Source organism: Rutidosis leptorrhynchoides, chromosome 2 (assembly GCF_046630445.1).
Source record: "Rutidosis leptorrhynchoides isolate AG116_Rl617_1_P2 chromosome 2, CSIRO_AGI_Rlap_v1, whole genome shotgun sequence".
NCBI classification, from domain to species: Eukaryota; Viridiplantae; Streptophyta; class Magnoliopsida; order Asterales; family Asteraceae; genus Rutidosis; species Rutidosis leptorrhynchoides.
Window position 1 is genome coordinate 403,363,420 of NC_092334.1, and position 72,089 is coordinate 403,435,508.

The 72,089-nt window shown below is 33.7% G+C and overlaps 1 protein-coding gene across 1 annotated transcript; it reads left to right on the top strand.

Annotated features, from left to right (window-relative positions):
- Positions 1–22,910: 22,910 nt before the first annotated feature.
- On the top strand, positions 22,911–24,210 carry LOC139889113 (uncharacterized). The gene is made up of 3 exons (XM_071872083.1): positions 22,911–23,320; positions 23,456–23,597; positions 23,704–24,210. Exons 1-3 carry the CDS (start codon positions 22,911–22,913, stop codon positions 24,208–24,210), a joined length of 1,059 nt encoding a protein of 352 aa, XP_071728184.1.
- Positions 24,211–72,089: the final 47,879 nt, after the last annotated feature.

Consider the following 72,089-nt stretch of genomic DNA (forward strand, 5'->3'; position numbering starts at 1 on the left):
TTGTTGGATGTGTGAACTATTGGTTGTTTTATATGCCGATGGTGGGGTCGTAAGGACCACGTTGTGTGATTAGTGATGCGATAGCCGTGCTTCGCTCACATGTTGTTACGGGTGTGACAATAGTCGATTTTGTACACTTTGGGATTAGCGTTGCCATAGTCGTTTGGACGCTATCGGTTCTAGCCGTTGCTTATGATGTTACGATAGTTGCGTATTGGTCGTATTGCACACTACAAGGGATGCTAAGTGGTGGGTGTTATCCGTAAGGATTCATTTGGTTCGGTCTTCATCGTTCGAGTTGTTGACCTTAGGTTGAGACTTGGTTGCTTTTAGAATTGTACTTGGTAAGGGTACGCTAAGGAATTGATATCTCGGTAAGAGATTAATTGATTTTTTCCTGATGTGAGGGATTGAGCAAGTTCTTGTGCTCGGATTTGTGGATTTTAATAAATCGCGGGTGACGATTTAGTTGTTAAGGGTAACTCTCTGAGAAGAATTGCCTAGAGGAGTCGGAAGAATACGTGGCGGTTTCGCGTATTCTAAGTGATCGTTGTAGACTTCGGATATTGTGTGTACTACACGGCTCGGGATGTGTGCAAGTGTGTATTTGGTAAATGGATTAATCTTCGGGTTAAGGAGAAATGTGTTGGAAGTCGGATTGGAACGATTATTTGAGAACCATAGCGTGTAGGTTCGGAGTGGTTAAGTGATTAGGATCACGAGGACGTGATCGAATTTAAGTGGGGGAGAGTTGTAACACCCCGTTTTCCCCGTACATGATATATATGTGTATTGTGTAGGTACGACTAGAGTATGAAGGGTTGAGACGTGTTCGTATGTTGGAGTTCTTGTACGCGAGAAAAGTGACCAAACTACGGCCAAGGTCGCGGCGCGACAGAAGAAGCCGCGGCGCGGCAATGAACAGATTTCAGGATCAGTTGACACGAGAACAAGGCACCAGATCATGTGTATTGTCGCGGCGTGAGGAAAGGAGGCCGCGGCGCAGCGCTTTTGGCGAGCTGATTCCAAATTCGAGATTTTAAGGGTTTTTAGGGGCATTTTGGTCATTTCGCGTATGTGCCAGATTTGGGATCTTAAATCCCAACCATTCATTTCATTTCCTTTATTTCTTTTTCCTTTTCTTTCTATTTTTTCCTCTCAAACTTCAAAACTCCATTTGATTCAAAGTGAGATTTGGAAAGGAAGGAGCGGGATTCGATCTTAAGCGTAAGAGGCAACCTTGTTCTCCTCGTTCTTGGCTTCTAGGTGATACTAACAGTAAGCTCTAACTCCGAATTTCGTTTTTGTGTTTGATGTTATGCGAGTTGTATACGAAATAGTTATATTTTTACTACGAAATACTATTAAATACGATACAATTTTACACAAGTTATTTATTTATTTATAGAGTGGATATACCTAAACCTTGCTACAACATTATAGGCAGTGTATCTAATCGTATAGTAGTGTAGTTTTTAGTAGGTCCGGTTCGTTCCGCAGGGAGCTAGCCAAGTTTAACGCTATATTTTTTTTAAAACTATATATATATATATATATATATATATATATATATATATATATATATATATATATAAGTAGTATTATTATTATTATAAAAGGGGATTTTTACCGTTTAATGACCGGTTTGTCGATTTTTTGTCTTAAGTCGCAATTAAAACCTAATGTAAAATATTAAATATACAAATGACTTAATTTAAAGCGTAAAGTAAATGACGATAATTAAAATGCGATAAATTAAAAGTGCGATAATTAAAGTGACTATAAATTAAAAGTGCGATAATTAAAATGACGGTAAATAAAAGTACGATGAGATATAAATTAAAGGAATTATGCTTATTTAAACTTCCGTAATCATTATGTTCGACGTGTTGATTTTAGTTTATTACCATGGATTAATTGTCCTTTGTCCTGGATTATTCAATATGTCCATATGGTTTTTGTCCATAACAGTCCATCAGTCATAAATATAAAGTGCGAGTGTCCTCGTCAAATTATCCTTATACCCGAAGTCAAATATTCCAACTAATTGGGGATTCGAACTGTAACAAGGTCTTAATACTTTGTTTAATGAATACACCAGGTTATCGACTGCGTGTAGTCCAAGGTTTTAATACTATATTAACAATTACATCAAGTGTCCTTGAATGTAATACACCCCTGTTTTAATGAGTCCATTGACTATTAATCCATCCCCGTGTCCGGTCAAATGAATAATTATTGGTATTTATAAATATCCCTCCCACCGTATCCAATCAAGTGTATGTGGTTATATATAAATACGTCAAATTATAAATCTCTATATTAATTTAACGAGGTAACATTTAGTTAATATAAAGCCCATTAATAGCCCATAGTCTAATTTCCACAAGTATCGTTCTTTTGTCCAAACCCCAATTATGGTACAAAGCCCAATTATCCCGTTTTTAATATTTATCCCAACATCATGATTACTTCGATTTAAATAAGCATAATAATAACTTAGCTACGAGACATTAATTTAAAAAGGTTGAACATAACTTACAATGAGTATTAATAGCGTAGCGTTACACGGACAGAGTTTCGACTTACAAAACTTTTAAAACATTCCTTACAATAACCCAATTATTATTAAACTTAAATTAAAATTAAAATTATAATTATAAATATATATATTCTTTACAGAGGAAGAAAGAAAATTTAGGTGTATATTACTCGTCGAATTCGTTGGCTATTTATAGGACCTGACCAACATTTAGCTGCCATGTGATCGCATGGAAATTGTGCTTCCAGGCCATGCGATCGCATGGCCAGCTGGATCAGACCACATTCATTTGTTTGCTAGTTTGCCGACGGTTTTTAATATATAATATAATATATATATCTATATATATATATATATATATATAATTTTAAGAATTATTTATATATTATATTATATTCATGTGCATAGTTGACTTGTCATTTTAGCTCCGTTGCTTCGCGCGTTGATAGTTGGTTCATGTTCCGGTTCCGGATTTTCGAACGTCCTTTCGTACGATTTAATATCTTGTACTTTGCGTTTCGCGGATCGTACTCTTGTAACTTTTAGACGTTTCTCATCAATAATTTGAACCACTTTGATTGTACTTTGTACTTTTTAGCTTTTTGGTCGTTTGCGTCTTCAAATCGTTGAATCTGTCTTTTGTCTTCACCTTTTATATTTTAAACGAATATCACTTATAAATAGAACAATTGCAACCAAAAGCTTGTCTTTCTTGAAGGATAATGCTATGAAATATGTGTTCGTTTTTAGCATTATCAAATATTCCCACACTTGAGCGTTGCTTGTCCTCAAGCAATATAGAACTTGAATATAACTTTACTAGAATCACTTCTTTATTCTTCACACTTTGTACATCAGTGATTTTAATACGGCGGTATGAACAATGATAGTAACGATGTGGTTTACAGTCCCACATGACTATAAAAATTTTGATCCTTTAGGAAATTGGATCTTTATGAAAACTTTTGATCTTTTGAAAATTCAATCTAGCTTTTACCCTAGATAAGTTTTCAGGAATAACCCTTCACCGGTGTTTGCAAATTGTTTTTGTGGGTTTTGTGGGTTTCAGATTTGAAAATGTTAGCTCAAAACTTATGGTTTTGTGTCACCCACTTGCTAACCTTGTATTGGGAAAGCAACACGTCCAGTTTACTTGCTCCGTATATTACCTTTTGGTAAACTACCATCCGATTGTAAAGGAAAGTGTTGAACAAGCAACTGTTAAGGCAATGTCCCGTGACATGCTTTTGATTATGGTCTATATCGTGTCGGATGCAATTACTATCCTTTGTAGGAGCAATAGTAAAGATCACCCTATAATTTTTCGGTCTGGCACAAGATCCTGTCTTCGATCATGCTATGCAACCACCGTTCTTACGGTTGACACCCGATTTGGTTCAGGTGACCTAATGAATTCCGGTGAATTCTTAGGATTTTACGTTCAATGGTAATGAACGCATTGAAAATGGGTTTTCAGAAAACAAATCGGTTTGTAATTTAATCAAAATATTTTCTCGTTCAAGCTCGAGTTTAGATATCATTGAATTCCATGAGTTTGAATTCTCTATCTTTAAGGTCAATCTCAAGGATTGAGTAATATCAGGCTTAAAAGCTGATTTTTGATCTTTAAGGAGATTATCCTTTCTGGGAATCTGATTCATTAGTCTTATAAGCTAATTTGCACGGTGCCCCCTCATTGTACGAGACAGATCCTCTCATGGTTAGGATAAGTCTGACCACTTGGCGACCCTGTTTGATGCTGAGGTCCGTGGATTTCCAGCTGATTTTCGAGAAACTTTTCAAGGTTTTTCGTAGACTCTACAACTGGTCTGTACGACAACTTCCTGACCTAAATCAAGAAGCGCGTATCTTTTTCTCGGAAGACCGTACTTCCTTATAAATTCTATTTATATTACAATAAACTGGGTAAAACTGATTAATATCGTCCAAAACAAAAGTATCTTTAATTATTTGTACAAAAATATGTGATATATGTTCTAAATAACTTGGTAAATTTTTCCCGCACTTGGCTTTTATTTTCCTTTCTTTGCCTTATTATTCTCCTCTATTCCATTTTAAATGAATTCAAGCATTTTGAGTTGTTTCTCAATTTATGTCCTTTTCGAGGTAACAATAATTTCGGTGTTAACACCTAGTTTTATCGTTCATAAATATGTATAAACATGATTTTGAATTCATTTATTTGAAAAAGAATTTAAAAATTTTACTAGAATTTGGTAGTCAGTATATAAGACTAGGGATGTTCTTTATTATCAGAGAGCACTAGATTCTAATACAACTACTGCGTTACTAGTATTTTTAATGGTAACCAAGTGTTTAAATTAAAAAATTTTAAAAATCCGAAAGAATTTAACCCCTTCCCACACTTAAGAACTTGCAATGCCCTCATTTACAAGAAATCAGTAGCAATTTAAATTATTGATGGTGATTAGCGTAGAAAAATGATTAAATTTTACCAAAGTTTCCAGATATATTGTTGTTTGCTTTGAATGATAAATGGTGCACATCATTTGTTCATTCCGTCTGTTGTTACATCACACTTGTTTTTCGTTTTGTCGTCAAAATTAATAGCTTTTGCTGAACTTAATGCCAGTCTTTGAAAATGCGCTGTTTTACCCTGTTGTGTACATGAAATAAAATACATACAATACAAATATAAACATGCATGGTAATTTGAAATGGGACTTAATATCCCACTTTCAAATTACAAAAATGAAATATTAGTACAAAATAATAAAAATATTAAACATTACATTAAAGTATCAAAATGTTAAATGTTTAGCATAAATAGATAAAAATAATAAAAGAGAAGACATCACCAATGGAACACTATTGATTTGGATAGGGGTTCCAGTTCATATCATCGTTTGGGTTCCAGGGTTGGTGATAGGTGTTTTGGTATGCTTGATTGGGGTCGTACAGGTCATAGGGTGGTCGCATGTCGGGCTGATGTGGTGGATAGAAAGCAGGCCGAGTCGGGATGTAGTTATTTGGTACCTGATATGATAGCTGGCTCATGATTTGGTGCTGATGAACTTGCCAGCTATCGTGTTGGCGTTTCCTGGAAGTCTCATACTCATTTGCGGCTTGCCACTGCTCATACCGACGATGCCTATCCTCATTAGTCATTTCTACCTCATCTATACGCTGGAAAACGTCAGTAAAACTATCCCTAATGACATCCCTGATGTCATCTGCTTCCTCCATCTCCTCATCCGAACCCCTTTCTACCTGTGGATGACGGCCCTGATATGGTATTACCTGATTGCGTCTCCTAGTCAATACCTTTGCACCTTGATAGACTTGCACACCTAAAGTCTCGTCCTGTTCCCTACATACCATCATCGGACCCCCTTGATCCCTATCTACACCTAAATACTCTCCAATGAGAGTAACAAAAATGCCTCCTCCTATTATTCCCCCTTCCTGTATTCCTTCCACCATTTTGGACAGATAAAAAACAACACAGTAGGGGATATTAACAAAGCTTCTAGTGTTTCGAATGTACTTAAGGTAAAATAAATCGTGTAAGGTCATTTTCTCCTTGTTGTTACCTCTTTGTGTAATTGAGTTTGCTAAGAATCTATGTATTATACGAAGCTCGGATTTATTAATATCTAAATAGGCGTGTCTTCCTCCCCGCGTAAACACATTAAAATTTGACATACGCCTCCAGATGGCGTTAGCGTCAAAATTTCTATCTACCCGCTCACCATGATAAATTAAATTTGTACAATCAGGTGATAGTAATTCAGCGGGAGTGTAAATCTATAAAGCCCTGGCCATGTTCAGCATGGACATCCTGTACATCCTACGACCAAGTAAGAATCTAAGAAAACTCTTATCGTCTAACCTATCTACATCTTTATTAAAAGCGATAGTACTCATTAGCTCAACACACCACTCTTTATATACAGGCCTACGAGTGGTAAATAAACGTTCACAATTAGTAAAAGAAGAGCTGCAATACCTTTGGATTAGATGCTACCTAACTCGGTTAGCTAGGTGGACCCTTTCCAAAGTCTCCCAATCTATTACCCTTGGAACTTCTACATTTTTGGTCCAAAGCATAAATTTGTTACTTTGGTACGTCGGGTAATCTCTCCAACTTCTATCAATCCTTAAATTGGGATGCAACTGTTCTTCATGAATTGTTAGGTGTTCTATTATATGGTAAACAGGAATACAACGTAGGCAATAAAAAAGTGTGGGTCTGGTTCATAGTATGGTACGTGTTGATCATAATGTTGTTATTGTTGTTCATGTTGTTGCTCCGGTTCGTGATATTGCATCTCTGGCTGTGGTTCCGGAGCAGGTTGCCTAGATGATGATGATGCACCATCAGTATCGGTATTTCTCTGCAAAACACATTAAACACAAAATTTGTGCATCCAAATATGCATTAGTGTTAGCAAAATAACAAATTAAAACAATTACAATAACATGTTTAATCCATATTAAACTTATACTCATTTCTATATTTTTATCAATTCTACACTTTTTTAAATAAGCATATATGAAAATGTTTACAAAGTTCATAAGTATTCAACTCAAATAACATGTCAAAATAATCATTACTAGCAATTAAACAAGTTTCAAATGGCATTTATATCAAATTAATCAAGTTCATAAATTTTATACTTAAAAAGTCCACTTTAATTCTCAAAAATCATGTTTAGGATCAATGTTTGGATCATTTAGCTACCTAAACATGTTACACTACTTAATTTAGCAATAATTCATGACAAAAATCGGCAATAACCTGTTTATATCAAAAAGCCCCAAATTGCTCAAGAACACAAACCCTAGATTTCTAAAAATTTTGAACTTTTTGGCTTCAAATCATGACAAATAGCATCAATATAGGTTATACATGCATAATATACTAACAATTTAACTCTAATTACACTAGAAATTAACAAAGTTAAATTAGGTAAAAATTAGCTCAAGAACGCCAAAATTCGAATTTAAAGAGTTTTAGGGGTGAAAATCTTTACCTTCCTGCTTCCCCATCTGAGAAAAGACATGATTATAGCGGATTATTGTAAGAAATTTGGTGAATTTTGGTGAAAAATGGCGAATTTTTGAGGGGGTTTTGGGATGTTTTCTTATATGTGTGTGTGTAAATGTGGGAGACAGAGACCAGTTTGCTGGGTTTTTGTTTCTGTCCAGTTTTCTGGGGCCATGCGATCGCATGGTTATGTAGTGCAAACCCCATGCGATAGCATGGGGTCCAGCTTTTTTTTTTTTTTTTTTTTTTTTATAAAAGCTTTTACATATAAAACACTTAATTAATTTTAAAAATTTATTTTCTTTTAGAATGAGGGCGTTTCGAATCTTTGTCCTAGTTCGTCTCTCGACAAAATTTTAAAATTTGTCATTTTAAAGCGCTGTTTTAAAAGCAAAGATTTTTGGGTTTTTTTTTTATATTTTTGGCATACTTTAAATCAATAAGATTAAAAATAATGATAATAAAATTTTTCGTCCCGCCCTCGGGTAAAGCAATTTCGGTTCAACGACCTAGTCTTCAACTCACGACGAATTTTAAATATTAAATTTTTAACTTAATGAAATAAAGTACATTTTTGTTTTTAAATTCACACCAAACTTAAATTTAAAATGCATAAAATTAAAAATTCATATTATTAATATTTTATACATTAATTTTACAAACTTATATTGAAAATATTATTTTTTAAAATATTTAAAAACTTAAATGTATTGATTTTAAAAATTTACAATAATAATTTAATATTAATTTAAAAACAAGATAAAAATTAAAATAAAAAATCTTTTTGGTCTTTTATCCCACTTTAATCAATCGAATATTATCAAAAATATACGCCCCTCTTTTGGGTAAAGTAAATTCAACTAAATTACCTAGTTTTACTCCTGACGAATTTCTGAAATATTTTTGGATTGATTGATTAAAGATATTTATACCTTAAGAATAATAGGTAAATTTCGCAGTGATGTAATAAATTTTTGTATGATATCAATAATTTCGGTTTCGCATACCTAATTTTATTGAATATCAATTTAATACTTTATAGCGAACGATTCAGCGTTTATTATCAAAAGGTTAAAAGCAATAAAATAAAAACAAATAAAAACTGTACATACTTACCTATGAGAAAGAATTCTCAGAGACCTGCTTTAGCTGACTCATAGGAGAGTCGTGTGATTTGGTTTTCCATAGCTATATAAGCGTAACCTCGATTCTTCAATAACTTTTCTTCTAAACATATGAACGGTCCTTTTCTGCATAGAGTAACAAATTCGGTATTTGAATATGTTTGATTGTTCGAACATTTACCTTCGTGTGACCATTTTCCGCATTTATGACATCTTTCAAGGTGTCGTGCTCTTCTTTTTGTTGCGGATTTTGATTTTCCTTTACCAAAATGTGTCTTATGATGATTCTTCCTGAGTTCTTTCCTTACTTCATCCATTTTGCCTCTTATGAATGATACCAGTTCACTCGATAAGATGTTATTATTACGTTTAGTAATCATAGTGTGTAGTAGTAGACCATGGTTCAGATCAAAGGAATTCTTCATCTCGTAAAACCTAAAAGAAATAAAAATTCAGAATGGAGGGAGAAGACTAGTTCTTTAGGGTCTGCTAGGGAAAGACCATTCGGATTCCATTCTCGGGAACTACACGAAAACAGAAAATCTAACTCTAACAGAAATATATATTATCCTTAAAAAGACTTGATTCTCCCCACACTTAGTTAGCTGTGGTGTTGAAATTGTGATTAACTTCATTGTCAACTTCCATTGGACCATGTATGTAATGTTTAACTCTGTGACCATTAACTTTAAATTCAATTCCATTTGAATTTATCAACTCTATTGTTCCGTACGGGAAAACTCTTTTGACTATGAATGGTCCAGACCATCTTGATTTCAATTTTCCAAGAAATAGCTTGAATCGTGAATTGAAAAGAAGAACTATGTCTCCTTCCTTAAATTCTTTTGAACTTCTGATTCTTTTATCATGCCATTTCTTCGTTCTTTCCTTATAGATTAACGAATTTTCATATGCTTCATGTCTTAATTCTTCTAATTCGTTTAGTTGACTTAACCGTAGACGTCCGGCTTCATGTAAATCAAGATTACATGTCTTCAAAGCCCAAAATGCTTTGTGTTCAATTTCTACTGGAAGGTGACATGCTTTTCCATAAACGAGTTTAAAAGGTGTGGTTCCAATTGGAGTTTTGTAGGCTGTTCGAAAAGCCCAGAGTGCATCTTCCAATTTCATGGACCATTCCTTCGGATTTGATTCTACGGTTTTCTCTAGAATGCGTTTAATGCTCGGTTGGTATTTTCAACTTGTCCACTTGTTTGTGGATGATAAGCGGTTGAGATTTTATGAGTTACTCCATATCTTTTGAGAACTTTCTCAAGTTGATTATTACAAAAATGAATACCCCGATCACTTATTAAAGCTTTCGGTGTTCCGAACCTTGCAAAAAGACGTTTTAAAAAATTGACTACAACTCGTGCAACGTTAGTTGGGAGAGCTTGTGCTTCCTCCCATTTAGATACATAATCAATGGCAACGAGAATGTAGAGATTATTATGAGATTTTGGAAATGGACCCATAAAGTCAATACCCCAAACGTCAAATACTTCACATACTTGAATGACATTTTGTGGTATTTTATCACGTTGACTTATTTTTCTGGCCCTTTATGTAACGACCCGGATTTTTCCGATCGTTTTATACTTATGAGATTAATATTTACATAAAATAAACCTTACCAACATGATAAGCAATCCAAACTGTTGAGACTTATGTTTTTGAAAAGAGTTTCACACAACGTTTGACCGTCCAATTTGACCGATGATATCACGAACTATATAACACACGATAATTATACGATTATGTATATGTACATATCTATACATATTTAACATGATTTAAGGATGGTTTAACATTTCATTGTGAACTAACAACAATGAGTTATAAGTATACTTTGAGACCACTAACTTAAGTTATCAAAACGATAACTATATGTAACATTCTTTGACATATATACTTACAATATATAATGTGTTGGTGATCTATGTCACCAATATGATTTAAGTGTAATGCGATTAATTTGTAACCAAAATAATCTTGATAAATATCGAACAAGTTTGGGAAAGTGTGGAGTGCACACTTGTTTGAACTTATCTTGATTATGACGGGGGTTCGGGGGCAGCGCCCCCGATAAGCGGGGTCCAAGGGGTGGCGACCCCTGGCTGGGGTCGAGCTGCCAGGTCAGCTTGGAAATTTTTTTTTGGGCTAACATTGCTTTATTAAAAATGTCTTATAATTTTAATTTGGCCCGGTTTGACCCAAAACTAAAAGCCCAGTTTTGAGTTAAATACCTTCAAGACAAAAGTGAGTATATAGTCCCACTTTTAAACTCTAAATATTTCGGGATGAGAATACATGCATTTTATGATTTACGTTATGGACACAAGTGATTAAAAAAATATATTCTACGTTGAGTTGTACCACTGGCATACTTCCCTGTAACTTGGTAACTACTATTTACATGAGGTATTGTAAACGCGAATCCTGTTGATAGATCTATCGGGCCTGAAAACCCCAACCGGACTGGACGACCAGTATTCAACGGTTGCACAGTACTTCGTTTCGGTGACGACACTTGGTACGGTGTAGTAAGATTTCATAATAAAGGGAATATGTGACGTTGATTAAATGTTAAGTATGGTTATCAAGTGCTCAACAACTTAGAATATTTTTATTAAAACGTTTATATATGAAATCTTGTGGTCTATATTCATAACGCTGCCGGCTTTAAACCTATATCTCACCAACTTTATGTTGACGTTTTAAGCATGTTTATTCTCAGGTGATAACTAAAGGCTTCCGCTGCAACATGTTGAATTTAAGCAAGATCTTGAGTATGCATATTTGTGTCAAAATTAAAACTGCATATCGGAGGATTTGTAATGTAAAATATGTTAGAGGTCGTATTGTTATTATCACATGTAAAGTTTGTAAGTCTAAGATTATCGCTAAACGATAATCATTATTAAGTTGTTTAAACCTTGTATTTGTAATAAAAGCTATGGTTTGTATTGTAAAAACGAATGCAGTTTTTGAAAAATGTCGCATATAGAGGTCAATACCTCGCGATGAAATCATATGTTATTGTATTCGTCCTTATGGTTAAGGTCGGGTTATGACACTTTAACAAGCATCACAGGATTTACAAAGAAGATGCGCGTCTTTGAAAATTGTAGGCCAATAGAATCCAGCATCATAAACTTTTCTTGCTGTGAGTTGAGGCCCATAATGCCCTCCTACTGGTCCTGTGTGACAATGGTTTAAGATTTGACTGGCTTCATCCCCGAATACGCATCGGCGTATTATTCCATCAGGACAACTTCTAAACAAATGTGGATCTTTCCAGAAATAGTGTTTTATATCACTAAAGAATTTCTTTCGTTTTTGGTACGACAACCCTTTTTCAAGGAATCCACATACTAAGTAGTTTGCATAGTCTGCAAACCATGGAATTTTATTATAATTGATCTTCAAAAGATATTCATCAGGAAAGTTATCTTGTATAGCCAATTCATTTAGAACTTCTAATTCGGGATTTTCAAGACGAGAAAGATGATCAGCGGCGAGATTTTCTGCTCCCTTTTTGTCTCGAATTTCAATATCGATCTCTTGTAAGAGTAAGATCCAACGGATTAATCATGGTTTGACATCTTGTTTTGAAAATAGGTATCTAAGAGCAGAATGGTCGGTATAGACCACCGTTTTAGCTAGAACGAGATATGAACGGAATTTGTCAAAAGCAAAGACAATATCAAGGAGTTCTTTTTCAGTAGTTGTGTAATTCTTTTGTGCTCCTTGTAACGTCTTACTAGCGTAATAAATAGGCTGAAATCATTTTTCAATCCTTTGTCCTAAAACGGCTCCCATTGCAAAATCACTTGCATCGCACATGAGTTCAAATGGTAGATTCCAATTTGGAGTTATCATGATCGGCGCATTAGTGAGTTTTTCTTTAAGAATATTAAAAGATTTGATGCATTCATCTGAAAAGATGAATGGAGCATCCTTTTCTAGGAGTTTATTCATAGGAGTGGCAATTTTAGAAAAATCTTTTATGAAACGTCGGTAAAAACCGGCATGCCCTAGAAAACTCCTAACTCCTCTAACATTGGTGGGATGTGGAAGTTTAGCAATTACATCTACTTTAGCTCTATCCACTTCAATTCCTTCCTTTGAAATTTTATGACCAAGAACGATACCTTCTTTAACCATGAAATGTCATTTCTCCCAATTAAGTACTAGATTTGATTGTTCGCATCAAATAAGCATTCGTTCAAGATTAACTAGACATGATTCAAAAGTATTACCGAAGACTGAAAAGTCATCCATGAAAACTTCCATGCATTCTTCTATCATGTCGTGAAAAATCGCCATCATGTACCTTTGAAAGGTTGCAGGGGCGTTGCAAAGTCCAAATGGCATGCGTTTGTAAGCAAAAGTACCATAAGGGCACGTGAATGTGGTTTTCTCTTGGTCCTCGGGTGCGATTGTAGTTTGAAAATATCCGTTAAAACTGTCAAGAAAACAATAGTAACTATTCCCAGCTAATCTTTCCAACATTTGATCAATGAAAGGTAAGGGAAAGTGATCTTTTCTGGTGGCGTCATTTAATTTTCTATAATCAATACAAACACGTCATCCTGTTACAGTCCTAGTAGGAATAAGCTCATCTTTTTCATTTGTGATGACAGTTATGCCACCCTTCTTAGGTACGCATTGAACTGGGCTTACCCATGGACTATCAGAGATTGGATAAATTAAACCTGCATATAGCAGTTTAATAATTTCTTTCTTAACAACATCTTGCATATTAGGATTTAGTCTTCGTTGGCGTTGCACATACGTTTTATGACCTTCTTCCATAAGGATTTTATGTGTGCAATACGAAGGACTTATGCCTTTAATGTCATGAATCTTCCATGCAATAGCTGGTTTATGAGCTTTTAGCACAGAAATGAGTTGAGATTTTTTATTTTTCGTAAGAGAAGACGATATTATTACAGGTAATTCAGATTCACCATGTAAATAAGCGTATTCCAAATGGTTTGGAAGTGGCTTTAACTCTAATGTCGGTGGTTCTTCTATCGATGATTTGTATCGATGTCTGTCTTCCTCTTTTAGCATTTGAAGTTCTTCTGTTGTTGGTTCATATTCATTAGCCATAAGTGTAGCTAACATTTCAGCTTCATCAATTGGTTCAGTTCTTTCTCCTAAAGAACATTCTCCCGTTCCTTGTAATTCGGTAAATTCTTCTAATAATTCTGCTTGTGAATCTATAGTTTGAATATAATAACATGTATCATCTGCAGATTACAGTTGTTGCATGGCTCTATCAACAGAAAAAGTAACACTCTCGTCCTCTATACTTAGGGTCAGTTTCTTACCGAACACGTCTATTATTGCTTTAGCCATGATTAAGAATGGTCTTCCTAATATGAGAGGAACTCGAAAATCTTCCTCCATGTCCAGAATAACAAAGTCTACTGGAAATACTAAAGTACCAACTTTAACTAGCATGTTCTCCATTATCCCTCTAGGATATTTTACTGATCGATCGGCTAGTTGTATGCTTATTCGGGTTGGTTTCAATTCTCCAAGGTCTAGTTTAGCGTATAGTGAATACGGTATTAAATTTATACTAGCACCTAAGTCTGCCAATGCTTCTATTGAACTAAGACTACCCAGAAAACATGGAATTGTGAAACTTCCTGGATCTGATAATTTTTCTGGTATCTTATTCAACAACACTGCAGAACAATTAGCATTCATAGTAACAGCCGAGAGTTCTTCCATTTTCTTTCTATTTGTGATTAGATCTTTCAGGAATTTGGCATATCTTGGCATTCCTGCATCAATGAAAGGAAGATTGACATTTATTTGTTTAAACATATCCAGGAATTTAGATTTCTCGGCTTCAAGTCTTTCTTTTCTCATTTTACTCGGGTAAGGAAGTGGTGGTTGGTATGGTTTAACATAAGGTTTATCCTTAACTGTGTTATCTTCATTAACCTTTTCAACTACCGGTTCTGTTTCCTTCTCTTGCTCAGGCTGTGTTTCTTGTGGAATAGAAATAGAGTCATCAGAATTTACAGGAATTTCAGGTGGTTTAAGTGTAATACCACTTCTTGTGGTAATGGCTTTAGCTGTTTCATTCCGGGGGTTAGCATTTGTATCGCTAGGTAGACTCCCTGGTTTTCTTTCACCTATTAACCTTGCTAGGTTGCTCACTTCTTGTTCCAGATTTTGGATTGAAGGTTGTTGATTTCTAAATGCTTGAGCATTTTGTTCATTCGTTTGTTTCTGAGATGTGAAAAATTGCGTTTGAGATTCAACTAGCTTCGACATTATGTCTTCTAAATTTGGCTTTTTATCATCTGTTTGTGGTGGTTTAATTGGAAAAATAGGTCTTTGCTGATTGCAAGTATTGTTGGATACTTGTTGATTACTAGGACCTTGTTGGTTGTTGTATGGAACATTTCAGTTATAATTCTGATTTTGATTGTAGTTTGGTCTTGGCGGTTGATAATTATTCTGATAATTATTTCCAGGCCTTTGGTTTATGTATGAAACATTCTCTCTTTGTTCCATTGTTTGTTCAATACTGAGACAATCTTTTGTCAAATGTGGTCCTCCACACTGCTCACAACTAATTCGTATTGAGTGAATATCTTTAGTCATCTTTTCCATTCGTCTTTCGAAAGCATCTATCTTTGCAGAAATGGAATCAAAGTCATGGCTAGAATCGGCTCTAGCCGCTTTAGATGATCTAACGATGTCTTTTTCTTGATGCCACTCATGTGAGTGGAAAGCAGTGTTATCAATAATTTTGTAAGCTTCAGTTGCGGTTTTCTTCATAATGGAACCACCAGCTGCTATATCGATGTCTTTTCTTGTAGTGATGTCGCATCCTTGATTGAATATTTGTACTATTTGATAAGTGTCTAAATCATGTTGCGGACATCCTCTCAACAACTTTCCAAATCTTATCCACGCCTCATATAGAGTTTCATTTGGCTTTTGTTTGAACGTAACTATTTCTCCTTGAAGTCTCACGGCTTTAGATGCCGGAAAGAATTGTTTAAGAAAATTTTCAACTAAAACATCCCATGTATCAATAGCTCCTTCAGGTAACAATTCTAACCAATCTTTGGCTTCTCCCTTTAAAGTCCAGGGAAATAACATGAGATAGATCTGTTCATCCTCAACTTCTCTGATTTTGAATAGTGTACAGATCCTATTAAAGGTACGAAGATGTTCGTTTGGATCTTCCTTCGGCGCACCACTAAATTGGCATTGATTAGTTACCATGTGTAGGATTTGTCCTTTGATTTCATAATCTGGTGCATTAATGTCTGGTTGAGTAATTGCGTGACCTTGGCCAGTGCGTTTAGCTCTCATTCGGTCTTCCATACTTAGAGGTTCCAGATTTTCCATGATTGAAATTGTTGAATCTGAATCACTAGAGGATTCTGATTTAATGGTTTCTTCCTCGACAATTTCTGGATGAGTGATTTGTGGTTCAGGAGGAATGATTAGTGGTTCAGGATCTTTGAATTGTCCCTGAATATCCTCCGGATTCTCAATTGTGAGGTCGGGTTCAAAAAATAGATTATCGGAAATTTGAATTGGAGTACTTGGTCGACTAGATGACGATTCTAAAGAAAAATCAACGGCGACAATATTGGCTAGATGTCTTGATCGAGTTACAGGTAGTGAACGTATGAAAGGTGGTGAACGTTTTGCTCGGTGCATTCACTGAATGTTCTATTAGTTATAAAAGATAAAAATTATATAAGCTATCAAATTAATAGACTTTTCAGATTTTGTCCACGTTTCGAATAGCCAATAGATGCAGCAGGTAGCCAGGACCCTTTAAATCGGAAGCCCACAACTCACCACTAACAAATCCAACTATTACTACGAATCAGAAAATTTGGATGTCTATTAATTTAACCGCTTAAAATAATTTTTCGTCGAAATTTTGAAATAAAAATCTATGTCCTAAAAACTAGATCGTTGAGAAATAAGAAAGAAAAAGAATGCGTCGTAAAACGTCGAAAAATAAAAGGTCGAAAAATAAGCGTCGAAAAATAAAAGTCGGAAAACTAAGAATTAAAACTTACGTCTAAAGGTATTAAAGCTTAAAAGGAATTCTATATTCAAAACGGCAATAACTTAAAAAGTACTAAAATCTTAAAACGGCGTCGCAAAAGTCTAAAGCACCTAAATCTTAGTCTAAAGAAAAAGCACTTAAGGGATTTTACGGCAAAGCTTAAAAATCTAGAAATAAAGTAACTACGGCAAAATACTACGAACTAATTACGAATGATAAATATACAATTTACGAATAAACCCTTAAAAAGATACGAAATATAAAAATAAAACTTAAAGTTATAAAAATACAATTTTTATAAAAATATTATTTTTTATATTATTTTTTATAAAAGTATTAATTTATACAATTAGTATTTATATTAAAACTTAATATTACAAAATATAAATTAAATCTTAAAATTAAAAACTAATTAAATAACTAAAACCTAATTAGGGTTAATAATAAAAATAATTAAATTAAATTAAACCCTAATTCAGTCGGCTAAGGTACCTGGGCTGTCAAATCAATCCATGCGATCGCATGGATTGTATGTAGGAATTTCATGTGGTCGCATGGCTTCGGGTACCGGGCCAATTGTTGGGCTGCTACAGTATTATGGCCCTATTACTTAATTATATATATATATATATATATATATATATATATATATATATATATATATATTTTAATTTATAATAAAAAAAATAAATATGTAATAAAAATTTATAAAAAAAAATTACTTATTAATCTTAATTTTTAACAAAAGAAAAATAAAAATATAAACTTTTTAATTTAAATACTTAAAAATATAGAATATATATATATATATATATATATATATATATATATATATATATATATATATATATTTTTATATTTTAAAAACTTATATATTTTTACAAGACTAACTTAAAAACTAAATTTTTTTTTTAATAGCGTTTCGCTTTCGGCGTTGATGAGATCCCCGGCAGCGGCGCCAAAAATACTTGATGTTATGCGAGGTGTATATGAAATAGTTATATTTTTACTACGAAATACTATTAAATACGATACAATTTTACACAAGTTATTTATTTATTTATAGAGTGGATATACCTAAACCTTGCTACAACATTATAGGCAGTGTACCTAGTCGTACAGTAGTGTAGTTTTTAGTAAGTTCGGTTCGTTCCGCAGGGAGCTAACCAAGTTTAACGCTATATTTTTTTTCAAACTATATATATATATATATATATATATATATATATATATATATATATATATATATATATATATATATATATATATATATATATATATATATATATATATATATATAAGTAGTATTATTATTATAAAAGGGGGTTTTTACCGTTTAATGACCGGTTTGTCGATTTTATGTCTTAAGTCGCAATTAAAACCTAATGTAAAATATTAAATATACAAATAACTTAATTTAAAGCGTAAAGTAAATGACGATAATTAAAATGCGATAAATTAAAAGTGCGATAATTAAAATGACGATAAATTAAAGTGCGATAATTAAAATGACGATAAATAAAAGTACGATGAGATATAAATTAAAGGAATTATGCTTATTTAAACTTCCGTAATCATGATGTTCGACGTGTTGATTTTAGTTTATTACCATGGGTTAATTGTCCTTTGTCCTGGATTATATTCAATATGTCCATACGGTTTTTGTCCATAACAGTCCATCAGTCATAAATATAAAGTGCGAGTGTCCTCGTCAAATTATCCTTATACCCAAAGTCAAATATTCTAACTAATTGAGGATTCGAACTGTAACAAGGTCTTAATACTTTGTTTAATGAATACACCAGGTTATCGACTGCGTGTAGTCCAAGGTTTTAATACTTTATTAACAATTACACCAAGTGTCCTTGAATGTAATCCACCCCTGTTTTAATGAGTCCGTTGACTATTAATCCATCCCCGTGTCCGGTCAAATGAATAATTATTGGTATTTATAAATATCCCGCCCACCGTACCCAGTCAAGCGTATGTGGTTATATATAAATACGTCAAATTATAAATCTCTATATTAATTTAACGAGGTATCATTTAGTTAATATAAAGCCCATTAATAGCCCATAGTCTAATTTCCACAAGTGTCGTTCTTTTGTCCAAACCCCAATTATGGTACAAAGCCCAATTACCCCGTCTTTAATATTTAGCCCAACATCATGATTACTTCGATTTAAATAAGCATAATAATAACTTAGCTACGAGACATTAATTTAAAAAGGTTGAACATAACTTACAATGAGTATTAATAGCGTAGCTTTACACGGACAGAGTTTCGACTTACAAAACCTTTAAAACATTCCTTACAATAACCCAATTATTATTAAACTTAAATTAAAATTAAAATTATAATTATAAATATATATATTCTTTACAGAGGAAGAAAGAAAATTTAGGTGTATATTACTCGTCGAATTCGTTGGCTATTTATAGGACCTGACCAACATTTAGCTGCCATGCGATCGCATGGAAATTGTGCTTCCAGGACATGCGATCGCATGGTCAGCTGGATCAGACCACATTCATTTGTTTGCTAGTTTGCCGACGGTTTTTAATATATAATATATATATATATATATATATATATATATATATATATATATATATATATATATATATATATATATATATATATATATATATAATTTTAAGAATTATTTATATATTATATTATATTCATGTGCATAGTTGACTTGTCATTTTAGCTCCGTTGCGTCGCGCATTGATAGTTGGTTCATGTCCCGGTTCCGAATTTTCGAACGTCCTTTCGTACGATTTAATATCTTGTACTTTGCGTTTCGCGGCTCGTACTCTTGTAACTTTTAGACGTTTCTCATCAATAATTTGAACCACTTTGATTGTACTTTGTACTTTTTAGCTTTTTGGTAGTTTGCGTCTTCAAATCGTTGAATCTGTCTTTTGTCTTCACCTTTTATATTTTAAACGAATATCACTTGTAAATAGAACAAATGCAACTAAAAGCTTGTCTTTCTTGAAGGATAATACTATGAAATATGTGTTCGTTTTTAGCATTATCAGTGTTCATGTTCATATTTCTAGGGTTTTGATTGTGAGTTCATAGAGGAAACCCCATTAGTTGTTAATTGAAGATTAACACCAAGATTCTGGTTTATTGTTGATGTTGGCGGGTTTTGGATTTGGTGTGCAAGTTTATGCTTGTAAGAGTTTTAAATTGAGTGTAATCACTATGATTAGTGATTATGGAAGTGTTGGAACTCATTTGGGTGTGTTTGGTTGACTAATTTTGAAATGGGTCAAAATTATGGTTTTGGTGTCAAATTGGTCAAGACAAGTGTTTAACACTTGTGTTCGGGTTTAATTGACTTATTAGGACCATTGTCACTAGTGTTAGTGATTATTGGTTAGTTTGGGCATGGTTTGTGCTTGGAGGTGCATTTGGGTCGAGATTTGCACTAGTTGTCAATTTGGGTTGGTTTGTAAATCCTCCCTAATTGTGTTGTTGTATTTGTGATAATGGAATAGGTACATTCCATCGGCGAGTTGCGAATTATTCGGTGGCATTCATCAAGGCGACAAGGTGAGTGTTAATATCCTATGTGCATATGTATGTGTAGGATGAGTGCGGGTCGGGTGAAGTGATTCTCGGCTATAGAGCTCACTTCACATATAGGTGGATTTGATGGACTTGTGTATGGGTCCAATTGGCACGGTTGTGCGTTTTGGTTGACCACCTTTGGCGAGGTGCACATTTTGTGTGTACGTTATCACTTGTGCTTGTGATGTGGATTACATAACCTCAATGGCGAAGGGTTGATATGGAGTTGTGAATTGGATGACCCCGATGATGTGGATTTGTATAATCCCGGGATCGTGGGTTTTGATATTGGGAAGTGAGTCACGTGTGGATGCGGATTCACAATGACGCGTGTAGTTCGGTCATCTTGTTGAGGTAGTGATCTCGTGTGGTTGCGGATTACTGAGGCTTGTATAGTTCGGTCAACATCGATGTTGTTGTGTTATTGGAGATAGTAGTCTCGTGTGGATGTGAATTTACTAAGGCTCGTGTAGTTCGGCCAATCTTCATTTTGGTATTTGGTAGTTGGTTTTGGTATTGGGTTAAGGGGTTAACCTTGGACGTTTATATGTTGTTTTATATATTGTCGTATTGTTGTGATGTAGCTAACCCTCCGGGTGTAGCTTGCTGGCGTTGTTCACATCGTCGTTGGTGAACTTATATTTGTTGTTATTTTTAGCTTGTTGCTTAGTGATCGTACGGTATGTTTAGCTTAGCTTGCCTTTATGCTTGGATGCTCCGGTATGCGTTATTTGATTACTTGTGTGGCGTGTCCATTTTATGCATATATATGTATGTAGTATATTCTCACCCACTAAGCGTTAGCTTACTCTCTCGTTGTTTACATTTTTATAGATTTGCATGGAGGCGGTGGCTCGGGTAAGCGAGGGAACTAGCGAACTTGAGTAGTTTGCTTTAGAAGACGTACTTTTGAATGGATTAGGATTGGGTAGCGTATCCCCAATCACCATGTTCAGTTTTGTTGAAAATTAAAATACTCGGGTCGTGTTTGCCCGTTCGGATATTTAAACTATGTATTAAATGTTTTAAAGCTTATTGAACTTATTATTGTGTTAAAGATGTTTTTGGAAAGATAAATGGGACCTAAATATTAATGTATTTAAGAAAAAAAATTACGGGCCGGTTTAAATACGGGTTGGGTTGTTTCACATGGCCGCATTATGCCATCTGTGGGGTAACTTCCTGACTAATCGATGAGCAAAAAGTTTGAACTCTGGCCAAATATTTGAATACATTAAGAAGAGTTGTGCGTTCATGCATTGTGTTTGACCTCAACAGAAATCATTAAAAATATATGCAGACTTATTCCTCGGTTTCATGTTTTGATTAAGCCTTGTGCGTTGGGCTCTATTGTCTTCGTTTGCATGTTTTGATTGTTGTGTTAGACAACGAGATCAATAAGATGGTTTATATCTGATTTTCTCGGTAACTTTTAGTTAAGTGTGGCGATCGTGATCCATTTACTAGTGTTTGTATTAGGCTGCCTATATTGCCCATTACTGTAAAGAAATTTAAATTTGAATTTGTTAGTTTTTCCTTAAGTAAATAATACACATATACTATAATCATATATACTTACTATAATCATACATCAGTAAAATGAAGAATTCATTATTTGCACCCATATTTTTATTAAATATAACAAGTTTTATCGTACTAAGGCTCGAAAGCAGAAAACTAGACCCACCAACAAAACCGACATAAAGCTAACTAAACTCGAGCCTCGCAATGAACTAACGAACTACATTACACAATCACAAGATATGAAAATAAAACAGTTAACCAACCAAATAAACAACGCCAAAGTCAATACCTAACCATCACCGATGTTGTTGTCGACGTTGACGCCAACGCCCACACTAGCCTTGAACGAAAAGGTTGACTCGATTCCGATTCCGATCCCGTTACCAGTGGAAGTTCCCGCCGGAATGGAATTCAAATCACCTTTCCTAAATTCGTCAAAAAAACTTCCTTTTTCTAACACCCAACCCGAACCCGAACCCACGTAAGACCACTTACAAACCCCGGGAACTTATTGTATCTTTGTTTTCTTTTCTCTTTTCGAAACAAAGAATCGTAATAAAGTTTTCGTTTTCTTTGCCAAAAATAAAAATAAAATAAAAAAAGCTATAAAGTTGACTTTCCATTATAAAAATAAAAGTGTGTAGCCAATGTTCTAAATGATACATTGTAGCAAGATTAGGAGTGACAATTAGATGTGTTTATTTAGACCATTTTTAACGCGGTGTCAGAGGGGTCCTGTCAGGCCCGCTGACGCCCCTTGACGCCCATATCGCAGCGTCAGACGTCACACCCAAGGGGAGTCAATTGGTTTTTTAACGGAAAAAAACACGTCAGGGGTTGGTGGCAGTTTTTGATTGGTCCAAAAATATATCCGTTATTTAACGGGTATATTTCAAATATTTATTTTTTTTTCTAATTTTAATTACTAAACTTTTTTCCTATATAAACCCATCAAACCTCATCTTTTTTAACACATCAAACTCTCCATTTTCTCCAATTTTAACACTTTTATTCAAAATTTTTTATATAACTAGATGACATCGTATTTACTTAATTCGGAATCTGATTCGGAAGACGAGCGTATTGTTGCACTAATTCAAGATATAGAAGGTGAAGATGCAGAAGTCGAATCATCCGAGCGTGTTCCAAGATCCCGAATTTATATTCCTAAAGATCGAGAGAAAGCCGCAGAAAACTTATGGAAGGATTATTTTAGTGAGGCGCCCATGTTTCCGCAACATAAATTTAAAAGGCGTTTTCGTATGCGTATTCAGTTATTTCTACAAATATCTCGAGGTATTTCTGATTTCGATAGTCATAATATTCCCGAATATTTTACCTATTTTAGGGAACGTTTTGATGCTATCGGTAGGCCGACTTTTACAATATTGCAAAAAATGACTTCGGCTCTACGCCAGTTAGCGTATGGAACCGCCGCCGATATGTTTGATGAATACTTAAAAATGAGTGAGCAAACCTCAATAATTTGTTTAGACAACTTTTGTAAATGTATTATTCATTTATATAAAGAACGTTACATATGATCTCGCAATGCATACGATATTGATCGATTATCTAGTAAACATGAGGAGAAATATGGTTTTAAGGGTGTGCTTGGGAGTAATGATTGTATGCATTGGGAGTGGAAGAATTGTCCAGTTGCTTTAAAGGGACAATACACTCGGGGTGATCACAAGAAATCCACCATTATGCTAGAAGCAGTTGCTTCGTATGACTTGTGGATTTGGCATGCATTTTTTGGGATGACGGGTTCCAACAATGATATAAATTGTTTTGAATCAATCACCGGTTTTTGATAAACTAAAGAACGGAACAACTCCACCCGCACCGTTTGAGGTAAAAGGTAATTATTACACAAAAGGCTATTACCTCGCTGATGGTATATATCCTGACTGGGCTACCCTAGTCAAAGGTTATTCGGCGCCGACATATGACCCAAGGATTAAGTTTACGCGGTTTCAAGCTAGTGCCCGAAAGGATGTTGAGAGGGCATTTGGGGTTCTTCAAGGCCGATTTCATATTTTACGGTTAGCGGCACGCACTATGTCGGTGAACAAAATGCGAAGAGTTATGGATTGTTGTATCATATTACATAATATGATTTTAGAAGATCAAGGATTTGCGTTAAGTGATTGGGAGGAAGATTTCATTACCGAACCGGTGGAGAATCGTCCAGAGCGTATACCAAATAAAGGATGGGATCAAGACGTTATCATCCGAAAGATTAGAGATAGGACGGTGCACGCCCAACTAACCGATGATCTTGTTGAGCATATTTGGAACCTTCCGCCCACATTTCGCACTACGAACTAGTTTATTTTATAATTTAATTTATGTAATGGTTAGATTTTAAGTATTGTTGAATTATATTAATTTATGTAATGGTTGAATTTTATGAAATATTATTTTGTGATGTTTTTTATATTTTATATGCATTTTATTTTATAAAATAACTTTGTATTCATATTTAATATAAAATAAAAAAGAAAAAAGAAAACTGGTAGGACCCACAGTTGGATGACACAGAAAAGGGGCGTCAAGGTTATTTTGTGTCAGAAACTGACATGTGCCACGTCAAAGGCAGATTGCACTTTTTGGCCAAAAATAGAACAATCTGTCTGTGACATCGCAGGCATGGTTATTCATGGTCTAACAAACTTTCAAGTCTCTCATGTGTAATTTTTATTTTTTTATTTTTTTATTTTCACAAAATAATATATATATATATATATATATATATATATATATATATATATATATATATATATATATATATATATATATATATATATATAGTTTCTATTAAAGTCCTATAGTGATGATGTCATTATTAGGTTTATTTCTTTGTTAAGAAAAAATAAAAAAATAAAAAGAAAAAGATTTTTAAGTCACTCGATGATGTTACTAACATTAAGTAAATATTTTGTTTATTTATGCAAGTTAATTGAAACTGACTTAGCTATATGTAAAGATTCTGTATATGTAGCAATTAATAATAAAGATTTATTGTTATCCATAATTTAATTTGATATTATATTGTTAGTTAACGATTCATGCCTATAAATTTGGCAACACTCTAAATATTAGCATAAAACGATATAGACTAGCTTTAAAAAATATAAAGTGATTATCACTATAATCAGTTTATGAAATTCACGAGGGCATTAATATTAATAATACTAATGATTTTAGGGTCATGTTTAGTGAATGTTTCATTTACTTAAAAATTGATTTTAATAATTATTTAAAGAATCATTACATTTAACTTTTATTCAATTGTACGTATATATGTATTTTATAGTATAATATAGATCTCTAAAATGATAATCTCATAAATAAGGATTATTCAAGTTTAAAAAAAATTCAAAAAGAAAGAAAAAATTTCAAAGCCCCTCATAATGATGTCATTAAAATAATTAATTATTTTTAATAAAAATATTAACATGTTAATTATATAATATATGAAGCAGTATGTAACCTTATGATAAAATAACCTATGACCATATGTACAATATTTGAAGCATTATGTACAATATTATGGTAAAACACTCTCATGAACATATGTACAATCTTTAAAATAAATTGTACAATCTTTTACAAAACACACCATGAACATATGTACAAACTTTAAAGCATATTGTACAACCTTCATATAATAATTGTATTTTAGTTTTAAAAAAAATTAAAGTGGCATTCTAATAATAATTATTAAAAATATAGAAACTCAATTATAGAGCAAACTTTATTACTACATCCGTCCCATCTTAAGTGTCCACCTTTCTATTTTGGGCTGTCCCATTTCAAGTATCCACTTGATGTTTCAACCAATCAGAAGATGTTATTCTGCAGAGAGAAGATTTCTGATTGGTGGAGAATGAAGTTAGGAGAATTTTCTAAAACTTTGTGCAAAAAGTAAGTGGACACTTGTAGTGAGACTGATGGAGTATTATTATATTATTATTATTCAAATATAGATTTTCTTTACGGAATTAATTACGTTACATATATATGCGAAATACATGTTTCAATAAAATGTTGTAATGTAGCTTTTATGACAAGAAAAATAATAATTGTGATGAAAATTGGAAGAAAGTGGTGGAAGGATAAATGTAGTTCATTTATTCTAACTAAGTTAAGTATATTAATATGTTTGTAAAAATAACGACAAGTTTCTTAGTCAGAATATGTACTTCCACGAGTCATTAAACTAAATGACTTTAGCATTTACGTTCATTTGATACCTAAAACATATCATTAAACTGTTTCGTATAAACAAACCCGCAATTTCACGGGTCACTTCATTATATATATATATATATATATATATATATATATATATATATATATATATATATATATATATATATATATATATATATATATAAAGGAAAAAGATCTGACGATCTAGCAGTGTTACATGATAAACCAATTGAACTAACAATGCGTCCAACATGAAACACATTAGACAATAGACAACTAACACCATTACATTGAATTGCTTTGAATTGAAACAACACCATCATTAAACAATAATGATTGAAGCTCGAAACAAACTACGAAGCTCTCATCCACCAGTTTGACGTGTTTTCCCTTATGGCGTTTAACGTCTTTAATGATAACGTAAATTATTTCAAACTTGTAACTGTTTTAATATTTTGACAAACTCGTAAAATCATGGGTTTTTAAACTAGTTTTAACAATAAAAATAGTGGTGAATGTTAAATTTAAGAGTCAAACTAAGTAGGTTTCACATTTTTATATTCTTTTGTTTTTATTAAAATTAATAGATAAATATAATTATAAGTTAATTATAACAATAATTAAATAGAAAATGCCATAAACTAAAATTACATAAAAATTCAAAATTACATAAAAATGAAATTGACATGAACTAAATTAAAAAAAAAAAAAAGTACTCCGTATCATTTAAGTGCTTTGCTATTTCACGCTCCCTCTCAATATAAAGGCCATGTGATTTGTGATGACGATCAACCCCTTCGACGTATAAAGTTTTCTTCAACAAACACTATAATCGCTTAAATCGAACTTGAAAATTATGTCGTACGATTCCATTAACAAATTATGATGAAAAAAATTGAAAAATAGTTAGACAAAAAAGCAATTGTGGAGTGTTTGTGAGGTATAAAATAAGTAATTTGATATTATATTTATAAAAATACAATTATATATTTTCAAAAAATATTAAGTTAAAAATATAATCATCTGATAACGGATCTATTTTTCTGGAATAACCACATCAAGTTATGTCATCAACTTTCTCATTTTCCGTTGAGCCATGTCATCATCAATTTTCACATTTTTTCGTCGGCTGACTAATTGACACTTCATCGGGATTAGCTCTTACTACCTTATCAATGGTGTTGGATGGCGTCAGATTTAACAAATCACCGTCGAAGTTCTTTTCTAAAGCTTTAATAGTGATAATGATAATGATAATATAACGTGAACGTTGACATGTAGCATATACTCACTATTTTGTTCTCTTCACCCTTTGAAGGGTATATCTTTACATTCCTAAAATATAAACAAAATTGCATTGTTGGTTCCTCAACTTTGTCTCAAACAACATAGATAATCTTTTACTTTATTTTGACCTCGTTGACTTTGAACTATCATTTTATAAAACGAATGGCCCTGAGACTAATCGATGTTAATATTTTCTATTAAATCCCATCATATTTGAAGGTATTTTCGTCAATTTGACTCATTTTCCCCTTTCTTCTTTCCTTCATCTTCAACAAATCAACCCTAGACGTAGCTCTAAAACACACGTCAGTGGGAACGGATCACTTGTAAAAAACAAATGCATCTGACATCAATTTCTCTGGAACCTATCGAAGTGTATAAATTCCAAATGTGTAACCTTCATCGTCATTCATTACCATCTCATTTTTCCAGTCATCATCTCCATTCTAATTTCGAAAAAAACTTTTTCGGCCAAAATTAATTTTACTTGGTTGACAACAATTTTTTACATAATTGTTTAGAATCCTACAACTAAAATCACATTACGATTTGGATAGGTTATAAGATATCAGTGACAAATGAATGGCTTAATACAACATCAAAATTTTATAGGTTAAAGATTGAAACAAATTACTATATTAACGATATTCACAATTTGTCTACAAACCATCAGTATCCATGTAAGCATGTTTCATTCACAATTTGTCTGCAAACCATCACTCTCATTCACAATTTCATTTACAAATTTACAGTTACATTGTAAACGTAAAGATTTGTTGCCTGCAAACCATCAATTTGAATCTTTAACCAGATTCTTGAGCTGAGTGAAGGATCTGAGATTCACGAAATCGACGACCTCCGATCAGCTCCAAATCGACCACCTCCGTTCACCTCCGAATCGACCACCTCTGGTCAAGCTTCTTCTTTAATCAACTCTGATTCAACGACATCCGATCCACCGATTTAAAAAATAACTCGTTCTTGACTCTATTTCGCCGCCGATCACCACTCTCGTTCTTGACTCCGTAGCCATTTTCGATAAGGTTTGTTATTCATTTTTTACAGTTAGGGTTTTGTTTTATAATTTTGGAACTGGTGTTGCTAAAATGAGCGTACAGTAATTTTTGGACTTTCGTATTTTTGTTACTCCTTTGCCATTCTTTCAAATGGGTTTAGGTAAAGTTTCAATTTGGTTATGGTGAGCTCCGACATTAAAATAAATCAATAATGAATAAGAGGGTTGGTAATTTGGTTTAAATGTTTGTGTGTTCTTTTGTGATATAGGTTAAATGTGAGAACTAGCATAAAGTGAAAAATTGTAACAATGGTGTGAAAGGGTGTGGATGGGAGAACATATAACTCATATATTTGTATACTAGTTTGGAATTGGGTGCTAGTTCCAGAGTAATTGATGTTAGATGCATTTGTTTTTTACAAAAATTTCGTATGTTTTAGAGGTATGTTAGGGCTAGGTTTGCTAAAGATGAAGATGAAGATGAAGATGAAGAGTGAGATGAAGATGAAGATGAAGATGAAAAGAGAAAAATGAGTCAAACTGACGAAAATACCCCAAATATGACCGAATTTAACAAAAAATATTAATACCGGTTAGTCTCAAAGTTATCTATGTCACGAAATGATAAACAAAGGTCAACAAGGTCAAAAATAAAGAAAACGCTACGCAATTTTGTCTAAAATATAACCAATCTATAAGATTCTTGAAGTCTAATCAAACCTTTTATTCGAATCCAATAACTTCATCGACATCCCTTTTATTTATAAATTTTACTACATGCAAAAAAGTTTTGTATATGGTGATTATTACTGACTTTTTGATAGCGGTTATCGAAGTGTACAAACTTTTTATGTAAATTAATGACAACGTTAAGAGTCGTTAGCAAATTTTAATTTTTGTATTCGTTATGCACATAAAATATTAAATTAATTAGATTAATATTATAATTTTTTTTTGAATAACTGATAGTGCTCCAAACGAACATATATTTAGTCGCAATATCATCCAAATATGTAAAGTTTTTAGTTGAAATTATTCTATTTTTAAGTTGTAATCGTTTAAATAAATAAATGTGAAGACAAAGCGTACCAAAAGTGCCACTAAGATTAAAGAATTGAAGAAAAAGTGCCACTAAAGCCTGAAAAAGTGCCACTAAAGCCATAGTGCACTCAAAAGTGCCACTAAAAGTGAGTTAAAGACTTGCGCGGATTTTGGGAGTTAAGGAAAATAATTTTGTGCAAATTACAAATTGCAAAACGCAAAGTACAAGATATTAAATAGTACGAAAGGACGTTCGAAAATCCGGAACCGGGACCTGAGCCAACTATCAACGCGCGACGCAACGGACCTAAAATTACATGTCTACTATGCACAAGAATATAATATAATATATATATAATTATATAAATTATATATATATATATATATATATATATATATATATATATATATATATATATTATATATATTTATTAAATTATGTCGACAAGCTAGAAACAAAGCAAAACAGCTGGATCCAGGGTGGCCATGCGATCGCATGGCCAGAAGGCAGAAATTCCATGCGATCGCATGGATGAAAATTCCAGGCCAGGTCCTATAAATGCAACGAATTCTGGCCGAGTTCTTTACACAATAATAATAATACTCCCTCTGTAATATATATATATATATATATATATATATATATATATATATATATATATATATATATATATATATATATATATATATATATATATATATATATATAATATATATATATTAGTTTAGTTTTATGTTAGATTAGTTTGAGTAATGTAAAAGGTTATTTTACGAGTTTTAAAGTCAAAGTTCTGTCTGTGTAAAGCTACGCGATAAATACTCAATGTAAGTTATGTTCTCCTTTTTAAATTAATGTCTCGTAGCTAAGTTATTATTATGCTTATTTAAGCCGAAGTAATCGTGATGTTGGGCTAAATATTAAGATTGGGTAATTGGGCTTTGTACCATAATTGGGGTTTGGACAAAAGAACGACACTTGTGGAAACTAGACTATGGGCTATTAATGGGCTTTATATTTATTTAATTGAATGATAGTTCCTTAATTTAATATAAAGATTTACAATTGAACGTACCTATAAATAACCACATACACTCGATCAGACACGATGGGCGGGATATTTATAAGTACTAATAATCGTTCATTTTACCGGACACGGGAATGGATTAATAGTTAATGGACTTATTAAAATAGGGGTGAATTACATACAAGAAAAATTGGTGTAATTATAGTTTAAGTCCCCAATTAGTTGGAATATTTGACTTCGGATATAAGGATAATTTGACGAGGACACTCGCACTTTATATTTATGACTGATGGACTGTTATGGACAAAAACCAGATGGACATATCGAATAATCCAGGACAAAGGACAATTAACCCATGGTAATAAACTAAAATCAACACGTCAAATGTAACGACCCGACTTTTTCGACTTGCTTTTGTGCCTTGTAATTTAGCGAAACTGCGTATCTGTGCGTACTGTGTTACTTTATACTCTGAAAACTTGATATACGTGGTTTACTTCCAATTATATGTTAAAACGTGCCTTAGAGTACGTAGGATACTTAACTTGTTCACCGGATGCTTTTATAACCTTTAGTGTTATTTAACGTTTCGAATAAACCGCGAACTGCGCGCACGTTTAACTTTTGTCGTAACCGGAATATTATGACTGCGAAATATTAATTATTATTTTATAATAATAATTACCTGGGCTTTTGGATGCTTAATTTTAATTAATTATTTACTAGATCACAATAGTTAGTCTTGTTGGACTTTCTACCTTATTGGACCTTAGCCCACCCTACACTAGCTAGTGGCCCAATTAATTAGCCCAAGTATTATTACTAGTGACCCATAATAAATAAAATAAATAAAATAAATTAATTAATGAGTCATACAACCATTTGGATAAGGATTATCCATATTGTTACATGGGATTCTAGCATAAGTACATGCTTTAGACAACCATTATTCAAAAAGCAAAATGGTGTCTCCCCCTCCCCCCATGAGAATCACGGCCACAAGGCCATTCCATGTCATCAATCCTTGTCAAAAACTTTGCTTATAAATACTAGCCATTTACCTCTCATTCAACACTTGCTCTCATTTGGTTTTCACACACACTTGCTCTTTCTTTCCTTCCTTTCTTGTATTACTTGTAAGTTTTCTTTTTTCTTCTTCTTTTCCTTCATCATTTTCGTGGCATATCATCATCATCATCATGGAAGATCAAGCTCTTTAGCTTTGATCTTGATTATATCTTGTTGATTCAAGCATGAATCCTTCAAGAACATGGAAGATTCAAGCTTTCTAGCTTTGAATCTTCACCAACTTTGTAGATCTACTTCTTTTATGCTTTAATCTTGTTATTTTATGATAAAGATTCAAACTTTTGTTTGTAATCTTCATGTATCTTCAAGATCCAAGCTTTATGCTTCAAGATCTTCAAGAACAACCAAGATGCAAGCTTTCTAGCTTGAATCTTCATATCTTGTTGTTGGATCTAAGTTTTCTAGCTTATGATCTTGTGGTTTTGTTATAAAGATCAAAACTCGTGTTTATGGTCTTCATGAAACTTAAAGATCCAAGCTTTATGCTTCAAGATCTTCAAGAACACTAAAGGTTCAAGCTTTCTAGCTTTGTGACCTTATAAATTGTGTGAAAGGGATCCAAGCTCTCTAGCTTAGGGTTCCATCACTTCATTTAACTTAGATCATGTTCATACTTGTTTGATTGATGTAAAGTTTGTAACTTTGTTGTAAATAGGACTTGTAATTGTGTTAAGACTAAGGATATGATGTAACCTTGGTTCATTATCCATCTAAGACTCTTAAATGAGTTGTGTTACCACTTGGTCTTAACATATTGTGTATTGATGGTAGAATCTTGGTCAAAAGTGATGCTAAACCATCAACGAGTTGTACACTTGAAGCTACAAGCATCAAGGATGAGAACCGTGATGAGCATCAAGCACCAAGAACCCCACCGGAGTACTTGTCAACTGATTTTCGTATCTGATCAGACCACCTAGGCTACAGTAAAATTTATTTTCAGTTAGTTCGGTTCGAGTAGATGATTTTCCGTTTAGGCCTCATCTTAATCCTAGTTACGGTTTAGGATTTATGGCCCTCCGAGAGTCACTACACCCTATTAACGTTGTGCTGAAATTTCTGACCTACTCGCACTTAAACCGTCGCCACCGTCAAATGAAGATGAGATAGGTTCTGCAAATTGGTCAGCTGTTAGGGGACTCATATACGGAGCCATATCCACTGACTATGCATCTTTTTGATTTACGTAGAGGTTGTAGCAGCTGACCGAAGTCAGCCTATTGTTTCGATCTCTATTCTTATCGAACTTACTTAGCTATTATGATGATGAATGATGATGATGATGACACTTTAAACTTATTTTATGAACTATTAGAACTTATAAGGACAACCTACTGACCTAGTAACCTTTGATTTAGGTTGACGACCTTTCGGACCGACTTACTACTTGCTTACTTTCATTACCGACTTTACCGCTTTTATCACTGTGAGTTATAGCATCCCTTTTTACTTTAACTATTTTGGGACTGAGAATACATGCGATTTTTACGTTTTACATACTAGGCACGAGTACTTAAACTTTATATGTGTGTGGGTTATACAACGGCATAAACATTCCCCTTAGCACGGTAACGTTTAGTCATTGGTTTTTGAACCGGTGAACGCAAATCCTAGATATAGATCCATAGGGTTTGACATCCCCACTCGGGCTAGTCGCGCTAGCATTTAACAGGTGTTTTGTAGCGACCCCGACAAATCGTCAAGTGACGGCGTCGTCTACGTGGGTCCCATTACCTGGTCATAAGTCTTTATGACAACGTTTGACCAAAATATGTCGCCTTCATTTCAAAATAAAGATTGTTTTCAAAGTTTACAAGAATAGTTCAACCATAGGTTAAGTTACAAGGTTATAAGTACAAATGAAATCTAGGCGACACGGTTTAAAGTAAAGTCAAAGACGCTCCATGAAATGCATGTATACTCGACATCCAATGCAAGTATCAAATAGTGAGCGGAAGCATGTTTCACATATCGTGCAAGCCCTGAGAAAAACATACAAATCTGTCAACGAAAAACGTTGGTGAAATCATAGGTTTAAGTAAGTAAGTGAGTAAAAGTAAGTAAGTCGAACCACAAGGTTTGCAAAGTTGAAATAATAGTAATACATTCTAAAGTTAATATTCACGAGCACCCAATTATCAAAGCTTAACATTCCGTCCGTTGAATACCCCATTAATTAGTGCTAGAACAACACTGTTTCCCGAAAATATATTTCATCCGTAGACGGTAGCGAACCGTCAAAGATGAGGGTTGTCAAACCCATATGGCCATACAACATAAGTTCACGCCTACACTTACACCCTGCAAATGTAACTAATGATAATTGAATTGAGGATTTTGTTCTAAACTCGTATGTAGGATGTTTGTTTTCCCGTTCTTGTGTTCACTTAGTTCAAAAGAATCGTTTATGTTTTCTCATCCCAAAAGTAAGTTCAAATGAGTAAAAAGTGGGACTATGATCTCACCTTGCGTGCAAGAGTTAATAAAGTACTTCAACAAGTAAACGCGTGCAAAGACAAAGCTAGTCTTGACCTAAACATATAGGTTATATCAATAACGGTAAACACAAACGGTCAAAGATGTTCAATTAGTCCTATGGCTCGTTACGACTCGATTATGTAGCATGTGAATCAATTAGTCAAGTTTCATGCACGATACAAGTAATTAAGCATGTTAGAACGATCGTATAATTGTTTGGTTAAGTTTGACTAAAAGTCAAACTTGGTCAAAGTCAAGTTTCAACGGGGTCGGGTATCCGACAATTTTCCCATGATGAGAAATCATTTATGAGCAGAATGGCCAAGTTTCATGTTAATCGGAGTTACGATTAAGCGGGAAACATTTTGTGAAAGGAAAAATAAAAACAAAAATGAGCTGGGCATATGCGCGGCGCGCTATGGGTTGCGCGGCGCGCACCCTAGTGTAAATCCGGGTCAGAACTCAACTAAAGGGGGCAAATATCTGGGATTTCTGTTTTGCGCGGCGCGCTGAGGTTGCACGGCGCGCATACCTGGAATTTTTGCTGTTTGCAGAAAAATAGACCAAGTCACGAACCAAAACTCAAATTAACATATTTTATGAACCGAAAACATCCAAAATGCATACTATATATCGTTGGAAAGGTAATTTGACAAGGAAAACAACTAAACACGTTTCATCAAACAAAAACATCAATTTCAATAACCGATTTTCCGTCAAGTGATCATTAAGAATCCATTTTCAAAGTTTCAAGTTCATCAAATGCATTTTAAGTTTCGGGAATCCAATTCACACATGTGATATGCCGTTTTGAAGGTAATGAAGCATACATTACTACTAAACACTAACAATTAACATTTCATGGCATTCAAGCATCCAAAAATTCATGTCAAGAACTATCAAACCCTAGTCAAACATCTCAAAATCAATAATCATGTTTTTGAAGTTTTCTTAATCAACCTACACATCAAATTGAAGCTAATGACACTAGTAACACATTTAATACATGAACTTTAATAATTAAACAACTTTTAATCATCCAAAATCAAAGATTTAGCAAGCAATTTTCATAATGAACTAGTTACACCAAAAACAACAAATCGAGCATACAAATTACATACACGACATCACAATGAGCCATAGACACTAATTAACTACTTTATAAGTCAAGAACACGAATTTAAAGAAATCTAGTGTTTTAGAAATGTTACCCAAATGAGATGAAGTTGGTACCAAAACGAAGAGGAAGTTGTAAGGAGCTCAAATATGTAATTTGTTTTGCAAAATACCCGCTAGATCATAAATGGATGATGAATCTTTGTGTTTGGAGTTAGAGAGAAAATGGAGGAAGTAATAAAATGGAGGAGGTGATAATGAAAGGGTGGAAAGGGTTTGACCCTTTGACCTAGTCAAAGGTTTGAACCCTTGGCAAGTTTGGTCCCTCAACTATGAATCGGGTGCGGGAAATAACCGAACGAATTATTTTAAATTTCACGGGAGTACGGGAGATATTAAAATCCGATAACGAGAATATTTAAAATGTTACTTAACAAAGGATACGAATCTAGACACGAAGGGTATTATTTAAAAAGAAAAAGACGGGCGTTAAAATAATTTAACGGAAAAATGCGGGATGTTACATTATCCACACCTCAAAAGAAATTTCGTCCCGAAATTTAGTTGGAAGTAATAATCGATGCCTCTCACTCGAGACCGGAGATGTCAATGCTATGAATAAGTGAAGGTACGTCCTTGAGTGTTCTCATGAATTTGGATAGTTAGGGTTTCACGTTGTATTAAGGTTTGGTTTTTACGATCCCTGGTTTCAACTGGTTTTCCTATGAAGAGTAGTTTGTCATCGATAGTTGATGTATCTAGCAGGATTGCACGTTCCTGTTCCGCAGGACACGTTTCTAAGTTTGTTACACGAAATGTAGGGTAAACGGAAACTTAATTGAGTCGGAAGTTCTAAACGGTAGGAAGCGGTTCCAATACGCCCCAAGGTTTCAAAAGGGTTAACATGTCGCGGGTTTAACTTTCCCTGATTCCCGAAATGGATTACACCCTTCCAAGGTGCAGGTTCTCAATATTACGTGGTTACACACTGGGATTTGTGAGGTTTTCATCTAAGTTTGGTATAACTCTTCTGGCGACTACGGGTCATCTCGAGCCCTTCTCGGACTTGAACGATCTCAATTGTTGTTTCTTGATGGGGTTCGGATTCGGTGATTTGCTTGCCACATGCTTTGGTTAAATGAACAGGGGTATGACATTTGCGGTCATATAGGGTTTCGGAGGTGCGGCGTTAATATACGAGTGATAGCTGTCGTTGTAAGAGGAACTACTAAAGGTAAAAATACCAGTCTGTAACATGTCTTTCCAAGATTGAATCGTACGTTTGCTCGGTTCGTCGGTTGTGGGAGATACGCGGTACATGTGTCTAAGCGAGTTCCCAAGGTTTCTTGTAACACTAGAAGTGAAACGAGTATTTCGATACAGGATAAATGACGAAGATACACCGTACTGGAATAGAATCTCTTAAGATATGTTTGAACAAGTCAGTTAGGGTTCGAAATATGTTCGTTAGGACTATTCACCCTCGTGGCGAATGTTAAGGTAATATGAGGAGTTTCTCTATCCATGGAGAAATGTCACAAGGAGTTTCCTTAAACGGAAGTGCGAGCGATAAAGATAGGAGTGAAATGAGGTCTTAGAATAGGATGAGTTTACATCTCAAGGTCGCCGTATTGTGCATCTAGTTGTCAAAAGTTGAAGTTTGAAAGAAAATCGAGATAGTACACGTAGTTGTATAGTTCGGGGTTGAATAGTAGTTGGCCGATTATCAGAAACACAAGGACGTTATGTCAAATAAGAGTGATGTATCCTTGGATTGCGGGTTATCTTAAGTTCCAGTAATATCAGACGGTAACGGTGGAATAACAGAGGTACGTAGTGTGGTACGTGATGACGAGAAAAGTTGATTTGATCAACAATTATGTATTCGAATTCTTCGTGCAAAAATAACGAATTTCAGTTCCGTTGATTTCGAGTCGAGAGAGTATGCCTTTCGGGCGTTTAAGTAGAATTATTTCCATATTGAGTTCCGTTATGTGCTATACGAATTTAGCTAGAAAGGTTTGCATGCAAAATTACGTTCAAGGTTCGAACACGGAGAGGTTTAAAGTTTTCCTTAGTGAGTTAACGAGGTTAAAGTCGTGTAACACGAGAAAAGTCAGAAATGAATTTTCGGTGATAACAGGCGAGATCTAAGATTTTACGAATACAAGTCTGAGTTGGGAGAGTTTCCTGATTACATGTGGCTTGATTTCGAGATTGATTGTAATGCCTTGACCATTAACGTCATGGTCTAGAAAAATTGGACTTCGTTCAACAAAAATTCCCACTCGGAGAATTTGGTATAGAGTTGCTCTTTTCTCAAAAGTTCGAGCGTAAGATGGTGATGTTGTTCGTTTTCCTTCTTTACTTGAATAAGTTAAGATGTCATCTATAAATACGATAACAGATTTGTCTAGATAAGTTGTATACGTGGTTTAGGAGGTTCATGAATACGGACGGAGTCCTAAATAAATCAAACGGTACTAAGAGAGATTTACAACTAACGTTGCGAGTTCGGAAAAAAAAATGGCTTAGGAGACATCGTCTCCCTTAACCCCCAATTGATGATAACCGGAACGGAGGTCGATTTGGAACATACGGGATTCATGCAATTAATCATGAGGTCATGGATGCGAGGGAGAGGGTATCGGTTTCAACCGAAAATTTCTTAGTTCACAATAATCTACACAAAATTGTAGGGAAGCAATTTCTCCTTAATGAATAGGTTTTGAGTTCCTTAGTTCTATAGGTGCCGAGTCCAATTTCTTAACGCATATCCTCCGATAAAATTTATAGGCACACAATATTTTTCCGTTAGTCACTTAAATCGTCTAAGTAGTATCTAGGGAAAAAGGTGAAATGTAAAGAGTACAGGTCAAAGTCTCGGTTGTAAAACGTCTAGCGGTAATCGAATCGAATAAGTATGAAATATACGGTTTGTTGTGAAGAAACGTACCCGTGACTAGTCCATCGTCGTCTCGGGCATCCTAGGCGTTGATGTTGAAAGTTCAACGGCGTGCGTTGGGGTTGATTTTCTTATTTGGGCATGCACTCCTAAAATGACCCGGTTGGCCACATTCAAAGCAAACACCCGTCGTGGGCGCATTGGGCTCCTTTCGAGCGACGGTAGCGGTACTCTTACAGGCATGGGCCACATGGCCACTTCGGTGACACTTGATGCAAAATGGTTTGCCACACTCACCAAAATGATGTTTGCGACACTTGTTACAATAAGGTAGATTTTCGGCGTACCCCTTCTTGCGGCCGAGGGTGAAAGGCTTCTTGGAGATGTTATTATTGTTGTGGTTGCTTGGTTGCGAGGCTTCCCATTTCCTTTTGTTGTTACTCGGGTGGCTCTCGACCATTGGTGTCGGTGCTTTCATTTCATTCATCGTTCCTAAAGTTTGGCGGGCCGTTGTTAAAGCCTCTTGTAGGTTAGGGGGTTGGGATATTATTACCCCGTGTTGAATGCTCTTAGGGAGGCCATCCATGTAAAGTTCGACCCTTAGGGATTCGGGAGTCGTGAGATTTGGACACATTGAGACTAGTTCGATAAACCGTTGATTATAAGCTTCGAGGTCATTTCCGACCGTTTTTAAATTCCTTAGACCCTGTTCGAGCCTTCGAGTCTCGTCGCGCGGGAAGTATTCGGTGATCATTCTTTCTCTTAATTCGGTCCAAGAGAGTGTGTGGGCTTCATCGCTTCCCACTAATCGTACATACGTGTTCCACCATGAGAGAGCAATACCGGTGAAAGTGAGGGTGGAAAACTTGACCTTATCTTGGTCTTGAAAACCGCTTGTGTTAAAAACGGTCTCCATTTGTTCAAACCATCGGGTGAGAGTAACCGGTCCCCCGGTTCCATCGAAAGTGGGAGGATTGTACTTCATGAAGTTCTTGTAGGAGCAACCTTCGATTGAATTACCGGCTCCATGATTGTTGTTGTTAGAAAAGTGATCGGCCACGGCCGTACCCACGGAGGTGGTTATCATTCGTTGAAGAGCTTGTTCTAGGGTTTCGAGAGGAGTATTGTGTTGACCTTGGTGAGCCATTGTTCCTTCATGACACAAGAATATCGTTGGTTAGTATTTTCAACAATACTAACCGGAGTATGGAATAAGGATAGAGAGGAAATTTTTCCTTGACTCGCCTTAAATTCTTTACGTCATAATGTCGGAACGTCCATGTGAATCACCGTAATATAATCCCGGAAATTATATTACCCTGATTTACATGTGCATTTAACATTACTTTATAAAGTCAAGGTGGCGCGTCAACAAAATTTATCAACGTAAGATCAAGATCGAATACGAGTTAGATATGATAGAAGAGTTCGAGTATAAATGCACAAATAGTCAAGTAATTCCTACTTCAGTCTATATGCCGGTTGTAGTCTAGATTCACCTATGTACCCTATGACTCGGGGTGGACACAAATGAACTCTAAATCCCTACAACCAAGGCTCTGATACCACTTGTAGCGACCCCGACAAATCGTCAAGTGACGGCGTCGTCTACGTGGGTCCCATTACCTGGTCATAAGTCTTTATGACAACGTTTGACCAAAATATGCCGCCTTCATTTCAAAATAAAGATTGTTTTCAAAGTTTACAAGAATAGTTCAACCATAGGTTAAGTTACAAGGTTATAAGTACAAATGAAATCTAGGCGACACGGTTTAAAGTAAAGTCAAAGACGCTCCATGAAATGCATGTATACTCGACATCCAATGCAAGTATCAAATAGTGAGCGGAAGCATGTTTCACATATCGTGCAAGCCCTGAGAAAAACATAGAAATCTGTCAACGAAAAACGTTGGTGAAATCATAGGTTTAAGTAAGTAAGTGAGTAAAAGTAAGTAAGTCGAACCACAAGGTTTGCAAAGTTGAAATAATAGTAATACATTCTAAAGTTAATATTCACGAGCACCCAATTATCAAAGCTTAACATTCCGTCCGTTGAATACCCCATTAATTAGTGCTAGAACAACACTGTTTCCCGAAAATATATTTCATCCGTAGACGGTAGCGAACCGTCAAAGATGAGGGTTGTCAAACCCATATGGCCATACAACATAAGTTCACGCCTACACTTACACCCTGCAAATGTAACTAATGATAATTGAATTGAGGATTTTGTTCTAAACTCGTATGTAGAATGTTTGTTTTCCCGTTCTTGTGTTCACTTAGTTCAAAAGAATCGTTTATGTTTTCTCATCCCAAAAGTAAGTTCAAATGAGTAAAAAGTGGGACTATGATCTCACCTTGCGTGCAAGAGTTAATAAAGTACTTCAACAAGTAAACGCGTGCAAAGACAAAGCTAGTCTTGACCTAAACATATAGGTTATATCAATAACGGTAAACACAAACGGTCAAAGATGTTCAATTAGTCCTATGGCTCGTTACGACTCGATTATGTAGCATGTGAATCAATTAGTCAAGTTTCATGCACGATACAAGTAATTAAGCATGTTAGAACGATCGTATAATTGTTTGGTTAAGTTTGACTAAAAGTCAAACTTGGTCAAAGTCAAGTTTCAACGGGGTCGGGTATCCGACAATTTTCCCATGATGAGAAATCATTTATGAGCAGAATGGCCAAGTTTCATGTTAATCGGAGTTACGGTTAAGCGGGAAACATTTTGTGAAAGGAAAAATAAAAACAAAAATGAGCTGGGCATATGCGCGGCGCGCTATGGGTTGCGCGGCGCGCACCCTAGTGTAAATCCGGGTCAGAACTCAACTAAAGGGGGCAAATATCTGGGATTTCTGTTTTGCGCGGCGCGCTAAGGTTGCACGGCGCGCATACCTGAAATTTTTGCTGTTTGCAGAAAAATAGACCAAGTCACGAACCAAAACTCAAATTAACATATTTTATGAACCGAAAACATTCAAAATGCATACTATATATCGTTGGAAAGGTAATTTGACAAGGAAAACAACTAAACACGTTTCATCAAACAAAAACATCAATTTCAATAACCGATTTTCCGTCAAGTGATCATTAAGAATCCATTTTCAAAGTTTCAAGTTCATCAAATGCATTTTAAGTTTCGGGAATCCAATTCACACATGTGATATGCCGTTTTGAAGGTAATGAAGCATACATTACTACTAAACACTAACAATTAACATTTCATGGCATTCAAGCATCCAAAAATTCATGTCAAGAACTATCAAACCCTAGTCAAACATCTCAAAATCAATAATCATGTTTTTGAAGTTTTCTTAATCAACCTACACATCAAATTGAAGCTAATGACGCTAGTAACACATTTAATACATGAACTTTAACAATTAAACAACTTTTAATCATCCAAAATCAAAGATTTAGCAAGCAATTTTCATAATGAACTAGTTACACCAAAAACAACAAATCGAGCATACAAATTACATACACGACATCACAATGAGCCATAGACACTAATTAACTACTTTATAAGTCAAGAACACGAATTTAAAGAAATCTAGTGTTTTAGAAATGTTACCCAAATGAGATGAAGTTGGTACCAAAACGAAGAGGAAGTTGTAAGGAGCTCAAATATGTAATTTGTTTTGCAAAATACCCGCTAGATCATAAATGGATGATGAATCTTTGTGTTTGGAGTTAGAGAGAAAATGGAGGAAGTAATAAAATGGAGGAGGTGATAATGAAAGGGTGGAAAGGGTTTGACCCTTTGACCTAGTCAAAGGTTTGAACCCTTGGCAAGTTTGGTCCCTCAACTATGAATCGGGTGCGGGAAATAACCGAACGAATTATTTTAAATTTCACGGGAGTACGGGAGATATTAAAATCCGATAACGAGAATATTTAAAATGTTACTTAACAAAGGATACGAATCTAGACACGAAGGGTATTATTTAAAAAGAAAAAGACGGGCGTTAAAATAATTTAACGGAAAAATGCGGGATGTTACATGTTTAATACTTCGTGAACATACGCACTCGCCAAGTGTACTTTCAGGGGGTTATAAACGTTAAGTCTAGTTACCGGGTGCCCACGGTTATACATATACTTTTCATACTGTTTGTTACACTGAAATCTCGTGGCCTACCTTACGTTACTGTTACAACTTAAACTATAGCTCACCAACATTCGTGTTAACTTTTTAAGCATGTATTTCTCAGGTGTTTAGTCGTTGTTGCTTCCGCTGTTAGCCTTGCTGTTCTAGTCTCGGTGTATAGACTTGCTGTTACAGACTTGCTGTGTTAGACTTCCGCTGCATTACTTAGAGATGTCTCCAGCATGGAAATTTTACTTTGCATTCGCAACTTATGTTATTTTCAAAACAATAGCTTTGTAATGACCTTAGTATCATGTACTCATGTTAATGTTTCCTATTCATCTTTTGTAAAACGTTATCTGTTCATGAATGCAAAACTGGTTTTCAAATAGCATATAGTGTTTGACCTTGTAATGATCCTGTTGTTGATGTACCGTACACAATGATTTTGTACGGGGCGTCGTAGTTGGTATCAGAGCATTGGTTGTAGGGAATTAGGTTGCATTAGTGAGTCTAGGACCGACCCGAGTAGGATTCACTAATAGGACTAATCTACAACTTACTAGTTTACTTGTTTCTGCGGAACCTGCTGCATGCTACTGTGTTATATTACTACATGTTACTGCTTACTACTACTGCATGCCACTGCTTACTTTTACTACCGTATGAACTTGCTGCATGCTACTGTTTCCTTTTACTGCTATGTAAACTCGCTGCATGCTTTTGCTTATTCTAGCTACTGCATGCTACTATCTGCTTTCGATTGCATGTTACTTCTGTTTAGTACTGTTAATATTGCCATGCTATATACTGCTGTAAACGAGGTAGGTTGCTGTAGTGCCTGATTACGTGCTTGCTTCATGCCTGCTATTCGCTGCACCGACTTGGAAAAACTTACCTTTCCTAGTTCAGATGTTCTTCTCAACCCATTTCCCACACGTCTAACCCTAAGGATTAGTATTGTAATCCACATGTTACTACTGTTCCACCGTTCCAGAGATCGAAGCATTACTTCACGCAATCTAGGAGGAGTACCCCTCGGATTACACACCCACTAAAGTTGATCCTCGGAGGAGGAGATATGCGAGGATTTGTAGGAGTAACCGCACCCCGAGCTCACCCTAATTAGCCACGTACAACGTATGAACATTCAAAGGATATTCAGTTTCTGCAAGATGACCCGTATCCCGTACATTTTCGTGACCGTCACTTATCTCTTTCATTCTCCACCACTACTCGACGATCTAACGACACTTCTGGACTTAGGTCCCTAACACTCTTAGGCATTGGAGAAGTCGGGAGGACATCTCCTTTCACAAGGTCAGAGTGCCTTCCACTGATGCTCAGCCATACCCAAAGACTTGGGAGTTACCTCAAGACATATCATATTACTACTTGCTACACGTACAACTCATCACGAGACCCAGCTTGAATTTCTAGAAAGGAACCTAACGACGTTACTTGAACCCGGACATTTTGAAAAAATTTCGGGACATTTAGACATTGAGGCATGACCTACGGAACCTACGCACCCACACCGAGAAACTTGAGATTAATTATGTAGATTTCGTTTTGAGATAGCATAGATAAAGCACTGTTAGATGAAATTGAGTAGAAATTGAAGTGAACACGTTACATTGACCATATGGAACGATGTCGGAATGAACGTACGATTTAGTACAATATAATGAAGCCAGGCCAGCGTGGTTATATTGAAGTAAATCATGCAGAAGTCCCAATGTTACTAGCTAAGGAATATGAAGTGATTCAAAGAAAATTTTAGTAGGAACCACTCGAGTGTACGCATTATGGTCTGTTAGAGGTAGGAATAACCACTAAGCCTAGATACTGTACAAGAAGGGCCTTGATTGCGAAATTGATAACCCGATAATCTGTTATGAATGTAGACACCCTAGACACTTATGGAAAAAGTTCTCAAATAGGGAAAACTTTGGACTTAATTGCGATAGAGCAATCGTTATCTCAAGCTATGGAGACTCGCATGGATCCTGATTTTAGTTAGGGTACGTTTCGTCACAACGTTTTATTGTCTCGGAGATGTTTAATACTAGAGCGATAGAAACCTTATATCTAAGAACATTAGTGTTATGACTAATAAGCCATTAACAACCATGAGGGTTAAGTATTCTATAGGACAAGCTAATGGTAAGCTGGCAGAGATAGAGGAGTAATTTAAGGTAGTACCTTAAAATTAACAAGTGGGTCATTCGGAGATGACCTCATGTCAATAAAACTTGGAAGTTTTATAGTAGTAGTTGGAAAGGATTAGTTATCTAGTGACAAGCAGATGTTATTTGAGAAAGTTGATAGAATTTTTCGCGATAGTATAATAAGGTTTAGTTGGAATGGACTTTAAGATTAATCTAATACTCATCAAATCAGGAAGTTTGATATAAAAGTTGGAATGAACTTTAGGGTTAACCTAATACTCATCGAGTTAGGAAGCTTTGATGAAATAGTTGAAATGGACTAGCTTTCAAGGATGAAAGCGAAAGTTATGTATACTAAGAAGATTTTTCGTATACCTTGCGAGAATGGTGAGCCAAAAGCCATCTGGGTTACTTCAACAACCTGAGATCCCACAATGGAAATGGGAAGGGATGACGATGGATTTCATCCCGAAGCTACCAAAAACAGTCGGCAGTTATGACACTATCGGGGTTATCGTTGATCGTCTCACCAAATCTGCTCACTTTCTAGCCATGAAAGAAACCGATACAATGGACAACGATACATAAAGGAAATTGTATCCCGTCACTTCAGTAATTCAAATTCTATACTACCCAAGAATCTTATTTGATACTCATTCTTACGCGACTCTAAGTCCTAACTTATTCTGAGAGATATCTTAATCGATAATAATCACACCATCACCCTTCTTACTTCGATATTAGTCATACCAGTTTGGAATTTCCAAAATCAATGGGTAGTTAATCCCCGTCCTCATACTCTCCCTTTCGTGTCTCACTTATAAGCAACAACTTTATACTTAAGAATTTTTGGTCGAAGGACTTATGCCCTACTAATAGTCATCAACCACATTTAAATTCAACAGTGTTCATTACCTCGTAACATTTTTGCTCAAATATCACCCGAGATTTTCAAAAGTCTTTTACTCGATTCTCATCAATCTTTTTCCAACTTGTAACCTCCGAAATATAAAAATTTTGTTTGCCAAAATTTTTCTTACACTATTTTACTTTGCGATCCTCTCAAAACTTAATAAAAATAAATTTATTTTATTTGCCATTCGTGCAAATTTTTGAAATCGTATACGTTATATAAAATAAAGTAAATAATTACTTCTTTTTGACAAATACATATGAAATTTTACTTTCACTTTTACAAATCAAATCTTTTATTCAAAGGATATTTTACCTTGAATGGTACGTGTTGTACATAACCCTAGTTTGCTAAGAACTTAATTTCTTTTCTTACATCATCACCTTAAACGAATTCTATAAAATTTTTCATTGCTTATTCGTATCCAAGTCATCATGAAGACAGACAACTGTCGAAACTAAGAGATTCATGTGTGTGTATGTGATGAAGGCACTTACTACCACGTCATGCGGAGCCTTCGGGCATCCACAAACACTTAAACCATTCAAAATTACTGCGTTACCCCAGGGATCTTATTCTTCACACCTGTCGGAGCGATGCTCTATCTTACATAACTCAAAGTCCTGACCTATTCAAAGGAAATTCTCATCTAGCGATATTAACATCATTAGTATTCCGACTTTAATATTAGCCATAACCTGTGTGGCATTCTGCAAAGTCAAGAAGCGATTAACTTACTCATCCTCACGCTTTATCCTTCGTACCTCACTTTTGAGCAACGGCTTCACACGTGAACATTTTTGCCCAAAGACTTATGTTATCAAAACTACATTTAATTCATTAGTTTTCATTACCTAGTAATGCGTCACCCGATGATTCAAAGATTTTTCACTCAATCTTTTTTAACTCATAACCTCTTAAATGCGAAAAACTATGTTTATCAAAATTTTTACACATTGATTTTACACGTTGCTTATTTGTGCGGTCCTGACGAGATTTATGGATAAATGAAAGTACTAAAAACTTTTCTGTCACTTATGCGATTTATAAAACCATATATGTATGTACGTAATTAAGTTAATAAATTTACCTTCACTTAATTTGATTAGTACATACAAAGTTATACCTCCAAATAACTTAAAAATCGCTCATTTATCGAGTTATTTAACTTAAGTCAAATAGTTTTGTGCAAAATGGTACATGTTGTACATTACTAAGAACTTCGTTCCGTTTATGTTATCACATCAAACGTTTAAAGTGAAAGGACCCGTCCTAATCCATCCGGACGAAGTCCATATCGATTATAAACGATTCACAACAGTTGATTACATCGCGAGGTACTTGACCTCTATATGATACATTTTACAAACATTGCATTCATTTTTGAAAAGACAATCTTTCATTACATCGAAAATTGACGGCATGCATACCATTTCATAATATATCTAACTATAATTGACTTAATAATAATCTTGATGAACTCAACGATTCGAATGCAACGTTTTTTGAAATATGTCATGAATGGCTCCAAGTAATATCTCTAAGATGAGCAAATGCACAGCGGAAGATTTCTTTCATACCTGAGAATAAACATGCTTTAAAGTGTCAACCAAAAGGTTGGTGAGTTCATTAGTTTAACATAAATAATCATTTCACAATTTTTAATAGACCACAAGATTTCATATTTCCATTTCTCATAAACATACGTCCCATGCATAGAGACAAAAATATCATTCATATGGATTGAACGCCTGGTAACCGACATTAACAATATGTATATAAGAATATCCCCATCATTCCGGGATCCTCCTTCGGACATGATATAAATTTCGAAGTACTAAAGCATCCGGTACTTTGGATGGGGCTTGTTGGGCCCAATAGATCTATCTTTAGGATTCGCGTCAATTAGGGTGTCTGTTCCCTAATTCTTGGATTACCAGACTAACAAGGGGCATATTCGATTTCGATCATTCAACCATATAATGTAGTTTCAATTACTTGTGTCTATTTCGTAAAACATTTACAAAAGCAGTGCATGTGTTCTCAGTCCCAAAAATATATATTGCAAAAGCATTTAAAAAGGGAATAATGAAACTCACGCATATAAATATTGTAAAACAGTTATTAAAACATTGCATGTATTCTCAGCCCAAAAATGTAATGAGTAAAAGGGAATAATGAAACTCACAATTCAATATTTTGTAGTAAAGATATTCATACGACGAAACTGAACAATGCAGGGTTGGCCTCAGATTCACGAACCTATATTAATTATATATATTTATATGTCAGTCAATATTTGTCTAACAATTTAGACCAAGTCATAGTGTACCACAATCCTAATGCTTGAGTCTGACTCAACAGTATAGTAACATGTTATATTACTCATGCTCAGTTAAAATTCTAGTAAAAGGTGACGTGTGAAACAACGTAACACAAATAGTTTCATAATCTTAAAATAGTATTTTAGTTTTTATAGAAAGTTAACATAAAAAAAATTAACTGAAAAGTTAACGGGAAAAGTCAAAGTTCAAAGTCAAAAGTCAAAGGTTAAAGTAAAAACGAGGTCGCATGCAAAAATACAATAACTTGTACAAAAATGATTTTCGGTCAAACATGACTAAACGGCCACTTCAGCGATTTTTAGAAAAATTATCGGAGCTCCGATTGATAAACGGCCAAAGATAAAAGTTACACATTACCAAAAAGATTAAGCATAAATGTTACAGAAGTAAACTTAAACCTAGATAACTCGTAGTTTCCAACGCGGTTTCGGCGTTTCAAAGTTAATTTTTCAGCTTTAATAAATTTACAAAAGTGACCGAGTAGCCTACTTTGGAGATTTTTAGAAAATTCCTCGAAACTCGGATTGACAAACGGTCAAAGCCTTCAAATTCTCGTTACCACAAAGATATAACATGATTTTTGGAAAAAGTAAACACACATCAGGCCGACCATGACAACTGATACAAAACTGATATTTTTAATAAAAAGTTTCAGCTCTTTTCAGAATTTTAAAATGTGACCAAACAGTCAACTTTGACGAATTTTAGAAAAATCGTCGAGACTCGAATTGACAAACGGCCAGAGTCGTTTGTTAGACCTTACAGCAAAGAATTCAGTAGTATTTTTGTTTTAATCTGAAACAACGCAGATCAGGGAGAATTTCAGTTTCCGTTTCGACATTTCATCAAAATTTACAAAACTTCTTTTGTCCATAACTTGACAACCGTTCAACGAAACGAGACGTGCTTTATATAAAAATTCATCTACTCGACGAGTAGGATCCAAATAACCACTTTTTATAACCCAGAAAATTATTTCACTAATTATCATTAGCAATTTTAATTACGAAATTAATTATGCAATTTGTTTATTTCATAATTTACTAACCGTTACTTGGATTCAAGCGATTCTTAAACCAAAATTCAAATTTCTTTTTTTTTAGTTTTCCAACGTCATGCATATCTTATATCTTATCTCAACCGCATATGTAACTAATTCAGGATTCAACATAACCTATCTAATGGCAATATCAAAAGGACAAGCATGCATAATCCTATTTTCTCGAGCACTAGTCAGGGATACACTATTAGTATGTAAAAATTAAATTATGAGTGCTTACGTATCAATATTGAGGTTCAATATTGCAGGAAAGGTACGTAGACGCAACAGAGACGCTAAACACTAGATTGACCTCACGAGCATAACCCTCGAACATTACCCATAACCTCCTTAGCTATAACCCATAATTTCCTTAGCTCTATCCCGCTCATAAAATCCATGTTTGAAAACCCGTTTTAGATCACTCGGGCAGCACTCCGTCGTAGTATTTTAGGTATAATACTAATAATAATACTAATAATAATCACACTACTAATAATAATAATAAGATTAATAATAATAATTATTTTAGTAATACTAATAATAATTATGTAAATATAATACGGAGCAAAATAGATGGATAGAGGTGAATGTGTGTGCACAAATGAAAACGTCGACCATTTAAAGATCATAGCCACCAACTCACCTCATGTACAGTCCAATCCCTTTGTTTCATATGCCGACACCTCGTTTTAATTACATTACCACGTAAATTTTATATGTTATATAATATTTATTATATTTAATCCTTAGAATTAATTAAATATTATATTATATTTACGCTCATGGTAAAAATATAATATTTACAAAAATGACACGGTCGTGGTCTCACGACTCATGTACCACTTTCGGTTTTTCGAGCGCACTTTCGTACGTTTAGAAAACTAGCCTTTTACGTTACGCGACGTGTACCTTTTACAAAAATTAGACTTTCTTAACAATAATTTATCTTTATAAAAATATCACTTATAAAATTTAGCGTTGTGGTCATTTACTTATTTAAATCAAAGTCTCGTTGTTTATCAAAATATTTTATTTTAAATTAAACATTTTGAGACATGTACCTTTATTAATAACTAGACTTAAATTAATTAAAAACTAACCCACTCAAAGTGTAACTTAATCTTTTGAGTGTTTTTGTCATTTCCTTTTATAATCCATAATCTTGTTATTTATCAAAGCCTATTTATTAATATTAGTTTAAAATCAAAACGTTTTATGACTAATTTAAAATATAGATATATATTTAAAATTTATCTAATAACATACTAGTTAACTTTTCAAAACCAATTATATTTCAAAGTTTGTTTTATAATCGTTTAGAAAATATTATAACACGTTTTGTTTATTCTTTAAGGCTTTAAATAGATCCAATTTCTTTATGCACTAACGTTTTTAAATATCAACCGCATCACTAAGAGAGTGTTACTATCATGTGCTTAATGAATCTAGAAAACATATATTCTAAATACAAGTCGCAGGTTTTCTATATATATGACTAATAATCGAAATACCAACTTATGTTATTTAAATAAATATATTTTAATAACCAGTTCTATTATATCGAAAAACGTTTTCACATGTTTGAAAATAGATCAATCAATGTATTATGAAATTCAATTCTCCACTAACTTTTGTCTAACTCTCGATAAGTGACACCTTGTTCTTATTTGAAGATCACTTCACCATTATTTCCGAATACCGTTAAAAGTAAGAGTTCTCTAATTCAAAGTGGACCTCATAACAGAGACTCGTAATCCTAATTCAATGTATTTGATGATTCAATCATTTGTTATTATCTTTTAATCTCGTCGATTAACTTACATCAAACAAATATGTTCATGTAAAGTATTATTCATTCAATACCTTGATAGCATTTCCAAATTCATAAAATAGATCTCCTAGCTTATATTCATATTAACTAATCCGTTCAATGTTTCATTAATATAACTCAATTTAATAATCATACATATGTATACGTATATCTAATTATTTACACATAATTGTTCGTGAATCGTTAGGCATGGTCAAAGGATATTTGTTTACATGATTATAGTTTCAAAACTTTCGAGACTCAACATTACAGATTTTTTTACTTATCGTGTCGGATATATATAAAGATTAATGTTTAAATTTGTTCGGAAATTTCCGGGTCGTCACAGTACCTACCCGTTAAAGAAATTTCGTCCCAAAATTTGGGTGAGGTCGTCATGGTTAACATTAAAAATGTTTTCATGACAAATATGAGTTAGAAATTTGAGTTTTATCATCATAGATAAAACAATTCGATTATTTGAAGCGTACGAGTGAAGTTATCACAAAAGAATGAAATGAAGAAATAAAGATTTGCCTTAGCTTTTGACATAGTCAGGGTTGAATTCCAGAATTCAAGGGATTCAAAAGAAAATCCTGGAAATCTATAAGATGTGATTCTTCGGCGAGTATGGAAATTAAGATCTCTATAATTAAATACGGTGATCTGCCTCGATTACTCTGTCTGATATTTCCATTATAAATTAAACTCTTATGTTCTAATATTCTCACCATTCTTATACTTTCTTTCTTAGTTCATGCATCCAAAAGATTGTGAAAATGCTTAATCCAGTTTTAATCCTTGATATTTTTCTAATTATCATTTCTGTCATCCTTATTTTCAATCTTCTGCCAGAAGAATCTGTTTACTTCTACTATTACCTTGGGGTTATAGTGCTTTTAATTCTCCCGTGTCTTTATGTTGCGATAAACATTGATATTCACGGTTTGTAATTTATGCGTTGTTATCGGGCTTTATATCTCCCCTTATATTTTAATGTCCCTATTTCTGTTTCCTACAATCATTGTCATCCACAGTTAATACTCCCTCCTATTTGCTGCGATTTATACTCCAATTTCTATTTCGGAGCTTTGTCCCTTCGTTTCTTCTTCTTGCGATTGAGCATCTCTTGTAATGGTCCAGAATTCGCAGATATAAGTTTTAGAATGAACATTGTTAATGTTCTAAAAAGGGAATGGTAATGGCACGATCTTGATTTGTTAAATTACCAGAATACCCTAGAAAAGACCGAATCATCAAGAAATATTTTCTTGATATTTTAGAGGTTTAAATAGACTACAAGAGTCGTGTAACATGGCACATGATGACGTTAGTCTGTGAATCATCACGTTTTATTAAAAACTCAGCATGACTTACTGTAATATAATCACGTTGATCAAGTGTCATTATATTATACTAACTCATGCTTCAGTTCCCAACACTACTTCAAAATCTTTCATATTTTAAACTCGAAGGTTTTAGAATTTAGAAACTAAAATAGTTTCTTTTATGATGTAATGCAGATAGCACGAAGAGATAACTAATTCTGGATAAGAAGAGTAATGAAAATATCCTCAGAAATATCGAAGATATTTATGATGATATTTTCATAATTTCTAAGATCGAAGGTTTATGAAGAAAGATTTTCCACAAGATTTAATATGAGTATAGAGCAAGGTTTTATCTAAAGATTTCATTGGATACAGAATTATCTGGATTCTTTGAATATAGGGTTTGGTCCTTGTATTTGTCCTTGGCCTCCTTCGTGGTTAGCTTAATCCGTTTTCCAGTTCTAACTTTTCTGAGCTTTTCCAACATACTATTCTTTATTATCAAACTCCTGACTGTTAAGGTCATTTACAGTTTTTTTACTGCTTCATTCAGCTTGTTCAGCTTTCCGAGTATTGATTCATAGACTGGGTGCTTTTTAAAATTTCAGAATTGAAGATCATAATTCTAGGAGATAAATGTTATATGTATACATATAACTGTTGATGTAGACATGCTGCGAGATTTCAAAATACTGATTGCTGATTCTCAGTATTTGGTACGGCAGTTCTCGTCATCAGATGCAAAGATCTTTCGGAAAGTCAAAGATCAATGAAGTTGTTGGTAAATTTACAACTAATGTGATGAGATATAAACGGTTCCCCGGTAACGATAATGAAGGGCGAACTTATATATCAAAGTTATAGTAGAGTTCATTCGAATGAAAAGTCGAAATTGATTTACTGAAGCTGTGACAAAATTGGTTAATTTGAAAAAGAATTGAAATGTTATTTTCGGTAATAACAATGCAAAAGGAGCTAGCACATATAAGTGTTAAACGTTTACTCAGTTTCCGAGTGTTTTCAGGTGCATAACCATATGCATCAATCTTTTCTTCCGTGGATGAAGTATGGTTGGTTCATCCTCTCGATTGAGGTGTTTTTAAGAATCATGAAAGGTTTGAACGCATATTGTAATCGTCAAGATACAAATGAGGTTTAAGATGAAATCAAGTGGCAATTTGAAGAATTGTTTAGTTTCATATGTTATAATCAATATTTTAATTCATTTTAATTGTCCAATAATATTAGTCCACAGTCGATAGTCCACAGTTGATAGTCCAATAATTCATATATAGTTTAATTTATTATATTCGAATTAATTAATACGTGTCGTGACTCGTGTACATGTCTCAGACTCGATCACAACTCAAAGTATATATATTATTGTAGAATCAACCTCAACCATGTATAAAGAACTCGATCATTACTGCATATAGAGTGTCTATGGTGATTCCAAATAATATATATAGATGCGTCGATATGATATGTCAAAACCTTGTATACGTGTCCCGATATTTAAAGTGCGTAAAATAAATAACAAACATTAAATGACAATAAATAAAATTGCGAGAATATAAATTGCGATAATTAAATTGAGATAAGTAAAATGTAATCAGTTAACTAGGAATAGTTAATGTGGATTCTTAACAAAATTCCAATTAGTTAAATCGTTTGTTTCTAACAACTTTTATTTTGTCCAATGTTTTCTTCATTATGCCACTTGTTGGATTATGACAAGTCAAAATCCAAATATGAAATTGAATAAAAATGGTTATTCTGCGGTGAACGGATTCGTATCTCTGTAGATGTAATTAGGATAATAAATGAATGTTGAATCAGATTCGAAGAATGTACAGTATAACTTATTAAAGTGAAATCTAAATATTTCTCGGGTATTACCTACCCGTTAAAATATTTTCAACATTAACAGTTTGTACGAAAGAATTTTTAATTACAATCTTTATGAAAATATACTTACATATATATTTTCTTCAGATGTAATCATGGATTTAATGAGTCAATATGATATTAAACTCATTTGAGTTACTGTTAGAATAAGAACATATAATCTCTAAAACATTAGAGATTACATAATTGCCATGTCGAACGAAGATATTTAATGTAGAACGTCATGTAGAACGATGATTATGCTCGAGGTACAGAACGAGATGTTGAGGCATGTGATATTGAAACTTGAGTTGTTGGTGGTACTGGTATTGTTACTGATGGTACTGTTGGTGCCGGTGATGTTGCTGAAGCTGGTATGTTTTGCACCATATTTTACAAGGCTACAACTCGGGCGCGAAGCTCGTTGACTTCTTCTATTATACCAGGATGATTGTCGGTTCGGACGAGCGGATGAATGAGGTTTAGATTCTGAGATAGTATATAATCGTGACGAGATACTTTGGAAATGAATATGAGAATGGTGTTTCGAATAGGTTCGCCGGTAAGTGCTTCCGGTTCTTTGCCTAGTGTAATGACCCGCACTTTTTCGATCAATTTATACTTATAAGATTAATATTTACATAAATTAAACCTTACCAACATGATAAGCAATCCAAATTGTTGAGACTTATGTTTTCAAAGAGAGTTTTACACAACGATTGACCGTCTAGTTTGACCGATGATATCACGAACTATACAATATATGATAATTATACGTTTGTGTATATATATGTATATATACATATTTAACATGATCTAAGGATGTTTTAATACCTCATTTTGTATTAATAACAATAAGTTATAAGTATATTTTGAAACTACTAACTTAAGTTTTCAAAACAATAACCATACGTAACGTTATTTGATATAAATACTTATAACCTATAATGTTTATACATATATCGTATATATAATGTATTTAATCACTTTTTAAAGACTTAAATACATAAAACAATATAAGTATATTCACAAAAGATAGCTATATTTGAATTCTCATTCCATTTTTCACAAAATTTCTATACGTATATCTAGAGTACATGTACTCGTATCATACCTAGCTTCTATACGTATTTACTATTGGTATATACACATCAAATCACCACCAACCAGCCCTTGTTCATGCCTTATGTATAAGGTAACTCTCTTGTTCATGCCTTATGTATAAGGTAACTACTTTTGATGTTTAGTATGACTAATTACATAAAAATACAACATGAAATTTTGTCCATGTTTTTCCATTAATCATGTTTTTATGGCCTTAAATACATCTTCCATTTTCAAATTTTACTACCTCATTTCTTTAACCAAAAATACACTCTTAAGAAACTCCATAACCATTCAGCTAAAATCCATGAAGATCTAGCCATAAAAACATCACTTAATCACCATAAGAAAACTCTTACAAAAACACTTCAAGAATCCTTCTAAGAACACAAGTTTACTTCCAATCTTTCATCCAATTCCATCACCCTTTTGGTTCTAGGTTCTTACTCCTCTTTTACAGCAATCTTGTCCAAGTAACTTGAGGTAGTAACTTTGTTCATAACCTTATTCGATTCATATATATATAGCTATCTTATTTTGTGGTATAAAATTTTAACAACAAGAACATAGTTTGAATGTTTTCAAACTTGTTTGCAAACTAAATAGATCCTTCTAACTTAACTTTTAAAATACTTCAAGACCTGTAATATAACATAAATATATGCTAATTTAACAAGGTATAACTTGGTTTTTCAAAGAACACCTTAAAAACTGTTTTTACGACGTCGGAGTGCAACCGGGGGCTGTTTGGGGTTGGATAATTAAAAACCATCTTGAACTTTGAATTGGAGGTTTATATTCTGGAAAAATGATATTTCTTATGAATATGTTAACGCATAAAAATTTCATGATTTAATTCAAAGTATAAGTGTTTTTAGAAAAATGGTCATTAAATGATATTTTTGTAACAAAAATGATTAACTTCATAAGTTTCACCAAAGTTTGACCTTTGACCTGTGATTTCGAATACAAACTAAGGTATTTGCAGTTCATATTCTTAAAGAGGGACTCGACCCAAGGAAGTGGCAAGTTGAACCAACGAAAACGGAGTTGTAACGAAGAAACTATGACCAAAACAAAATCGGATATCCAAGACTTGTTTAGTCACGAAAATAATTGGAGAAAAATTAAATAAATCACATCTTTTTAAAATAACATGATATTTTATATATATGTACTCATAATTTAATTTTATATGGTTCAGGATCACCCGTAAACAATACGAGAAGATTAATCATAAGATCCCATGATTGTACGCAACACGTCATTTGACAACACCGGTACTTTATGTACGCAACACGTCATTTGACAACACCGGTACCGTGGGTCAAGATTAATCCCGACCAATACGAATACGATGGGGGTTTTATTTATTTCGATGGGGGTTTTATTTAATTATTAAAACACCTAAAAATGAACCATTAAAATTAAATTACTAACTACGGACTAAGAAGACATAAAAAAATATTATAAGTATATATATGTGACGATTGTTTAAAATAAAATATATTGATATATTATATATGGATAGGTTCGTGATATCAACCGGAGACCAAGTCAAAATATATATCTTCAAGGCAAAAGTGAGTATATAGTCCCACTTTTAAACTCTAAGTATTTCGGGATGAGAATACATGTATTTTATGTTTTACGTTATGGACACAAGTAACTGAAAAATATATTCTACGTTGAGTTGTACCACTGGCATACTTCCCTGTAGCTTGGTAACTATTATTTACAGCGGTATTGTAAACGCGAATCCTGTTGATAGATCTATCGGGCCTGACAACCCCAACCGGACTGGACGACCAGTATTCAACGGTTGCACAGTACTTCGTTTCGTGACTACACTTGGTACGGTGTAGTAAGATTTCATAATAAAGGGAATATGCGACGTGATTAAATGTTAAGTATGGTTACCAAGTGCTCAACCACTTAGAATATTTTTATTAAAATGTTTATATATGAAATCTTGTGGTCTATATTTATATCGCTGCCGGCATTAAACCTATATCTCACCAACTTTATGTTGACGTTTTAAACATGTCTATTCTCAGGTGATAACTAAAAGCTTCCGCTGCAACATGTTGAACTTAAGCAAGATCTTGAGTATGCATATTTGTATCAAAAATAAAACTGCATATCCGAGGAATTGTAATGTAAAATATGCTAGAAATCGTATTATTATCATCACATGTAAAGTTTGTAAGTCTAAGATTATCGCTAAACGATAATCATCTTTATGTTGTCTAAAGCTTGTACTAAAATAAGAATCATGGTTTGTAATGTATAATATATGTAGTTGATCTTTTAAAAATGTCGCATATAGAGGTCAATACCTCGCAATGAAATCATACGTTATCTAACACGTTCTTATGGTTAAGGACGGGTTATGACACCTAGAGTGCAGGTTGGTGGGTGGAAAGGATCGCCTTTTTCTCGTCTCCATCGATTAAGTCGACTACGAACCCATCAGATGAATTGGGGATGTTTGATAGATTGATTCATTCTGGTGACACCGTTTTCGGAGCATGTCGGAATAGTTGTCGGAATAACTATCGGAATAGCTATCGGGATCTGAGGGACTCGTACTGGTTGAGGGATTCATCTCATACGATCAGATGAAGGATTTTCGATAAGAAATAGATTATAGGATGTAGATTAGTACCCTGCAATACATAATTTATATATGCATATATAATACTAAAATCCCATAAGTTACAGAGGAATCTACGGAAGCTGTCAGGCAAAGGTAACAATAACAGATACGCTAAGATATGAATTTATCTATACACTATTCATGCAGTCAATGCAGTAAAACGTGTCTAGACTAGAATAATGAGCAGGTAATTTCCTAAGGATGATAAGCAGATGATTTTCGACAAAAATGATAAGCAAAGCTTTTGACATGCAGACACGGTCGAAGTCCAGACTCATTAATGCATCCTAACAACTATCAGTTAGACACGCTAATGCAAGTCCTGGTTCGCTAAGACCACCGCTCTGATAACAACTGAAAGGACCCGTCCTAATCCATCCAGACGAAGTCCATATCGATTATAAACGATTCACAACAGTTGATTACATCGCGAGGTACTTGACCTCTATATGATACATTTTACAAACATTGCATTCGTTTTTGAAAAGACAATCTTTCATTACATCGAAAATTGACGGCATGCATACCATTTCATAATATATCTAACTATAATTGACTTAATAATAATCTTGATGAACTCAACGATTCGAATGCAACGTTTTTTGAAATATGTCATGAATGGCTCCAAGTAATATCTCTAAGATGAGCAAATGCACAGCGGAAGATTTTTTTCATACTTGAGAATAAACATGCTTTAAAGTGTCAACCAAAAGGTTGGTGAGTTCATTAGTTTAACATAAATAATCATTTCACAATTTTTAATAGACCACAAGATTTCATATTTCCATTTCTCATAAACATACGTCCCATGCATAGAGACAAAAATATCATTCATATGGATTGAACGCCTGGTAACCGACATTAACAATATGTATATAAGAATATCCCCATCATTCCGGGATCCTCCTTCGGACATGATATAAATTTCGAAGTACTAAAGCATCCGGTACTTTGGATGGGGCTTGTTGGGCCCAATAGATCTATCTTTAGGATTCGCGTCAATTAGGGTGTCTGTTCCCTAATTCTTGGATTACCAGACTAACAAGGGGCATATTCGATTTCGATCATTCAACCATATAATGTAGTTTCAATTACTTGTGTCTATTTCGTAAAACATTTACAAAAGCAGTGCATGTGTTCTCAGTCCCAAAAATATATATTGCAAAAGCATTTAAAAAGGGAATAATGAAACTCACGCATATAAATATTGTAAAACAGTTATTAAAACATTTCATGTATTCTCAGCCCAAAAATGTAATGAGTAAAAGGGAATAATGAAACTCACAATCCAATATTTTGTAGTAAAGATATTCATACGACGAAACTGAACAATGCAGGGTTGGCCTCAGATTCACGAACCTATATTAATTATATATATTTATATGTCGGTCAATATTTGTCTAACAATTTAGGCCAAGTCATAGTGTACCACAATCCTAATGCTCGAGTCTGACTCAACAGTATAGTAACATGTTATATTACTCATGCTCAGTTAAAATTCTAGTAAAAGGTGACGTGTGAAACAACGTAACACAAATGGTTTCATAATCTTAAAATAGTATTTTAGTTTTTATAGAAAGTTAACATAAAAAAAATTAACTGAAAAGTTAACGGGAAAAGTCAAAGTTCAAAGTCAAAAGTCAAAGGTTAAAGTCAAAAGTCAAAGGTTAAAGTAAAAACGAGGTCGCATGCAAAAATACAATAACTTGTACAAAAATGATTTTCGGTCAAACATGACTAAACGGTCACTTCAGCGATTTTTAGAAAAATTATCGGAGCTCCGATTGATAAACGGCCAAAGATAAAAGTTACACATTACCAAAAAGATTAAGCATAAATGTTACAGAAGTAAACTTAAACCTAGATAACTCGTAGTTTCCAACGCGGTTTCGGCGTTTCAAAGTTAATTTTTCAGCTTTAATAAATTTACAAAAGTGACCGAGTAGCCTACTTTGGAGATTTTTAGAAAATTCCTCGAAACTCGGATTGACAAACGGTCAAAGCCTTCAAATTCTCGTTACCACAAAGATATAACATGATTTTTGGAAAAAGTAAACACACATCAGGCAGACCATGACAACTGATACAAAACTGATATTTTTAATAAAAAGTTTCAGCTCTTTTTAGAATTTTAAAATGTGACCAAACAGTCAACTTTGACGAATTTTAGAAAAATCGTCGAGACTTGAATTGACAAACGACCAGAGTCGTTTGTTAGACCTTATAGCAAAGAATTCAGTGGTATTTTTTTTTTTAATCTGAAACAACGCAGATCAGCGAGAATTTCAGTTTCCGTTTCGACATTTCATCAAAATTTACAAAATTTCTTTTGTCCATAACTTGACAACCGTTCAACGAAACGAGACGTGCTTTATATGAAAATTCATCTACTTGACGAGTAGGATTCAAATAACTACTTTTTATAACCCAGAAAATTAGTTCACTAATTTTCATCAGCAATTTTAATTACGAAATTAATTATGCAATTTGTTTATTTCATAATTTACTAACCGTTACTTGGATTCAAGCGATTCTTAAACCAAAATTCAAATTTTTTTTTTTTAGTTTTCCAACGTCATGCATATCTTATATCTTATCTCAACTGCATATGTAACTAATTCAGGATTCAACATAACTTATCTAATGGCAATATCAAAAGGACAAGCATGCATAATCCTATTTTCTCGAGCACTAGTCAGGGATACACTATTAGTATGTAAAAATTAAATTATGAGTGCTTACGTATCAATATTGAGGTTCAATATTGCAGGAAAGGTACGTAGACGCAACGGAGATGATAAACACTAGATTGACCTCACGAGCATAACCCTCGAACATTACCCATAACCTCCTTAGCTATAACCCATAATTTCCTTAGCTCTATCCCGCTCATAAAATCCATGTTTGAAAACCCGTTTTAGATCACTCGGGCAGCACTCCGTCGTAGTATTTTAGGTATAATACTAATAATAATACTAATAATAATCACACTACTAATAATAATAATAAGATTAATAATAATAATTATTTTAGTAATACTAATAATAATTATGTAAATATAATACGGAGCAAAATAGATGGATAGAGGTGAATGTGTGTGCACAAATGAAAACGTCGACCATTTAAAGATCATAGCCACCAACTCACCTCATGTACAGTCCAATCCCTTTGTTTCATATGCCGACACCTCGTTTTAATTACATTACCACGTAAAGTTTATATGTTATATAATATTTATTATATTTAATCCTTAGAATTAATTAAATATTATATTATATTTACGCTCATGGTAAAAATATAATTTTTACAAAAATGACACGGTCGTGGTCTCACGACTCATGTACCACTTTCGGTTTTTCGAGCGCACTTTTGTACGTTTAGAAAACTAGTCTTTTACGTTACGCGACGTGTACCTTTTACAAAAATTAGACTTTCTTAACAATAATTTATCTTTATAAAAATATCACTTATAAAATTTAGCGTTGTGGTCATTTACTTATTTAAATCAAAGTCTCGTTGTTTATCAAAATATTTTATTTTAAATTAAACATTTTGAGACATGTACCTTTATTAATAACTAGACTTAAATTAATTAAAAACTAACCCACTCAAAGTGTAACTTAATCTTTTGAGTGTTTTGGTCATTTCCTTTTATAATCCATAATCTTGTTATTTATCAAAGCCTATTTATTAATATTAGTTTAAAATCAAAACGTTTTATGACTAATTTAAAATATAGATATATATTTAAAATTTATCTAATAACATACTAGTTAACTTTTCAAAACCAATTATATTTCAAAGTTTGTTTTATAATCGTTTAGAAAATATTATAACACGTTTTGTTTATTCTTTAAGGCTTTAAATAGATCCAATTTCTTTATGCACTAACGTTTTTAAATATCAACCGCATCACTAAGAGAGTGTTACTATCGTGTGCTTAATGAATCTAGAAAACATATATTCTAAATACAAGTCGCAGGTTTTCTATATATATGACTAATAATCGAAATACCAACTTACGTTATTTAAATAAATATATTTTAATAACCAGTTCTATTATATCGAAAAATGTTTTCACATGTTTGAAAATAGATCAATCAATGTATTATGAAATTCAATTCTCCACTAACTTTTGTCTAACTCTCGATAAGTGACACCTTGTTCTTATTTGAAGATCACTTCACCATTATTTCCGAATACCGTTAAAAGTAAGAGTTCTCTAATTCAAAGTGGACCTCATAACAGAGACTCGTAATCCTAATTCAATGTATTTGATGATTCAATAATTTGTTATTATCTTTTAATCTCGCCGATTAACTTACATCAAACAAATATGTTCATGTAAAGTATTATTCATTCAATACCTTGATAGCATTTCCAAATTCATAAAATAGATCTCCTAGCTTATATTCATATTAACTAATCCGTTCAATATTTCATTAATATAACTCAATTTAATAATCATACATATGTATACTTATATCTAATTATTTACACATAATTGTTCGTGAATCGTTAGGCATGGTCAAAGGATATTTGTTTACATGATTATAGTTTTAAAACTTTCGAGACTCAACATTACAGATTTTTTTACTTATCGTGTCGGATATATATAAAGATTAAAGTTTAAATTTGTTCGGAAATTTCCGGGTCGTCACATAAAGGTTTTCAAAACTTCCTTGGTGTTACTAAAGGTTTTTGTATTAGACTACACCATGTATGGATCACACTTCTTCTCGCCCTCCATTAGGGATGAAGCTTACTATTAAAATCTTTGTTAAAAACGCTTGAGCCACTTTGGGTGGCAGATTTTTACAAATTTGTTAAGAAGTCTTTGCGCTCATGAAATGTTCCTTTTAAGGTTAGACATGACAAAAACACGGGCCGATAAATCAGTCTTCTGAGGTACACTCAGTGGTCACCCTATTGTAGGAAAGGCACTAGACGGGTTTCTACTCTCAATGTTTCACGGCTAATCGCAGCACCCTCGTAAACATCATCTCTATGAATCAGTAGGTTGAGGTACAAGGAATCGTTTTTGACATTCTTTTCACTTAGAGTAAACCGTACTTTATGACCTAGGGTTAACGTATCTTCTCATCCGCGCATCCCCTTAAGTATAAGGATAAATTCAGAACGAACCGCTCGGAGAGTTCACTCTCGTTCGAGAACCACACCTTTCGTGCGATTTTCTTTCGGAAATTTAGTATGAAATACATTAAGAATCTATGAATCTTGTTATCCTTTTGGGAAGGGACTGCTTAAAACATCTGTATCACGGATATGGTTACCCTACATATTCCTTCCTTCATTGGTCACAACTATATGTTACTCTAGATTAATGTTAAACCTAACTTCAACATGTAACTGAATGGATAAAGTTACATTGTGAAACTGTGCTTTCTTTCCATCCAAGGATGAGTTCACATGCGGTATATTGTGATCGCCCTGTTTTCCATTCTATCTGTCAGCTTGGTACTACAACATAAGCGCTCAATGTTTTAGATGAGTTTGGTAACTTTCATGATGTATTCCAGGCATCCAGCTTACTGAAGATGTCTGTAAGGCTAAAAACGTCATCTTTCCTTTTGTGGGTATATATTCAGATGACGTACTCATGTTAGCCAGAAACGAAATCAATTTGTTGATCTCTTAGGACAAGAGACTTAATCAATGGCATATACCTATTCTTACCTTTATACGCTAAAGTACCTTTCAAGGTAAATAGCTCGCTTCTGAGACCACGAGTCTCTCAGAACCTTGATACGCTACTTCTTATTTAAATACGGTACCATTTTTAGTCACTCCTCAAATTTCGGGACGAAATTTCCATTAACAGGTGGGTAATGTAACGACCCGACTTTTTTGACTTGCGTTTGTGCCTTGTAATTTAGTGAAACTGCGTATCTGTGCGTACTGTGTTACTTTATACTCTGGAAACTTGATATACGTGGTTTACTTCCAATTATATGTTAAAACGTGCCTTAGAGTACGTAGGATACTTAACTTGTTCACCGGATGCTTTTATAACCGTTAGTGTTATTTAACGTTTCGAATAAATCGCGAACTGCGCGCACGTTTAACTTTTGTCGTAACCGGAATATTATGACTGCGAAATATTAATTATTATTTTATAATAATAATTACCTGGGCTTTTGGATGCTTAATTTTTTTAATTATTTACTAGATCACAATAGTTAGTCTTGTTGGACTTTCTACCTTATTGGACCTTAGCCCACCCTACACTAGCTAGTGGCCCAATTAATTAGCCCAAGTATTATTACTAGTGACCCATAATAAATAAAATAAATAAAATAAATTAATTAATGAGTCATACAAGCATTTGGATAAGGATTATCCATATTGTTACATGGGATTCTAGCATAAGTACATGCTTTAGACAACCATTATCCAAAAAGCAAAATGGTGTCTCCCCCTCCCCCCATGAGAATCACGACCACAAGGCCATTCCATGTCATCAATCCTTGTCAAAAACTTCGCTTATAAATACTAGCCATTTACCTCTCATTCAACACTTGCTCTCATTTGTTTTTCACACACACTTGCTCTTTCTTTCCTTCCTTTCTTGTATTACTTGTAAGTTTTCTTTTTTCTTCTTCTTTTCCTTCATCATTTTCGTGGCATATCATCATCATCATGGAAGATCAAGCTCTTTAGCTTTGATCTTGATTATATCTTGTTGATTCAAGCATGAATCCTTCAAGAACATGGAAGATTCAAGCTTTCTAGCTTTGAATCTTCACCAACTTTGTAGATCTACTTCTTTTATGCTTTAATCTTGTTATTTTATGATAAAGATTCAAACTTTTGTTTGTAATCTTCGTGTATCTTCAAGATCCAAGCTTTATGCTTCAAGATCTTCAAGAACAACCAAGATGCAAGCTTTCTAGCTTGAATCTTCATATCTTGTTGTTGGATCTAAGTTTTCTAGCTTATGATCTTGTTGTTTTGTTATAAAGATCAAAACTTGTGTTTATGGTCTTCATGAAACTTAAAGATCCAAGCTTTATGCTTCATGATCTTCAAGAACACTAAAGGTTCAAGCATTCTAGCTTTGTGACCTTATAAATTGTGTAAAAGGGATCCAAGCTCTCTAGCTTAGGGTTCCATCACTTCATTTGACTTAGATCATGTTCATACTTGTTTGATTGATGTAAAGTTTGTAACTTTGTTGTAAATAGGACTTGTAATTGTGTTAAGACTAAGGATATGATGTAACATTGGTTCATTATCCATCTAAGACTCTTAAATGAGTTGTGTTACCACTTGGTCTTAACATATTGTGTATTGATGGTATAATCTTGGTCAAAAGTGATGCTAAACCATCAACGATTTGTACACTTGAAGCTACAAGCATCAAGGATGAGAACCGTGATGAGCATCAAGCACCAAGAACCCCACCGGAGCACTTGTCCACTGATTTTCGTATCTGATCAGACCATCTGGGCTACTGGAAAGTTGATTTTCAGTTAGTTCAGTTCGAGTAGATGATTTTCCGTTTAGGCCTCGTCTTAATCCGAGTTACGGTTTAGGATTTATGGCCCTCCGAGAGTCACTACACCCTATTAACGTTGTGCTGAAATTTCTGACCTACTCGCACTTAAACCATCGCCACAGTCAAAAGATGATGAGATAGGTTCTGAAAATTAGTCATTTGTTAGGGGACTCATATACTGAGCCATATCCACTGACTATGCGTCTTTTCGATTTACGTAGAGGTTGTAGCAGCTGACCGAAGTCAGCCTATTGTTTCGATCTCTATTCTTGTCGAACTTACTTAGCTATTATGATGATGAATGATGATGATGATGACACTTACACTTATTTTATGCACTATTAGAACTTATAAGGACAACCTACTGACCTAGTAACCTTTGATTTAGGTTGATGACGTTTCGGACCGACTTACTACTTGCGTACTTTCATTACCGACTTTACCGCTTTTATCACTGTGAGTTATAGCATCCCTTTTTACTTTAACAATTTTGGGACTGAGAATACGTGCGCTTTTTATGTTTTACATACTAGGCACGAGTACTTAAACTTTATATGTGTGTGGGTTATACAACGGCATAAACATTCCCCTTAGCACGGTAACGTTTATTCATTGGTTTTTGAACCGGTGAACGCGAATCTTAGATATGGATCCATAGGGTTTGACATCCCCACTCAGGCTAGTCGCGCTAGCATTTAACGGGTGTTTAATACTTCGTGAACATACGCACTCGCCAAGTGTACTTTCAGGGGGTTATAAACGTTAAGTCTAGTTACCGGGTGCCCACGGTTATACATATACTTTTCATACTGTTTGTTACACTGAAATCTCGTGGCCTACCTTACGTTACTGTTACAATTTAAACTATAGCTCACCAACATTCTTGTTGACTTTTTAAGCATGTATTTCTCAGGTGTTTAGTCGTTGTTGCTTCCGCTGTTAGCCTTGCTGTTCTAGTCTCGGTGTATAGACTTGCTATTACAGACTTGCTGTGTTAGACTTCCGCTGCATTACTTAGAGATGCCTCCAGCATGGAACATTTACTTTGCATTCGCAACTTATGTTATTTTCAAAACAATAGCTTTGTAATGACCTTAGTATCATGTACTCATGTTAATGTTTCCTATTCATCTTTTGTAAAACGTTATCTGTTCATGAATGCAAAACTGGTTTTCAAACAGCATATAGTGTTTGACCTTGTAATGATCATGTTGTTGATGTACCGTACACGATGATTTTGTACGGGGCGTCACATCAAACATCATGATTACGAAAGTTTAAATAAGCATAATACTTTTATTTTATTTAATTTTCGCTACTTTAATTATCGTCATTTATATTTTGCATTAGGTTTTAATTGTGACTTAAAATATAAAATCGACAAACCGGTCATTAAACGGTAAACCCCCTTTTATATATTATTATATATAATTATATATATTTTGTACAAATATAATTGTTTAAAAATATAGTGTAAAATAAGTCGTCTCCCTGTGGAACGAACCGGACTTACTAAAAACTATACTACTCTACGATTAGGTACACTGCCTATAGTGTTGTAGCAAAGTTTAGGTATATCCACTTTATAAATAAATAAATAACTTGTGTAAAATTGTATCGTATTTAATAGTATTTCCTAGCAAAAATATAACTATTTCGTATACACCTCTACGCACATCAAGTTTTTGGCGCCGCTGCCGGGAACACGGCAAAACGCTATATTTTTAATATATATTTGTATAAATATATTTATATATCATTTTTAGAAAAACAATATAATAAAAAAAAAAATGTAACCCAGGCCCATGCAATCGCATGAGCCGGGTGTTGTAAAACCATGCGATCGCATGGGAAGGCCTGACAGACCTGATCAGACGCATTTAATACGTATTAGGGTTTTAATTTTATATTTATTATTATTATTATTAGGGTTTAATTATTATATAGTTTTAATATAATTTTTAATATTAAGTTTAAATATTAATATTAAATATATAGTTTAATATTTTTATATAATATAAATATAAAAATAATATTTTTATAAAATTTATATTTTTATCATTTTAGTTAATTTATATTTTAAACATTTGTATATTTATCGCTCGTAATTAGCTTTAAGTTAATTATTTTGCCTTAGTGATTTTTATATTTCTAGTTCTTAGGCTTTGCCGTAAAATCCCTTAAGTGCTTTTTCTTTAGATTAAGATTTAGGCGCTTTAGAATTTTACAACGCCGCTTATCGCTTTAATATTTAAATAGATTTTAGTGCCTAATTAAGTTATTGCCGTTTTGGATATAGAATTCCTTTTAAGCTTTAATTCCTTTAGACGCAACTTTTAATATTTAGTTTTTAGACTTTTAAGTTTCAACGCGTTACTTTCTTATTATTATTTTTCAACCTTTTATTTTTCGACGTTTTTCGACGCATTCTTTTTCTCTCTTATTTCTCGACGCTCTAGTTTTTAGGACATAGAATTTTCTTTATTTTCTTTAAATTTCGGAAAAAAAATTATTTTAAGCAATTAAATTAATAGACGCCAATTTTCTGGTTCGTAGTAATAGTTGGATTTGTTAGTGGCGAGTTGTGGGCTTCCGATTTAAAGGGTCCTGGCTACTTGCTGCATTTATTGGCTATTCGAAACGTGGGCAAAAGCAGAAAAGTCTATTAATTTGGTAACATATATAATTTTTAGTTTTATAACTAATAGAATAATTAGTAAATGCACCACATTGTAGCTAAAATTTGGTAATAAGCGCATTATGAAAAATTTCGAGAATATTTTGGAAACTCTTTACGACATCCGAAATCAATTTAATCAATACTCTCAAATGGGTGTTGATGACAATTCGTTCGGTCAATCTTGGATCACGAATGACGAAACAATAACTGGTTGTGAAATTTGTGGAGATTATCACTCAACATGGGAATGTTATTATTACGTTCCTATGGAAAATTATGCACCCATAGAACCTGAATGGAATGATTATGAAGAATACAATTCAAATTGGGATTATTCCCAAGAATATATCCAAACTCAACAACCAGAAGACGAGGAACATTATGTGTCTGAAAATCTTTTAGACAATATGAAAATCAAACTCGAAGAACTCGATGCTCAAAATGAACAAATGAGAGAGTTTGTAAATCGGCAAGCTGAAACTCTATCAGATTACACACCTGTTGATCTGAGGAGTATTGTGTAAGAAAATCACATATCATCGAATTTTGATGAATTCGAGAGCTTCGAAATCACCAATTATCCCGATGATAATTTTTATTCAGCTTTACCAATTTCACAACATATCGACACATTAGCCTCTACTGACGAAATCAACGATCCATCAATGGATGAAGAAGAAGAAGTAAGGGTGACAAATTGGTACTCTTGGGAAAACGATAACGTTGAAAATTTTACCCTCGAGACCAAAATGGTGGGACCGATAAGTACCATTAATGAAGAAGAATTTGCTTCGAACAAATTCACCATTCCACAGCCTTCCAACCTAATATTCTCAATAGACGAGTCATCTACCAAAGATGAACTACAATCTGTAATAGATATTGACACCTCGAATTTCACCCAATTGGGTAATAGAGGTGAAAACTTTGATCCAGAGAATAAACGGAAGGAAATGTTAGGAATTGTCCACCCTATAGAAATATGTATGTCGGTGTATATCGATCCATTTGACCAAGAGCCAGAAAAGAGACATATCCATTTAATAAAAGTTACACTTAAAAAAGAATTAAGTGGTGATGATCGGGTGGGTCTATACTTTAAACCCATTGATATATTTTATACCACCCGAGATGTAAATAACTGGCTCACTATTTTAATTCGTGGAACTTATTCTACCGACTTCACATGTTGTAAGCTAAGTATGGGGAAGTCTAACCCCACTTAACGTAAAATTAGGGGTTCGGGTCAGTGCATAACTCGTTAATGAACATACATGATAAGTTAGGGTAAAATACACATTTTCAAAAAATAACAAATAGTTCAGAAAAGCAACCGTTTTTGAAGAAAAACATGTGTGATAAAACAACAAAAGGAATGAACGATGAGGCGCGCCATCTATCATTCGACGAGCTTTGCAATTACAAACTGGGTATTTTTAATCACTTTTCTACACTAATCACCCTCATGAATTTATAATTATAGTCTGATTTCATGCAAATGAGGGCATTGCATGATCTCAAGTGTGGGGAAGGGTTATAAATTCTCTCGGATTTACACTTAGTTTAATTGCTTCAAATTTTCAACTAAATGAATTCAAAATCATGTTTATACATATTTATGAACGATAAAACTAGGTGTTAATACCGAAATTATTGTTACCTCGGAGAGAACATAAATGGAAAAACAACCCAAAACGTTAGAATTCATTTAAAATGGAATAGAGGAGAATAAAAAGGCAAAGAAAAAAATAAATAAATGCTAAGTGTGAGAAGAATTTACCAAGTTATTTAAAACACATATCACATATGTTTGTACAAGATTATTACAGGTACTTTTGTTTTGGATGATTTTAATCAGTTTTACCCGATTTACTGTAATATATTTGAAAGAAAGATGGATCTACACGATGAATCAATTCCATCATTAAAAGGAAGTAAAGTCTTCCGAAAAAAGACACGCGCTTCTTGATTTAGGTCAGGAAGTTGTCGTCCAGACCAGCTGTAGGTTGACGAAAAATCTAGAAAAGTCGTCTCTAAAATCAGCAGGAAATCCACGGACCTCAGCATCAAACAGAGTCGCCATGTGGTGAGACTTATCCTAACCATTAGAGGATCTGTCTCGTAAAATGGGGAGGGTGCCGTGTTAAATGTTCCGTTCATATTGATTATAAACGTTCCATATTAATTGATTTCGTCGCGAGGTTTTGACCTCTATATGAGACGTTTTTCAAAGACTGCATTCATTTTTAAAACAACCATAACCTTTATTTTAGCGATAAAGGTTTTAAAAAGCATTACGTAGAATATCAAATAATGATAATCTAAAATATACCGTTTACACACGACCATTACATAATGGTTTACAATAAGAATATATTACATCAAAAATAAGTTTCTTGAAAGTAGTTTTTACATAATATCATACAAGCATGGACTCCAAATCTTGTCCTTATTTTAGTATGCAACAGCGGAAGCTCTTAATAATCACCTGAAAATAAACATGCTTAAAACGTCAACAAAAATGTTGGTGAATTATAGGTTTAACTTATATATTATTAAATCATAATAATAGACCACAAGATTTCATATTTCAATATACATCCCATACATAGAGATAAAATTCATTCATATGGTGAACACCTGGTAACCGACATTAACAAGATGCATATAAGAATATCCCCTATCATTCTGGGAAATCCTTCGGACATGATAAAAACGAATTCGAAGTACTAAAGTATCCGGTACTTTGGATGGGGTTCGTTAGGCCCAATAGATCTATCTTTAGGATTCGCGTCAATTAGTAGATCAGTTTACTAATTCTTAGGCTACCAAGCAAAAGGGACATATTCGGCTTCGATCATTCACCCATATAATGTAGTTTCATTTACTTGTGTCTATTTCGTAAAACATTTATAAAACTGCATGTATTCTCATCCCAAAATATTAGATTTTAAAAGTGGGACTATAACTCACTTTCACAGATTTTTACTTCGTCGGGAAGTAAGACTTGGCCACTGGTCGATTCACGAACCTATAACAAATATGTACATATATATCAAAGTATGTTCAAAATATAATTACAACATTTTTAATACGTTTTACTATTTTAAATTTATTAAGTCAGCTGTCCTCGTTAGTAACCTATAACTAGTTGTCCACAATTAGATGTACAGAAATAAATCGATATATATTATCTTGAATCAATCCACGTCCCAGTGTATACACGTCTCAGGCTAGATCACAATTCAAAGTATATATATTTTTGGAATCAACCTCAATCCTGTATAGCTAACTCCCACATTACTACATATAGAGTGTCTATGGTTGTTCCAAATAATATATATACATAGGTCGATATATGTCAAAACATTTGCATACGTGTCTATGGTATCTCAAGATTACATAATATATTAGAATACATGTATAATACAATATAAGTTAGCTAGGATATGATTAATACAGATTTGTTACCAATTTTCAAGTAGCTACAACAAGAAAAATTATCCAATCTTGTTTTACCCATAACTTCTTCATTTTAAATCCGTTTTGAGTAAATAAAATTGCTATGGTTTCATATTGAACTCTATTTTATGAATCAAAACAGAAAAAGTATAGGTTTATAGTCAGAAATATAAGTTACAAGTCGTTTTTGTAAAGGTAGTCATTTCAGTCGAAAGAACGACGTCTAGATGACCATTTTAGAAAACATACTTCCACTTTGAGTTTAACCATGATTTTTGGATATAGTTTCATGTTCATAAGAAAGATCATTTTCCCAGAAGAACAACTTTTAAATCAAAGTTTAACATAGTTTTTAATTAAATAACCCAAAACAACCCGAGGTGTTACTACGACGGCGTATATCCGGTTTTACGGTGTTTTTCGTGTTTTCCGGTTTTAAATCATTAAGTTAGCATATCATATAGATATAGAACATGTGTTTAGTTGATTTTAAAAGTCAAGTTAGAAGGATTAAATTTTTTTTGCGAACAAGTTTAGAATTAACTAAACTATGTTCTAGTGATTACATGTTTAAACATTCGAATAAGATAGCTTTATATGTATGAATCGAATGATGTTATGAACATCATTACTACCTCAATTTTTCTGGATAAACCTACTGGAAATGAGAAAAATGGATCTAGCTTCAAAGGATCCTTGGATGGCTTGAAAGTTCTTGAAGCAGAATCATGACACGAAAACAGTTCAAGTAAGATTTTCACTCGAAATAAAATTGTTATAGTTGTAGAAATTGAATCAAAGTTTGAATATGAATATTACCTTGAATTAGAAAGATAACCTACTGTAAATAACAAAGGTTCCTTGATCTTAGATGATTACTTGGAATGGATTAGAAAGCTTGGAAGTAGACTTGCAAACTTGGAAGTATTCTTGATTTTTATGAAACTATACTTATGGAATTTATGAAGAACGCTTAGAACTAACTTGAGAGAGATCAATTAGATGAAGAAAATTGA

Coding starts and splice junctions, on each gene's coding strand:
- LOC139889113 (XM_071872083.1), top strand. CDS start 22,911: ATGACATCGTATTTACTTAATTCGGAATCTGATTCGGAAGACGAGCGT. Junction 23,321..23,455: donor TATGGAACCGCCGCCGATAT/GTTTGATGAATA, acceptor TCGATTATCTAG/TAAACATGAGGAGAAATATG. Junction 23,598..23,703: donor CCACCATTATGCTAGAAGCA/GTTGCTTCGTAT, acceptor GATAAACTAAAG/AACGGAACAACTCCACCCGC.